Below are 63,525 nucleotides of genomic sequence, written 5' to 3' on the forward strand. Positions count from 1 at the left end.
AAAATTAAAATCAGAGAAGCTGTAAAAATACTTCTGGGCAGCCAGCACTTTGGGTAAGGGGCACTCAGCGCATGTCTGTGTAGACTTGCTGAGTGGACAGATGAATGGCGCTGTGATAACAGCTTCCACAAATCCCCCCAGAAAACAAAGACCAAGGATGTGGCTCTATTGCTAGCGTACTTCACTAGCGTGCACAGAGGCCTTGGTTCCACCTCTGGCACCACAGGCCCCTGTAATCCCAGCTCTTGTGCTGTGCCGGCAGGAGGATTAATTCAAGACCATCCTTGTTTGTGCTGCGTGAGACTCTGTCTTAAGATACCCACTTTACAGACTAACAAACGAGACGCAGAAGGTCACTAATTGCCCCAAATCCTACAGTCTTGCTTTATATTTCTGCATCTCACTGCAGAACAGATCCGGGGCTCTATGGGCCCAAAGTGCTCTGTGACTCAAGGGAAGGTAAACTGAGCTTGTCCAGGCGCTGACATCCTCAGACCCCCGCCCCAGGTACAGCTGACCTGTCCTCTGTCTCTTGCTGTGACCAAGGGGAGCAATGCTGGGATCCCCCAGAATCCCCCAGACCAGAGACCCAGATCCTTTCCCTTTTAGGGGAGGTGACCTCCGATTTCAGACACTTGAAAATAAAAGTCAAATTAAAAACAAAACCAACGTGTTCTACCTTAAAATACTGAGAGCCAGGGAAGCAATCGGCCTCAATGCTGCATTTTACTATGAGACAGAATTCAAATTGGGCTGGTTTGGGTTCTGCACACCTCCACACATTGTTTTGGGAATTAAGGGATCAGTTGTATTGGTAATTATGGTTTAGCATTCAATTACCCCCCCAACCCCAGTTGAAAACCGTTAAATTATCTGTGACAGGGCTTAAATTTAGCCCAGTCTCATGTCCTATGAAGACTTCACGAGTCAATACAAGCCATCCGGAAACCACAAGGTCCCTGTGCCAGCTGGTAATGACCGGTTGGGTTGAGGTTTTTTATCTGGAACAGTGGGACAAGGGACAAGCTGACCCACAGGGCATTCGTGGGGGGGGGGGCATTGACCTACAGCGCACAGTTCCTAGAGCCTGCCTGGCCTGACTAGTCCTCAACCCAGGTCTCAGCGGGCATCCAAAAAAATGCCAAGACTCCAGCTGATGGGTGACAACTGACCTGGAGCCTCAAGAAGGAAGCAGCCCTGGGGTCATGAGTAACACACGAGGCTCGAGGACACTGCCATTGAACACGTCTGTGCCTGAGTCCCTGCTTCGCACTTAATGAGTGAACTAGGAAAGACAACAATGTTAATTAGTTAATGAATTAGCTAATTAATTAATTAAATCCATCCATATGTCTGTCTGTCAAGGCTGGAGACGAACCCAGGACCTCGAGAACGATAGGCAGACATTCTAGCATCAATCCACATCCCCAGCCCTCCTTTTCCTTTCTGTTTTGAGACAGGGTCTCACTGAACTGCCGAGCGAGACTGTACTTGTCATCCCCCTTCCTCAGGATCCCCTGGCCCTGGGATTATAAGCTTGCAACACCAGACCTGGTTCTCTTCATTTCTTTCAGCCTCTGTCCCTCTCCTCATCTGTTAGACAGTGACAATACATGTCTCATGTGTGTGCTATTTGCCGTGAAGACAACAGAATAAGAACAGTGATGACAGATGTCTGTGGTACCCACGGAGCGCGTCAATCACGGGCATTCATTCGAATGGCATCAGGCAGAGTTCTGCATGGAGAGAGTGGTGGAAGGGCAGCATGGGTCCCCACTCTTCAACTGAAGAGAAGTTGCTTGTGCTAGGAAGGGACCAGTCTTGTTAGCACCCACAGGCCTGGGTGTACTCTGCTCATCCTGGTCTCCAGGAACCCACAGAACAAACACGTTCCCAAGGATATTCCCAGCCTGGAGTCCCTGGCCTTAGGACCTGCTGTCGTCACAGGCCTGCCTTGGAACTTCCATGAAACAGAAAGAGGAAAATTTCCTGTTCTTCAAGATGATGCAGGGGTTGAAGGTGTAGATCAGTTGGCAGGGTTTACTCACTATGTCTGAAGCTCTGGGCTTGATCCCAGCATAAGGGTGGTGATGCACCTGTAATCCCAGCATGTGGAGGACAGGTAGGAAGGCCGGGGATTCAAGGTCATCCTTACCTACATAAATAATTTGGGACTATCCTGGGCTACATGAGACCTCTCGATAAATAAATAAAATATAAAGTCAACGAATGCCAAGATGTCAGGGCTCCAGGGGATGCATACGGGAAGCTTTATCCCAAGTTCGTGGTCTTTATTACCCTGCATCTAGACCAGGAGACTAAGGGTCAGCGCTGGCAAGTACTTTCTGAAATCCACACAGCCGTTGAGCGCCAGAGCTGAGATTGAAGTCCGTATGTCCTTCTGTCTCAGCCTCGGGTTTTCTAGGGTAGCGCCAAGCACCAGCATCTAGGGGTTGCAGGCTCCCAGCTCCAGTGATCAGCAGACAATGCCGGGAGTACGTCCTTCTGGTCTAACTGTTCAGACTCATGAGGTAGGAGCAGGGTCTTGTGACCCTGAAGAATTCAGAAGTCGTCACGTGCTCTGAGGTTGGGGATTGGTTTCTGCTTCTGCAGTTTCTCAGCTATAGTCACGGCCCCTCCCCCACTCTGCAGCATTCCACATTCTCTGAAGCCGGATTCAAATTCCACTTTATCTAAGAAGCCTTCCTGAGCGCCCCACCAACCCTCCATCCCTACCCCCTAATGTCAGGGGTCAGGCTTCTCCTTCCTGTGAGTCACAGTTCCTGCTGTCCTGACCCTCGCTGTACTCTGCTTTCATGACTACCATCAGGGCACAGTGCTGGTGCAGGGGGCAATCACCCGGTGTGTGTTAAATGAATCAAAACCACTTTTCCCCACTCCACGCCCCAAGATGACTCTTAACGTCCCCTCAGTCCCCTTGGGTTAGTCTCCCTATGGGGGATGAGACCTCTGGACACCAAGGCTGTCATAGCTAGGCTCTGTCCTGTGAGTGAAGGGGGCAGAGAGTGGAGAAAGAAGCCTGCATGAAGTGCTGTTCAAGGGGGCGACAAAGGCCAGGAGAGGAGCAGGGGGTGCCTCCTTCTCTGGTTCAGAGTCCTGAATCTAACTTAGTAGCTGTGTGGTGTTAGGCAAGTTACTTAACTCTGATCCTCAATTTGCAAATTCACCAAATGGAGTTTGAAATGGGGCCTGACAGCATACACCTGCAATCCTAGCACTCAGGAGGTAGAGACAGGAGGAGAAGTTCAATCCCTCACCCTGTGTGTGTGTGCGCGTGTGTGTCATGTGTGTGTGTGCACGTGTGCGTGCATGTGTGTGTGTGGGGGGGTGTAGAGTGATGGCCATATATGTAGATTATTGGGGGATTGGGTGAATAGAAAAGGCCAGACACAGTCTCAGCCTTTATTAAGTTTAGGAGACACTTTAACTGCTTGTGATGGTTTGAATAGGCTCACGAGTTTGAATGCTTGGCCCATAGGGAGTAGCACTATCACGAGAGATGTGACCTTGTTGGTGTAGGGGTGGTCTTGTTGGAGGAGGTGTGTCACTGTGGGGGCAAGCTTTGAGGTCTCATATGCTCAAGCTATACCCAGTGTGGTAGACAGTTCACTTCCTGTTGCCTGGGGATCAAGATGTAGAACTCTCAGCTCCTTCTCTAGCACCATCTCTGCCTGCATGCCACCATGCCCCACCATGATGATAATGGACTAATCCTCTGAAACTGTAAGCCACCACAATTAAATGTTTTCCTTTATAAGAGTTGCTGTGGTCATGATGTCTCTTCACAGCAATAGAAAGCCTAACTAAGACACTGCCTTTGTTGTATTCAATGCTCCACATCACTGGCACAGACTGCAAGAGCCTCTTCCAGCCTACTTTTGCACTCTGTGTCCCAGCCATGCCAAACAGCCATGACGGCCTGCCTGCCTTACTCTGATTTCCATTGCTGTCACAGAATACATGGCACTGGCTGTACCAGCCATCTACGTCTTGCTGTGATAAAACACCATGACCAAGGCATCCTATAGAAGAGTCACTGAATGTTGTGGTTCATGTCCTTTATCCCAGTACTCCAAAGGCAGAGGAAAATGGATCTCTGAGTTTGAGGCCTGGTCTACAAAGCTAGTTCCAGGACAGTGAGGGCTATGCAGAAAAACCCTGTCTCAAAACAATACAAAACAAAACAAAAACAGAAGAAGGGAGGAGGGAGAGGAGAAAGAGGAAAAGAAGGAGGAGGAGGAAAGGGAGGAAGGAAGGGAGGGATGGAGGAAGAAAAAAAGAATGGGAAAAAAGAAAGGAAGAAGAAAAAAGAAAGAAAAGAAGAAGAGAAAGAAAAAGAAGAATCTGTGTTACCTTTGGACAAGAGCCCATTATGGTGGGAGACATACCACAGGCGGGCATGGTGGACAGAACAGGAAACTGAGCGCTCACAGCCTCCATGGCAGTCATGAAACAGAGAGGGCTAACTAAAGTAGGGCAAGGCGATGTATTTTCCAAGCCTGTCCCAGTGACGCACTTTGTCCAGCAAAGTCACATTTCCTAAGGCCCCCAAACAGCACTACCAACTGGGGACTAAGTGTTCAAAGCCTGATCTTAAGGGGGGCCATTTCTCATTCAAACCAGTTTATTGAGTTGGTTTATTTGTGTTTAGATCAGGTCTGGTGTATCCCAGACTGGCCTTGAACTGGAGCTTACCATGTAGTCCAGGTGACTTAAAACTTCTGCCCCTATCGAGTGCTAGAATGATGGGCATGGACCACCAGACCTGATTAAGGAAGAGGTTGTTTTGGCTCATGGTTCTGGAGGGCCAAGAGCTCATCAGAAAAGAAGGGAAACAGCAAACTGTCCTTGAGATAACTGAGCCACTCTCAGGGGAGTTCCATGAGCGCCTTCATGAGCGCATGACCACTTACAGGGTTACAGATAAGAGCCACCATGTTGGGTTTCCAGTGGGTGCTGGAGATTAGAACTTGGGTCTCCCTGCTCATGGCAGGTACTTTACCCCCACTGGCCCTTCTTTCCAGCCCCCGAATCCTTGTGCTTTAAGTAAGTTTACAATTTTGTGTGGAGTGGCATTCATAGCTCCATGGTCATCAGGCTGTAAGTTGGACAAGCCCAATCATTGTGAAGTTTACCAGCCCCTGGAGAACGGGGCCAACACAAGGCTTGAGCTAACAAGGCTGGGGTGAAGGGAGGAACCCAGTTCCTATCAGGTAGGACTGGTGAGAAGGCACATGGGCTAATGCAGGAACGATTTAATCCGAGAGCCAGCAGCTGGGGTCAGCACACATGAGGAACTGTATTAAAGGATCGCAGCATCAGGAAGGTTGAGAACCGCTGTTTGGATGGCATAACTATTCTTGGTCATCACTTGACTACATCTGGAATTAACAAAAACCCAAGAGGCTGGGTACACCTATGTAGGATTTTTTTTTCTTGATCGAATCATTTGAGGTGGGAAGATCTACCCTAGATCAGGATCTTCTGAAGTGGGAAGATCCACCTTTAATTTGGGCCACACCTTCTGATGGCAGCCTACATGAAGGACACAGAAGAAGGAAGCTTCTGCTCTTTGCCTGCTTACTCTGGCTCTTGGTGGTGGAAGTCCATTCCTTCACTGGCATTGGAGCCTGCTTTGGGATTCCAGTATAACTGAAGACCGGCTGAGACATTCAGCCTCATGGACTAACAATATTAGATTCTTGGGCTTTCCATTGGGAGGCAACCATTGTTGAAATAGTCGGACTACAGCCTGTAAGTCATCCTAATAAATCAGACATGCACATGCGCGCACACACTATATTCTATCAATTATGATTCTCTAGAGCACCCTAACTAATACAGATGAAGTGATTGTGAGTGTCATATCCTCCAATAACATGGGGTGGTCCCCGCAAAGTGCCAGAAAGTAGGCTGCTCTGCCGGAGATAGGAGCCCCAAGGTGCAGTTTATCCCAGCTGTCTTCGCACCCTGATCCCGTCTTGTCTTCTGCTGTTGGATGCGCAGATCTCTCCCCACAAGCCCTGGCTTCCCTATCCACCGCTCGGAGCCCCTCTGCAAAGGCCACCTCTGTCCTACACCTCTGTCCTGCTTCTCCATAGTGCAGCCACGATGGGAGGACGTGGAAATATGAACGACATTCTATCAAGGGCTTTTGGGGCCCTCAGGATGATGAAGATGAAGTTAGTAAAGTTGGAATCCATGCCCTTAAGTGGCTCATCAGTACAGATTAATACAGAGGAGAAAGTAAATCTGCCTTCCCTTCAACTGCCCCTAAAAGGGTTCTTTTATTTTCACAGTGCTGACAGGAACATTAAAAAAAGAAAAAAAAAAAAAAAGAAAAGAAAAAGTCCCACAGTGTCACTTGAGTGATACAGAAACAACCCTCAACCCTGGAGAAGGACAGCAGCGAACTGGGTGATGGCTGGGGTATGGCGAGCAGGTAGTCATCTTCGGCTCCATCTGCAGAAAGCACAGGAGGTTTTCTGGGTGTGGGGGCTCATACTTTTAATCATAGCACTCAGGAGGCAGAAGCAGGCAGATCTCTGAGTGCGAGGCCAACCTGGTTTACAGAGTGAGTTCCAGGACAGCCGGGGCTACACAGTGAGACCGTGCCTCAAAAAAAAAAAAAAAAAAAAAAAAAACCCACAAACAACAACAACGACAAAACTCAAACGAACAAAATTAAGATGGTCCCACCAGAACCCAGAACTGTCCCTCAGGGATGGGCTTACATCATGGAAAACACAAAGATGGCAAGAAACACAGGTGCAAACTCCTCCCTTTACCCTAACACTGACTTAGCAAGCACTGAGATCTCAAAGCCTAGAGGGACCAGTTCCCAGGCAGCCCAGGATTCTGAGGGGTAGGCAGGAAGATGGGGGGTGGGAACTGATGAATCAAAACAACTGATGGGAGCAAAAGAGACGCTAGGAGAGCGAGTCCAAAACTCCTAGCAGCCGGTGCTTCTAGAAAGTTCCCATGTTTCCCCAGTGCTCCCACCTTCCAGTCCATCTTCAGCTAGGCCTCTACTGTGCAGCCACTTGAAGCTTTGGGAGGCACCTGATCTCCTTGTCCCCAAGGCCGCCATGCTCTGTGTGTGTGTGTGTGTGTGTGTGTAAACACTGTGTACACACTTGGTCTCTTCCTTCTTTAGAAACAGTAAATCATCAGACACAAACCCTTTGGAAAGCAATTTGGTCACAATACCAAGTGTCATAAAAATGTTTCCAACCTTTGGCCTCATCATCTTCCTCCTGGGAATTAATCCTCAGGAAATAATTCACCAGGAAGGCAGAACAATTTTGGTATCTACAGAGACATTTATTGGGGTGTTATTTATGATGGGGAAAACCAGAGATGCCGTCCCCCAGCCAACAAAAGGGGGTTGGGCCTATAAATTATGATACATTCATCTAATGAAACACTAACCAAAGGTAGATTGAAAATTGTGTAGCAATGACAAAGAGAGTTCAGAGGCTTAGGGAATGTAGCTGGGTGGGTAAAGGGCTCACCTAGCATGCACAAGGTCTGAGTTCAAGTCCCAGCACCACATAATCTGTGGGTGGCACCTTATACTTCTCCAGCATCCGGGTTGTGGGGGGCAGGGAGGAAGAGCGGACAGACCATCAAGGTCTTGCTTGACTCTACAGAGTCTGAGGTCAGCCTAGGCTACAGCCTAGGAGACTGTCTCAAAAGAAAAAGAAAAAAGGAAGAACGATTAGGGGAAAAAAAATTCAGATTCAGTCCCAAAGAAGAAGGGCAGAAAAGTTGCAAGAGCCAGGGGAATGTCTTCTGGACACACAGGACACTGCATGCATGACCTCATCGTGGCACCTGCCTGCTCGAGATGGTCACAAGATCAACCATCATTATGGAATGGAGTGGAAAGGGGTTCAAGAGTCCTCACCCCTCCCTGAGGCACTATGGGCAGTCTCATTGGGTCCTCACCCTTACCTAAGGTTCTATGGGAAGCTGCATTGGGTCCTCACCCCTACCTGAGGCACATGGGCAGTCACAGTGAGACCTCACCCCTACCTTAGGCGCTATGGGCAGCGATTGGCCTCTGGAGGAAGTCATTCAAGATAGGTTGACCAATGCTTCAGTGAATGGCCCCACACCCAGAAATACCTGGATGATACAAGTCGGGATGGATTGGCTATTAAATTTTTTTTTTAAAGGACCTGAATCTGCAGGGTTAAGGAGATGGGAATGAATCTGGGAAGCACTGAGCAGGAGGAGTCGAAGCGAATGTGGTCAAAATACACTGTATCAAAGTCTCAAATAACTAATAAAAATACTCACTTATTTACTTAAACTTTCGGGTTCAGAATTCTGTATGCCCTGTGATAGCGGCAATACTGACAAATGTACCCACGCATGCTTGGTGTGTGTGTGTGTGTGTGTGTGTGTGTGTGTGTGTGTAACCAATAGCTTGTGTGGGAGGGATGCCAAGATGGATACACTGTCCTTCGAATGTTCTAAGGTCCTAACAGTGAGACTCCACTTTGCAAAGCTGTCAGCTGTCCGCACAGGATGATGACTTTCTTTGTTGCCTCCTGAAACCATGGCCTGCCAGACCCCGCCTGGCTTCGTCCCCACCCCGACCCCAGAGGAGCCTCTTGGGGACCCGTGCCAGCGACTCCCACTCTCTCCGAGCCTTCGGTGGCAGACAGAGCCCAGGGCACGTTTTCATGCTCATAATTCAAATTGCCTGTTGAAGTCGGTCAAATGAAAAAATAGCCGCGCCGGGCGGTCGCGGCCGGGCGCCGGGAAGGGGAGGCCGGAGCCCAGCGCTGGCCGCGGCCGGAGCTCATTTCCTGGGCCGCGCGCCGGGCTATTTCAGCCTGGCGCTGTGCAAACGCGACAATTGACTGCGGCCCACAGGGGCCCAAATTACAATCGGATCCCACACAAATAGCCTCCAGGCCTGTCCTGCGGGGGCCCGGGAGGGGCTGGATGGGACGTAGGGTGGCGGTGGGGATCGTGGGGAGTGGCGGGGAGGACGCGGGGTCGCGCGGGTCCGCGGGGCTTGGTAGGGACCCAGGCTCGGTCCAGTGCTCTGCAGCGTGACTCTCCAGACACCACATGGGGACTGCGCGGATCTCTGGTGCAATGCAGGAAACCTCACCTGTGGATTCTCCCTGATTAACCCCCGGGGCCGTGACTTTCTTTGCATTTTGGAAGAAACAGCCCTCCCTCCTGTCTCTCCTTCTCTAGGGCTGAAAGTCATGTCTGGTTATTCTGAAATGTCCCCTTTCTCCCTTGGAGAGTTGTTAAAGTCCTTAGCTTGGTGGGCAAAGCCAGCGGCAGGGGCGGGGCGTGGGGGGAGCAACTTGATTCGCCCCTTACCCAGCATATCCTGCCTTTCCACTGCTTCACCCCTGCCTTCTCGGGATATCCTTTCTTTTCTCCTCCTAGTGAACTCTTCCTTCTTTTGCAACTCCCTGGAGCCAACAAACACAAGAGGTGTGAACTTGACTTCAGTTCTTGGGCCTCTGAACCCTGGACTCACTCAACAGTGCAGCATAAACCAGCCCATCCTGACTTTCCCAGCCCCCGCCTCTCTCCCCAGGCACTGTCTCCCCAAACCCAAGAATGTGTCTTGGTAGCTGAAGAGTATTCTATTAATTGGGCAAGTTTATTGAACCCTCACTGTGCCCCAGACCCTGTGCTGGGCCTTGACAAACGCCGTCTATTTCATCTGGTACTGGTGGGTGTGTGGGCGCTACCTTCCTACGGAGTTCACAGAGTTCGAGAAGGGGGTTTGCAGGATCTTAGTTGCGAGAATGGAACCGGTTCCCACCAATGCGGCTCAACGGCCTCCCCAACAACCATGGGCATGGCATCGGAGAGAGACAGAGAGGCCTGGCATGGGGCTGCCAGGCACAGCACGGGCTGGTCCATGGGATTGATAGGCAGGACTTTAACTTGTCCATGTACCTTGCTCAGAGCAAGCTTGCCTGGCCTCTCGGCACCTACCCTCCCCTCCTGTTTCACAAATGACAAATGACAAGCAGTGGACATTTATTAATTAAACTGCCCACAGAGCCAGTGGTAAAACCAGAGGCCACATGCAGCGGAGGCTTTCAAAGCCTTCCAATGTTCGTGCCTGGGGCCCAGCCCAGAGAGCCACCAGGGCAGCCTGGGCCCAGCACAAGGGCCTTCCCAGGACCTGTCCGTTCTGTATTCTGATGAATGAAAATCACATCCACAGCCGCGAGGAATTAAACTCCCTGCATTTCTTTTGAAAAAAAAAAAAAATGTTCCTCTTGAGACCTTCCCATAATCTGCAGAATCTGCTGGAATGGAGGGAGGGATTTTGAAGTTGGCCTTGACTGGGGATTGATTTGAGGGGGAGGAGGGGTGGGTGGGTAGGAAGTGCCTTGCAATTATATTTATCACGGGACCTCTCTGTTTGAAACAGGGACACCTGTTTCCTCAGGGCTGATGGGAGCAGAGACAAAAACAGATCTTCAAGGTCCATTTGTTATGTTCATGTTGCCTGTTCATTCATGGATATCACTGCCTAAAATAGCCCGGCACACATTGGGTGTTCAGTGCACACAGTAGGCAGGTGTTCTATACACAGTGTTGGCGTTTGATACACACAGTATGTGTTATACACATAGGCGTTCTGTATACAGCATAGGTGTTCAATACACATAATTACTTAATACACACAGATAGTAAGGAGTCAATAAATACTACTAATCAGAGATGCACTAGCTGACTTTTTGGGTTGTTTTTTATCTATTTGCTTGCTTTTTAAAGGCAAGGTCTTACTGGTCTTACAAGCCCAGGCTGACCTTGAGCTCAACACAATCCTCCTGCCTCCATCTCCAAACTGCTGTAATCATGGGTGTGTATGTTGTCACACTTGGCCAGTCGGTTCCTAAGAAAAGCAGTCACCAACCTGCAGTTCATTCTCTCTCTCGTGTAGCCCAGGCTGGCCTCAAACTCACTGGGTAGCCAAGGATGGCTTTGAACTTTCTTGCCTCCTGCCCTTGCCTCCTAAGTGCTGGGATAATAAGCATGTACCACCAGATCAGGTTTATGCCGTGCTGGGGATTGAACTCAGGGCCTCATAAATGCTAGACAGGCACCCAATCAGCTCAGCCATGCTCCCTGCTCCACACAGGTGAAATTCCTAAGTCCAAGGGGCCATAGTTTCTAACTGCTGTTGCCACAGGACTGAAAAGTGGTTGCTGATTAGGTCAGGATCTACTCCACTGAAGATCCCTGGACAATCTGTTGGGCCCCTGGGCTATATGGAGATGACTTATTTATTTATTTATTTATTTTCTTTTTTTTTTTTTTTAACCAGTTGTCTTCTGAAGGACTTAAGGCAAACAACATTCTGAGCCATGCCCCACTGGGGTATGTCCTGCACGTACTCTGGCTACACCTTGAACTTCAGCAGTGGTGGCTACAGTGAGGCCAAAAGTCAAGGGATCACAGCCAGGAAGGCTGCATGTCTAAGTCAGCCAGTGGTTGAACGAAAAAGAAGAAACAAATGATCTGCTATGGGGCAGGGAGTGTCTAGGAAACAAACTCTCTTCCTGGTGTCTCGTTGAGACTGCCGAGACCCCATTTCGCCCAGCTGCAGCTAACTGAAGTTGATCGACTGCAGCTGGGCTCGGTAATTGCAAATGTGAATTTGAGTTTTTCTCATCTTCCTTTCCAGAGCGACTCTGTAGTGCCAGGGCCTCGTGGGCGTAGGGGAAACAGCAGAGAGATGAGGCGAGGCCACAGTCGTGGTTGTCTTCCTTAGCCTCTTGGGAGAAGTCCCTGCTCAGCTGCCAATCCACCCACATCTTGTTCACGTCGGACGAGCCTGTCACTTTTCCAGCCAGTCCTTCTCCCTCCGCACACAATGCCCCCTCAGCCTCCGGGTCTCACCTGGCAACTCCCATTGGGAGCATTGGGAAGTCAGCTGACTTCTCATTGACCCCTTATCACTTCAGGTTCCTGGTGGATTCTTTGACCTTGGATGTCAGGATGGAGCAGGGCTACTGTCCCTTAGGGTTCTAGGTAGATTACAGAGCGTGTCTAGTTGGGAGGCTGCTGGTGTTGCCCCTCCGACTTTAGTCTCACCGTGAGCTATGGACGCAAATGCATGAGTGAGCATGGTGGCACACACCTATCATCCTAGAACGTGGGAGGCTAAGGCAGGAGGATCACTTTGAGTTCTGTATAGCTGACTTTGTCTGAACCAAAGCAAAGCAAAGCAAAACAACAAAACAAAAAAGAATAGAGTGTAATGGTTCTTGCCTATAGTATCACCGCTCAGAAAATCAAGTCAAGAGGATCATAAATTCAAGGACAGCCTGGCCTAAATAGTAAGAGCCTTTCTCAAAATAAATAAATAAATAAATAAATAAATAAATAAATAAATAAATAAATAAATAAACAAGGTTGGACAGTGGTGGCACATGTATTTAATCCCAGCATCTGGGAGGCAGAGGCAGGAGTTTGAGGAGTTTGAGGCCGTCCTGGTCTACAGAGCGAGTTCCAGGAAAGCCAGGGCTGTTACACAGAAAAACCCTGTCTCAAAAAACAAAAACAGGGGCTGGAGAGATGGCTCAGCGGTTAAGAGCATTGCCTGCTCTTCCAAAGGTCCTGAGTTCAATTCCCAGCAACCACATGGTGGCTCACAACCATCTGTAAAGAGGTCTGGTGCCCTCTTCTGGCCTTCAGGCATACATGGAGGCAGAATATTGTATACATAATAAATAAATAAATATTTAAAAAAAAAAACAAAAACAAACACACACAACGAACCGAACAGTCACATCCATAAAGGAAAATATAGACTTACTTAAGAGTCTATTTTATTTTACTGTTTTATTTTATTTAGACAAGATCTCACGTAGCTCAGGCTAACCTTGAACTTGCTATATTGCCAAGGATGACCTTAAACTCCTGGTCTCTCTGCCTCAAGTTCCCAAAAGGGACTACAGGGGTATGCTACCAAGTCTGACTCCTTATCTAAGTCTTTTTATTTTTAAGTTCCTAGAATACATAAATTCCCTATTTTTGATCCCTTGCACCATCAAAGAAAACTTTAAAAACAGGGGCTGGGAAGATAGTCCAATAGGCAAAATGTTTGCCACACAATCATGAGGTCCTGAGTCCTCCCCGTTGCCTATATAAAGAGCTCAGTGTGGTGGCGCATAGGTTTAATCACAGCTCGGGGAGTTGGTAGGGGAGGCGAGTCCCTGGGGCTGCTGTCCAGCTAGTCTTTCCTAACCTAAAATGGCCCAGGTTCCAAGAAAGATCCTGTCTCAAAACCAAGATGGACTGCCCTGAGGAAGGACATCTGAGGTAGAGATCTAGCTTACACACACACACACACACACACCTCCTCACACATACACACACGCACATACCCCCTCCACACACCTCAACAAACACATATATAAAAAATAAAATAATTACGATATAATTAGGGGAAAGGAAGATGTTAAATGAAGTAATTAGACAAACAATCTATCAGACGAGTTGGCTTCAGGTTGAGAGTTCTGCTTCTCCGTGGTGCTGGACGCATGGCCTCTCCATCCCAAACATCCATCCCCATCTGGAAGCTCTCTTGGGGTGCTGTGGTGTGGAAGTTGGGCAAGCATGTGAGCTGTGGCCAGGTGGGTGGTAACCACTCAGCCTGCCTTACGTTCCCTTCCTGAGTCTGCGGACCACACCAAGGCCTTTCTGCCCTTGCTGTTGCCTGTGAGGATCTTGTGGGTCCCGGAAGAGATTTCTCCCTGGAAATGTGTGTGCTCCAAATTGAGGGCTGACTGGATGCTTCCTGGTGTAAACTATATGTCGACTCTAACTTTAGCCCAGGGGAGCATTCTTACTCATCTCATGAAAGCTATAATAGAGGAAGGGATACCTCACCTCGTCCATTCCGATTCCTAAATACACAATTTACAATTTCCTGGGATATTATTTAGGTTTATTTTCGTGACGGAATCTCGCCATGCCCATTGAGCGCTTATTTAAGTTCTGGGTGGCCACTGGAAAAGCCTGGAATGCCTCGAAGGGAAGGAAGGAAGCAACATCTTCCCATTCATTAGACAGAAGCCTGAGGTTGTGCAGGTCCCGGGATACCCACTGTGAGTCCCCATGCTGGGGACCTGGCTCACACAGAAGGGCTTTTCACAGCCCACAGCTCTGCAGGTGGCCTTCTTCTGGCCGGATGGCTCACGCTGCAGCCAAGAGAAAACCCTGTTGTCTGTGGTCTGGCTGGGGCTCCAGTGTCATCTCTTCCTCTTGATGGCATTTCTCTGTTTTAGGAAAAGCCATTTGGACCCTACAGAGACCTGTTTTCAAAACCTTCTGTGTTTCCCAGCTGATTTCTTCCTGGCACCAGCATTTAGCATTCCTTATTATTTCCTTTTAATATTTTATATGCTTATTTACATTGTGTGTATGTGTGTGTGTGTGTGTGTGTGTGTGAGAGAGAGAGAGAGAGAGAGAGAGAGAGAGAGAGAGTTTTGCCTTCATGTATGCATGTGTATTTCATGTGTGCTTAGTAACCTCAGAGAACAGAAGAAGGCATCAACTCCCCTGGAACTGGAGTTACAGACAGTTGTGAACCACCATGTAGGTGCTGAGAATCAAACCTGGGTCCTCTGGAAGAGCAGTCAGTGCTATTAACCTCTGAGCCAACTCTCCACTCCCAGATGAATGTGATTAAATTCAATGAGGTTAAGAGAGGGAGGGGACAGGAAGCAACTGTATGATCTAGAGATAACTAGACCGCCAAAACATGTTGGTATATCCCGTGTCCAAAGGGACACAGCCTGGGAGCTTGTTAGAAATGCAAGGTCAGGCAGGAAGCATCCAGAGGCAGAGGACATGCTTAGCATGCTCCAAGACTCTCACTCAATACCTGGCACAGTAAAAGAGGAGAAGGGATTGGAGGGAAGGGAGTGGAGGGGAAAGAGAGGGGATGAGTTCTACATTAGACGTTCCGAGAACTCCATCCGGAATATGTCAGATACTGTGGGTTCTATTTCTTCTTTTCCTTTCCATGGTGCAGATGATTCGAGGGTGTAGAGATCAGATCAGGCTGGCCTCTAACTCACTATTACGTAGCCAAGGATGATCTTGACCTCCCCATCCTCCTGCCTCTACTTCCCTACAGCTGGGATTATAGGCACACGTCACCCTGCTCTGTTCATTGATTATTTTCTTATTTTATATCATTCACATGTTATCAATTCATTGTCTCTCAATGTGTTCCAGTAAAACTCTGTATTGATGATAGATGATAGATTATCTTTAGCCCAAGAACATTATACCCATCACTGGATTTTCTTAATTTTTTTACGTTAAAATACATTGTGATGGGTCTCATACATAAGGTGTATAATTCAGTGGCTTTAGTGTCTTCACAGGTGTGATGATTTGAATGAGAGTGGCCCCTATAGGCTCATATGTTTGACTCTTTGGTTCCCAGTTGGTGGAACTGTTTAGAAAGGGTTAGGAGGTGTGACCTTGCTGGAGTGGTATTTTTTTTAATGGTATATCATCTGACTGGAATTCTAAGTTTGGATTCTTTACTATCAACACGACTGCTAACATCCACCCCTAAAAGTCATTGTCATGCTTCAGTCTTCAAAGCAACAGGCAGAGGGCCAGCCTTGGGGAACGGCCATACTTTGCTAGGCAGCACTAATGCCTAGCAACCCCTGAAGTTTAAAGGCAGCTGGGCTAGAGCTATACAATTGCTTTTGCCCACAGCCCAGATTTTCTGTTCCTTGTAACTCTGATATGGTCCCTGGCTATGGTTCTGGCCCCACCCATCTCATATCCCCAGGAAGCTGAATGTGGAGGCTGTTGTCAGTGACAGAGAGGGGTTCTGTTTGAGCCTTTGACAAAGGGACACAAGTGAATTCCTACTTCGAGGCTCACACCCCACGCTGGGTCTTGTGGCTCAGCAATCTCTACTGATGACCCTTAAATCCCTCGCAAACGTATGTGGAGTGGGCCCCAGGGGTTAAAGAGCTGTGTGCTCTCTCTCACTGCTGGGTGGAAGCACTGGTCTCCCGCAGCCTGATTGCCTGGGAGAGCGCCCATCGTCCCACTACCATACATTAACACATACTAATGCCTTCCGGAGAGTGTGGTCCCCTCCCGGCCTGTTCGTGCTGTGGGATTGTAAAGTACTGCCTATCTTCTAGAAAGCAATCAAGCAGTCTAGCAGGAGCCACAGATACAGTTCCCTTCTGGGAGAATAAATAATCCTAAGTGCAGAGACATGTATGTGAGACCTGCATGGCTGCATCCTACCCATCAGGGTCCCCAGACGGACGCTCACTCAGGCGGACCCAGCAAGAACCACTTCCTCTCACTGGGATGCAGATGATATCATTCTCCTATTGGTCCACAGCATACATCAACCTGTTCCCTCGATCTCTTTCTTCTTCTTTGTCTGACTTTCATATCTTAGAAACTCAGGAGTCAGCAAATCTGAGTCAACAACAGACACATAGCCTGTGTCCTTCTAGGTGGAGGACATTTGAGACAATCAACTGTGTTTCCGGGTGAATTCTCATTGGATTTCTCCGGTGACTTTTGGGATGAAACTATTTCACCAGGGATGAACATAGAGGGGAAGGGCTGGGGATACAGCTCAGTTGGGAGAGTGTTACCTAGCACACATGCAGCGTGCATGTCTGATCTCCAGCCCTGCATTAGCAGGACATGATGGCACACACCTGCGGTCCCAGTATGGGAAGTGGAAGGAGGAGGTTTACAAGTTCAAGGTTATCCTTGGCTACATAGTAAGTTCAAAATAACCTTGGTTAGAGACCCTGTTCCAAGAAAAAATCTAAAGAAAGGAGCTGCCAACAAAAGAATTCCATTATATTTACAGTGGTGAAAATATCAGAAGCCACAAGATGTTCCAAACACCCTTTGAGATCAGTCATGGGGGCTCCCTGGGTAAAATCTGGCTGGGGATGGGTCTTCAGGTAGCAGGGCCAATCAGCTCTGGGATGGGTGTGCACTCCACCTAAGGCCAAGGACCCTTCTAATGACTCTTGCTGCACCTGAGTGAGCATCCATCTGGAGACCCTGATGGGTAGGATGCAGCCATGCAGGTCTGATATACATGTCTCTGCACTTAGTTATTTATTCTCGCAGAAGGGAAATAGATCTGTGGCTCCTGATAGACTGTTTGATTGCTTTCTAGAAGACAGGCAGCACTTTATAATCCCACAGCATGAGCAGTCCAAAGATGAATGATTTTGTTTTTAATTATGGGATGGGCAGTTATATGCACATCATTATCAGCACCCTCAGAAGCCAGAGGCGTTGGATCCCCTGGAGCTGCAGTTTCAGGCAATTGTGAGCTGCTCAACATGGATGTTGGAGACTGAACTCAGATACTCTGCAAAATAAATAAATAAAATAAACCCAGAAAACAAAACAAAAACAAACAAACAAAAAACAAGCCAGCATGCTGTCTTTACTGCTATGCTAGCTCTCCAGCCCCCTTTTTTATTTTTTTGTTGTGTGTGGAGGTAGGGCTGATCTACTATCTCAGGTCTAATTTCCATGGGTTTTAAATTTAGATTTTTTTTTTGCCACTTTTTTCAGTATAATTGCATACTTACTGCCCCAAATCAACCCTTAACAATGACAAGAGAACACATGTCCTTTAGCCTTGATCATGTCTTCTGCTTCTGAATAGCTGCCACTCATGAGGCCTTTGTGACTTAGGAAATTTCATAAGAATGTCAGACTGAGATGACCTGGACAGGCATGGCAGAGTGGGGGAGAGGGGACAGGGAGAGACCAACCAGTCCTGGAGATGAAGAATATCATGATATCATGTGACTGCTCAATCCGTAAAACAGCAAGGCCACCCAAAGCTGGTGGCTACCAAGATGGCTGATACAGACTGGGAGGGACAGAGTTAGGTTTTAAGCTTAAAGCTCTGTGCTTCAGAGATTATAAAACAAAAACGCCTGTAACTTGTGAGCCCCACTTGCCCTAGGGCAGATGACTTCTTGGAATGCTGGGGGCTGCTGTTCATGGATGATAACAAGCCACACGGTTCACGTCTGCAAACAAGGTTGGTTGCTCCAACAGCACAGAATTTGCGTGATCACATGTAGGCAGAATGTACACAGGCAGGAAGTACGTCAGGACGCATGCTTGCCCCCATTGGACAAAGGCAAGAAGTAAGTCAGGACGCATGCTTGTCCCCATTGGACAAAGGCAGAAAGTACGGAGCCTTGTGGGGTCTGCCGTTATTAGCACTGGACTAACATAATTTGTAATCATTCTCTGGGAACCCCAGGTATGGACCTGGTCAGTGTCCATTGTCCCGGCCAGTATTTAATAAAGCTTGCTTCGGATTTGGCTCAGAAATCGTGGTGGTGATCTTATCCTCACCCAGCGGGATGAACAAGACCGCCACCAACAGGGCTGCCAAGGACCACCCTTGACCGTGCTGGCGTTCCCATGCCACTGGCCTGCAGAATTGGCTGTGCTCATCCTCTACCTGATATCAAGACTTTTTTTTTTTTTTTAAATGTAAGGGCAGAAAAGGAGAATAAGACTTACTCCCGAAAATTCCCGGCCCTTTCTGCAATTCTTCACCTTCTCCTGCCACTTTAACTCAGGAATAACCCTTCCTTTTGTGAAGGCTCACCCATAACGCAAGCTAGCTGAAGTTCTGGGGGTGTCCCCTCTCGGGCATGCACCTCCGTTTTCACTTTCTTTCTTCCTTTTTTTTTGGTTTGGTTTTGGCTTTTGGAGACAGTTTCCCTGTGTAGCCCTGGCTGTCCTGGAACTCACTGTGTAGACCAGGCTGGCCTCAAACTCACAGAGATCCACCTACCTCTGTCTCCCAAGTGCTGGGACTGAAGGTGTGCGCGCCACCACCTCCCGGCACCATTTTCACCCCCTGATGAAATCTCTCCCTTGCCTTCCGGATCCCTTACTTTGTTCCCACTTTCAGTCTTTTCTTTGATGGAGCCAAGAACCTGGGAAAAACTAGGTGACAGTCTCAATACGATGGGACAGGGAGATGAGTGCCACAAGGAATCAAAAAGTTAAAAAAAAATAATAAAAAATGAATTAGGGTTACAAAGATGGTGCAGCGTAAAAAAATGGTTGTGTCACTCTGTGGATATATGGAACAGATGTGTACACACGCACGCACGCACGCCTGCCCTCACCAAACAAGACTGGTAAGAATTATACCTAAATGGAAGTAGTACTTGTTCTGTGGGTGGGTTCGCTGCTCTGTTTTTAAATAAAACAACAGCACTAACTATTACCAAGCACAGGCTGCTGGGGTGCTGGCCAACACAGGCATAATCCTTGTTACTACAATAGTTCCCGCTCAGAAGATAACTGAGCATCTCACCCACCAGCCTCCTACCCTGGACAAAAGCCCGGGACCTTCCACATTCTCACCTGAGGGCCCAGAAGAGCTGATTTGGCCCGCAGGCTCGTCTCCCTCTTTTGGGGTGCAGAGTCACATTGCTTGAGCTGGTCGCAGGCAGCGACTAGGGGCAGATGTGGAAGCTGGCAAGGCTCAGCGCTGGGGGAGCAGGGTGATGTGGCTCGTCTCAGTTCCAGTTCATCAACCATCACTGAAGAGCAGACCTGAGGCTGCCTGTCCCCACCCCCACAAACCCTCACCTTCCTAGACAACAGTGCCCTATTGTGCTTCCTGTTACAACTCCTTGGGTGCCCACATGGATGCCCCAGCTACACCCACACTGTAAGCCCCTCCGTGAATCTGAGCCCACCTTCCTCCACCTCCTGTACCGCCTCGGGGCTTCTAGCACTCCCTAAGAAACAAGATGCTTTTCTTGGGCCCTCTCTGGCTGCTTCAGTCCAAACCCTTGGAAGAAATCCATGCCCTAATTCCATCCTTGTGCCATACTTCAGCCTGGGTCCGCTCTTTTACCTTTTAAGGACTGTGGGAACCTTTAAATTCCATCATCTGTACTTTGGAGTCTCCAACAAAAACAGAATACCACTTATAGGGATGTATAGAATCAACTATTTTGACAGTAACTATTGCCAATATGGGGTAAAAGTTGGTCGTCTCTCTGTCTCAGTGAGCCAGAGTTTTCCTTTTGCACAAGTAGTTTTCCTTTTACAAGAATTAGACAAACTTTGTAAAACATAAAACTCACACCACCACCACCCAGGTCCTCCCCAGGCGGGGCTGACTGATGGGGTGGGCTGCCTCAGAACCCAGCTGGTGTTCTCCGCTCCAGAGCTGCCAGTCGGAATCCTGGGAGGGAAGGCCTGGGAATGTGAATTCTTCCTAGCCCCCGCAGACTCTGCGGTACCCCAAACTGCTAATTTCACGCCTTCCTAGTATCCCTTGTCCAAGACATTAGAGGCCAGGGTAAGGGAGAACTGGTGGACTCAGGAGGGAAACCGCAGAGAAAGAAGTAGGTTTCCGAGAGACTGGTACAGAATCCAGACACAGGACCAGCAGTGGTCGGTGGGCTGGACATGTGCAGGACCGAGTTGCACAGAATCCAGACACAGGACCAGTGGGGGTTGGTGGGCTGCATGTGTGCACGGCCGAGTTACACAGGACCAGTGGTGGTCGGTGGGCTGGATGTGTGCAGGGCTGAGTTGCACAGAATCCAGACACAGGACCAGTGGGGGTCGGTGGGCTGGACATGTGCAGAGCCGGGTTGCACAGCCCAGACACAGGACCAGTGGGGGTCGGTGGGATGGACGTGTGCAGGACCGGGTTGTACAGAATCCAGACACAGGACCAGTGGAGGCCAGTGGGCTGCACGTGTGCAGGGCCGGGTTGCACAGAGGAGCCATGGAGAACTCAAGATTCTGGCCAGAGCTCCAAAGAAGTTGGAAGTACTCAACTGGACAGATGAGCAGAAGGAGGGGTGGATGGGTGGATAAACTTGTCCCGTGGTGTCTTCGTAGTGTGTGCCTTTATCTCCCTAGATAGCAAGAAAGGGCTGGCGAAGACTGTAGAGGGACTGTCCGAACGGTGGAGCTTCAGTGAAAAGCCTTCCATGGGAAGGATGCACAAAGCATGAAGGGGGTGGGGTAGAGCTGGGGTGGGGTGGGGAGCATCAAGGACACCAAGGATAGGGTGGGTGAATGTATTCATTTATTCTTTGGTGTGTATTTGGTGGAGGCTGTGCCAGTGTGTGTGCATGCTTGCCTGTGTGTGGATGCATGCATCTGGCATGTGCATGTGTGTGTTCACATGTCTGGAGGCCAGAGGTCAACCCCTCAGGAGCCAGCATCTTGTTTCTTTTCTCTCTCTTTCTCTTTTTTTTTGGGGGGGGGCAGGGTTTCTCTGTAGCTTTGGAGCCTATCCTGGAACTCACTTGGTAGACCAGCTGGCCTCAGACTCACAGACTCGCCTGTCTTTGCTTCCTGAGTGCCGGGATTGAAGGCATGTGCCACCCCACCCCCACACTACCTGGGCTCAACTATCTTGTTTCTTGAGACAGGGTCTCTTAGTGGGACCTTGGGCTTCCTGATTAGTCTGGGCTGTCTGGCCAGGAGCGCCAGGATCCTCTGGTCCCTGCCTCGCTGGTGCTGGAATTACATCCAGCTTTTACATGCGTACTGGGAATGGAACTCAGATTCTCACGCTCTTTCGGCTGGCCTCTTACCAACTGAGCCATCTCTCTACACTCTGTGAGCTCATATTTAAATGACACCTTGGTGGTTGTGGTAACCATGGCAGCAGAGTGTCCGATCACCCACCTGCCAAGACTATGGCGCTGCTTTCTAGGAACTAAAAGGGCAGGGTAGATGAGGGTGGGAGCCACGTGGGTGACGACTGAAGGCCACAGACAGTGGACGGAAGAGGTGGAAGCTAACTGGACCGGAAGTGAGAGCTTTTCATGACGGCAAGACTAAAGCCTCCCAAAGAGCTCTTGTTATCCCAGGTATGTAGTCACCCTGACACCATCAACAAAGACTGGCAGCCTCGTTCCTTCTCTGCATCTCCTTTCCAAGGAAAAGCATCCGGGCTGGCAGGGAATGGGTAGCCTAGATGATCACCCTTAGTTTAGTGCCTGCAAATTCTCCAGCCATATTCTTAGAAAAATGTTCAATTTTAGATTTCACTTGTCTTACTTAGCCAGATTGGCGGGGTGGGAGTGGATAAATCCCTATGAATACTGAACACAAGTGAATGAGGAGACTCATTATCTTAAATTGGGACTGGTTTCTAAGAAAAAGAAAGGGGAAAAAAGTCACCAGGCCAACAGTCTCCCCACCCCCAACCCATAGAGGGCAAGAACCACCTCCTCCAACCCCCCACCCCCATAAGTACTGGCTCCACTGGGCCCCTGCAAGAGGAAGGAAACAGACAGAGGAAAGAAAGTGAGAGATTAGAGAAGTTGACAGATGGAAATAGCCTTGCAGGAGCCATGCTGTCCCAGCCTCATTCCCCCGGGAGCCTTTTGTACCATGGAATCTAGTTGCCTGAATGAAAAATGATATCATTTATTTCTTTTGTCCAAGTTAGGCTGTTTTCTGCAGACACAGAAATAACCCAACACCGCAATACTCAACTGTTGACCAAGTGATAGAGTTATCTGTCATCTGGGCCCTTGATAATGTCCTGGGTAAACAACCCCAGGCTTGGTATGTCTGGGGCGGGGCCCTACCACCCTCCCACACCCACGATGATGTTGCAGAAGGGCTTGAATGAGAGAAACTCTCCTGAGAAGCTGGCCAGTGCCGCTAATCTGAAGAGGATGACTGCAGATCACGCCCACGCCAGTCACACGTGCAGACTGACTCTAGCCAAGCTCAGTACAGAAGTCCTGTGGCTACAAATGCGCAGAGATGGAGCTCCCACCAGAGTTCACCTCCATGTATGTGTGTGTGTGTGTGTGCGCGCGCGCATGCATGTGTGTGCACGGGTGTGTGTTCATGCATGTGTGCATGCATGTGTGAGTGTGTGCGTGCATGTGTGTGTGTGTGCCTGTGTGTGCGTGTTGGCCAGAAGTCAATATCAGATGTCTTCCTCAGTCACTCAATGCTTGTTTTTTGAGCAGAATTTCTTATGGAACCTGGAGTTCACTGACTCCAGGGATCCACCTGTCTCCACCCCTGACCCCTAGCACTAGAGTTACGGATCTGTTTCACCATGCCTTGTTCTTACATAGGTTCTGGCAACCTAAACTCTAGGTTGAGAGTTGATCTTTTAAATAATAGGAAGCCATGGTGGACTTTGAACAGGGAAGGAAGATTTTTGTATTAGAGTTGTCTTGGTCTATTTTCTGTTGTTATAATAAAATACCCGAGGCTAGTTAATTTAGAAAGAAGTGTGGTTTTGCTCACAGCTCTGGAAGTCTAAGAATATGGTGCTAGTATTTGTGTGGTATCTGCTGAGGGCCTTCATGCTGGGTTACCACGTGGTGAAGGTCATTACCTCACAAGCATGCCCGATAACAAAGCTGCTTTCTCAATAACCCATTAATCCATTCATGAAGACTCTGTTCCCAGGATACAATTGTCTCTTAAAAGTCCCAACTTTCCAGATGTCACGATGGAGATTGGATCTCAGTGTAAGTTCTAGCAGGGACCTCAAAACCATAGAAAACATTCCTGGGGTCCTGAAGAAACCCTACCTTATATAATAAAATAAAGTAAAAATGTAACAAAAACTATCTGTTTATTGGGGGAGGTGCTCACATGCCACAAAGCAAGCGTGGAAGTCAGAGGACAACTTGTGGCAATCTCTCCTCTCTCTACACCCTGTGGGGGCCAGGATCAAACGCTTGGTGGCGACTGTCTTCACCCACTGAGCCATCTCACTAGCTCACCACCTTCCATTCTAATCAGGAGACAAATGCGGATATCTTTCTTACAGATTGTGCTGGTGAGAGCATCAGAGAGAATCAAGGTATCCGCTAGTGGGAAATGGATGAATGGATAGTGGTCTCTGTATGAAGTGGAGCACTGCCCAGCAGTTTTAAATGGCCCAACACAAGGCCTAAGAGCGTGTTGGATCCCCTGGAAGCAGAGCTACAGTTGCAAGCTCTCACTTGGGTGCAAAGCGAAGCAAGGTCCACTGCAAGGGCAGCAAGGACTCTAAACCACGGAGCCGTCTCTCCAGCCAGTTGTTTCATTTTGTTTTAATGTAACATTTTTTACTCATTCTTTGATTATTTCGTACAAGTATATGATATATTTTGATCATACTCCCCTCCCCCCATTCCCCTCCTCTAGAGAAAAACAGTGCAGGTAGAAAAGGAGGCTATGGGGTGACTCCATCAGCCCCTGTACCTCCTCCTGGCTCATCTAGATGCAGGAGGGCCATGACACAGGGATTACAGGTATGCACCACCATACCAGGCTCTAGATGCCTTCTGAAACCACAGCTGTCCTTCTGGCCACTGAACCCATCTTCTTTCTTTCCTTTATTCTTTAATTAATTAATTATTTATTTATTTTATTTTTTGAGGGAGGGCTTCCCTATATAGTCCTTGGTATCCCGAAACTCTCTGTGTAGATCAGGGAGACTTTGAACCCACAGATATCCACCTGTCTGCCACCTGAGTGCCACCACACCCAGCTTGTATCTATTTTTATAAACAGTTGGAGCCACAGAGGGAAAGAATGGCCAACATGGCGCGCTTGCCCTGTGGAGCTTTGCTTCCATCCCAGCCTAGAGTTCGGAGCCATGTGGCTGAGGGAAACAGAAGGCTGTCCTGCAGCCACAGGTGACTTTCTGAAGAGATGGCACCCGAGAAGGAATTCAGGGGAAAGCATGTTCCCATGGCAATAGTCTGCCGGATGCTAACAGACTTAAAGAAGCCAGACAAAAGATTTAAGAAAAATGTGTAGCAGTCTAACCAAGGGTGTTCTCTTTATACCTCTCTGGGGTCATTTGGTCTTCAGCTTATAGGGCAAAGGAACATGTAACAACAGAGTCTCTCTCTCTCTCACACACACACACACAAAAATACACACACATATACACACACATACACACACACACACATACACCTCTGATTACTGTATCGGCTTTCATATTTTTTGGGGGGTGGGGTTATGTAGGAGCATTGGTATGGATATGTGGGTATGGACACCCAAAGAAATCCATGGTGTTTTTTCTCCAGACTGGACATGCCTTTGGTGCTTGTCATTCCCAGGTCCCCTTGGCACATGCACCCCAGGCCCACCTGTGGCTCATTCCATGTACATTCAGGCCTTGCATCCAACTTCCTCAGGGAGGCCTCAGCCTTGGCCTCTTCCAGGACTATCTGCTCACCAGCTAATTTTATTTTTCTCTATAGAACTGTTCGTTTCCAGACATTATGCAATGTATGTGTTATCCATCGGGGTGAGTGTGTTTTCCATTGACAATAACACAAGGCAGACAGTCTGTGTTTTAACAATAGCGACAAAGTTTTTTCGTCTCTGAGTTCTGGAGGTGCAAAGTGGCAAGGGAGCTGGTGGCGGCCTTCGTGCTAGCAGCTGCCCAAGGAGCAGATCACATGACACGAGGCAGTAAAAGTGTATGTGTCTCAGCCAGACCCTCTCTCACCTCACGTAGCCGTCAGGATTCAGTCATGGAGCTGTACGAAAGACCATCTCTGATCCCAGCCCCTCCCCAAAAGGCCCTGCTCTAAATGCTACTGCTGGATGACGTGTTCATCTTCTCAGTACTTCACAGTGAGAATCCAGTCTCACGCCTGAACCCTTCGAGGCTGTGGAGGGTACTATTTCTTGTTGACTTGACACAGTTTAGAATCACCTGGGGAGGGAGTCTCCATGGCAGATTATTTAGATCAGGTTGGTTTGTGAGCATGTCTGTGGGAGAATGCCTTGGATACAAAGACTCAACCTAGAAGCGGATAGTACCTACCAATCCCGTGGGTTGGGTCCTGGACGGAATAAAAGAGAAAGTAAACTAAATATAAGGCATGCATCTGTTCTCTCTCTGTTCCTGACTGGGGATGTAACCAGCTACTTTGAGTTCTTGTTGCCTTTACAACCCTACAGTGATGAACTCTAAGCTAGATCTGTAATCCTTATACATTCTCTCTCTCTCAAAGTAGCTTTGCCTGGGTGCTTTATCACGGCAGCTGGACAAACCTAGGACAAGAGGCATCCAGACCGTACCCAACCCATGCCCTGCTCATCTCCCCTAGCCAGCACTGGGAGTCGCCTGAGGTGCCTTGATCAACAGAGTCTTGGCATTGGTGATGTCTGGCATGCAGCTGGCACTCCGTGGTTGCAGAACACAAATGTTTCCGTCCTTTGGTCTCTGCCTGGCTCTACCCTTTCTCTGACTCCTCCCCTGAACTTTCTCTCTCACCTTTGTCTCCCATCTGTAGGAGAGACCGGTCCTACAGCTTCCTTAGCTTCCTCAGGCAGCAGAGGTTCAGGGTCCTATACCTTCCTTCTTTTCAAGGCATCTATTGCTAAATTAAAAACAAAGCAAGAACTCTTCTGATGTCCATGAAAACATCCCAAGACCTGAGAGACCTCATTTGCCCTCAGATAGGAAAACCCGGGTGCATTCCAAGAATGGAGTAGGCCCCAGCGCTATCATCATCAGTGATCAGGAGACATGATCAGAGCATGTCAGCTAATGTCAGGGAACCTGTGGGAGAGGGCTTGCGTGGCTTCCAGTCCAGTTTTCAGTGTCTGCAGCTCTGAGCCGGGTGCTCACACAGGTGGGGTTCGTGGGCTCTGTCTCCCCTGCAACCAACTTCTACCTGCTTCAAGGAAAGCAGGGAACTTGGGGCTCCTGTGGTTCCTTTGAGTTTCTGTGGCCTTGACTTCTCTGTGAGGAGGCATGCTTTGTTCTTAGGATGTAAGCAGAGCCTCTTGGGGTAAGAAATGAGTGGTGTGTGTGAGCAGTGGGGGCTCCTTCTGTCCGTCTGTCCCTCTTTCTGTTTGACTCTCAGACTATTAATACAAGCCACGTGTCTGGCTGCACCCCAAGCACACGTGTTCCCCTCCCAGCTCAGCCCGTTGTTTGCTCTTTCTGATCGGCGCCAGCCTCATAGACCCCATGGAGGTAGAATATAGCTTTCTATAAATAAACCCTAACCTGACCTACAATTTAGTCCTTGGGTTTTTTTTTTTTTTTTCTTCTCTTCGTGGTAATGGGATCATAGCCCAAGATGGTCTCTCCTACATCTCCCAGTCCCAGAAAGCAAGCCCTAGGTGTGTTCATGTTTGGGCATCACTTGATCTCTCTGGTCTCCCACATCCCTGGCATGTGGTGGCAATACAAGGGCATACTGAAGGATGGGGGATGAGCTCCCCTGCAGCCACAGGAGGCTGGGCACAGCCCACATCGCTCAGTGACTTTGTGTGAGTGGCATCTTTGCTCAGAGGATCTACGACCCCCCTTCTCCTTCAGACAAACCTCCAGCAGCTCTCTTCTGGGTCCCTTCCGTAACTACTGTCCCCTGGGGTCACCAGAAAGCCAATTGTTCCTGCCTGGCTCTGAACCACAGTAGTCTAGGCTGATTCTTCACCATGTGTCCATTTGGCCCTGAGTAACTGAGTGGGTGCCAGCACCAGGGACTGAGCTCAGGTTCGTTGTGGGGAAAACATTCTAATCCTGGATACCCCAGTCTGCTCGGATTCAAGCACAAACCTGCTTCTGGAGTCCCTGTCCTCTCCCTCTGTACCACACCACCTTGTGGGGCTGGGCAAGCTCTCCATTGCCTCCTTGCTCTGGAATGTTCTTCAGGATGTAGTCTCTGAAGGGTCCTCCGGGGGATCTGGAACCACAGGGAGTCTGGCGACATTCAGTGATATCTGTCAAAGACTTGATGGTGATAATTTACTTAGGGGGATTTATTGGGGATTAAAACAAAAAGCTAGGAGGGGCCGAAGATAGAGCTCAGTGGTAGAGAGTTTGCCTGGCATGTACAAAGTCCCAGGTTCAATTCCCAGCATGCACACACACACACATCAAGGACGGAAGCTTTACTTTAGGGACAGTGTTCCCCTCACACAAAGATGCATTTGACTTGATTAAAGTGTTGCAGTCTCAAATCCTTTTTTTTTTTTTTTTTAAATCAGGTTGGGGGTAGGAGGGGAGATTGAGACAGGGCCTCATTGAGCCCTGGTTAGCCTTGAACTCCCAATTCTCTTGTTTTCACCCCTCTCTTATCCCTCAGGTGTAAGCTTATTTTATGTACTGTTCCATCAGCCCCGTTTCTTCTTATTGCAGCCAAAAACTAGTTCCTGAGTCCCAGCATGCAACACTCTCAAGCATCTTCAGGAGACCTGATGTTGAGAGGAGAGCCAGGCATCGCCTCTGCCTTTGAAAATCTTTCACTTTTACTGGGGAGATGTAAAATTCACATTGGGAAAAAACTTGACCCAATTCCCCATGTGCTGGTCCTCAGTTGTGCTTGGCTTTGTGTCTATTCCAGTACCAAGCAGGACTTGGCCAAACTAGAAAACATCCCATGAAATGAATGCACAAGGGAGAACCTAAAATTAGGACCCAAATAACGGCTTGGGGTGTCACAAAAGAGAGAAAACACATCAGAGTCTGGAACATTTCTGGAAGGCTCAGAGAGCAGGTGAAAAGTTCCAAGTATCCTAAAGAAAGGGGAGGAACTCGGGTGGTGGTAACCAGTGGAGTCAGCAAACTAAAGAGGCAGGGACATCTGGAGTCAGCGGGAGGACTCGGGAGAGCTGGAGATGAGGATTGAGATGAAGAAAGCCTTGGTGGAACAATGGTCTGGGGCAAGCGGACTCAGTGAAGCCAGCAGTCCAGACAGTATGGAAGGCAGTCTGCTAAGAGGAGGCTGGGCTGAGGGCGTCACAATGGCCGAGCAGGGCGATGAGGGCTAAGTTTGGAAAGGAAGGCATGAACAGGACTGTTTCCAAAGCCAGCTCATAATTGCCACAAGGGCTACCAGAGAGTCTTCAAAGGTGTCTTCAAGGCATGAGTCCTGTGACCAAGGGAAGGGTGTGAGATGACAGACGACATTGTGTGTGGTTGATAGAAAAACAAGACCACATCCTCTTGGTCATGATTCATTGTCTTTATTAACAATGCCTCTGGTCGCCAAAAGAACACACTTGTGCTCCACAAAGCGGTATTAACACTGTCATCCTCTACAAGAAAAATGTTGGCATAAATAACTTAAATGAGAAAATAAATATGTCGCTGAACTCTTCAGAAACCACGGCTTCCCTTCTTGTGGATGAGAACCACACGGAAAGTTTGCCAAACCCACCAGGCTAGCCCCAGGGGCCTCCCTGCTCTGTATGCTCTTCCCTTACAAACAATCTTCCCCCCTCCCCTTTTAACAGTTAAAATCTACACACAGAAAGTAAGAGGTGTCTGGAAATGATTTACAAAAGGATTTGTGGGTGGCGGCTGTGGCACCTCCCAGCTTCTCTGCATATGTACAGCACTGGTCCCTCCCCCCCGTTATTATTCTGTTTAATACACCATCGCTAAAGAGAGCATAAGGCGTTGTTTTTCTAGACAGAAATGTGTCCGTGGGTGGCAGGCAGGAGGAGGTGTCCTGGAAGGAGACATCTTTTGTTGGAAGTGGCTGGCAAGCCCAGTTTCCCCCAATGACCTTAAACTGTGGTGTAGAAAATCCGTTTAAAACATGGCAAGGCAGTGGGAGAGGGTAGGGAACCGATCTTCGGGGTGCAGGGGTGCGATTTCTGTCCCTTCTACCATCTCTAGAACCCTGTTCTTCTCTACCTCAGCTGAAGGCAAATTTGAGATGAAGGAATAGGGGTAGCCAAACATCTGGGAGGCCAGGTTGGGAATTAACAGCCTCTTCCAGGAGGCTGCCAACCAGAGGTCTCTTTCCCCCCTCTTTCTCCCTCATTCCCTCTCTGTCCCTTCCACTTGCCCATATGGGGGTACCCCAATCCTTGGAATCTCAGAAGAGTCCTTGGAGGGTCTAATCTCCACCCTGATCCATATTTTACAAAGGAGGCAACTGAGGTACCTAAAGAGAACCACGTAGCCCAACCTCACACTCAGTGGCCAAGCCAGGTCAGAAACCCTTTCTAGTCCCGTGTTCTTGCACACACGGGCTTTACAGCGGAGTGAGGGTGAGTGATCTTTCCGCAGCCAGTCCCAGGTGCTTTCACACTCCGCTCCCTTTACGGTGAAAATGCTACCTTGTCCTGTAGGGGACCGGCGAGGGTAGAAAACCCCCCAGGCCCCCCCGGGGGGAGGGGCAGACTGGGCAGAGTGACTCAGTGTCAATGACTCAGCTCCCTCTCTTGACCTGCGGGAACCCCCTCAGCGGGCAGGAGGGCGAGGGGACTCTACGGGTTGGGGGACTCCGCAGGGCCTGGAAGGTTTAACGCCCCTAGCCTGGGTTGCAGGCTTTTACAATAAAAAAAAAACAAAAAACGAGTCGGATAGCGCCGGGGCTGCGTGGGCTCGGGAGCGCTCTAGTAGGCGTTCTCCAGCTCCGCCTGGTTGGCTTTGGCGCCCCGGGAGCGGGGCCGTGGCTTGCGACCCTTCTGCGGCCGCGCGGTCTCCGGCCCGAAGTCCTTGAGCTCCGACTGGTTGTGGAAGCGGGTGAGGCGCTTGCACTTGCAGGAGGCCACCAGGCGCACCTTGCGCGCGCGCGGCGCCGCGCTACCGGGACACAGCATCTGCACCCGCTGCGCGCGGTAGCGGTCCGGGATGCAGCGGAAGTCGGGTCCGTTTGGACGCCACCACTTCACGCGGCCGATGGCGTTGGGCAGCAGGCGCGCGGGGCCACATTGGCCTGAGCACACCAGCTCGGTGACCGGCTTGGCGCTGCGACACGGCCCGTCGGTCACGAAGCGGGTGTAGTGTAGTTCGCGGCAACTGTATTCGGACGCGTCTGCGGAGAGAGGGGAGCGTGAGGGCGGCAGCCTAGCCCAGGCTGGGCTGTTCGCGTCAATCACTCCTCCTTGCTTTTTTCCAAATCTGCCCCTCTCCGTGGGCGCTTTCCCACCAATGCACGGATAGTAGAAAAGAAGCATCAAGTACTTTTGGAGCTTGCTGGGGAAGATCCCTCCCTGGCTGCTCTCTGTCCTTGGAACCCAGTGATCAAACACCAGCGCTCTGTCATTTACTTTCTGTGTGATTTGTGGACAAGTAACTTAACGTCCCTCGTCCCCACATCTGTAAAACAGGTTGCCCCAGGATCCAATGACCTCAACCACTACATGCGCATAATACCGGGCACTGTGTGGCAGAGTCAGAAGGGGCAGTTTGTTCCTGTTTGGGGACTGGGTCTTAAGGAGCCCTGGCTGGCCTCAAACGGGCTGTGTAATTGAGGATGATCTTGAATTTTTGAGCTCCCGTTTCCACTTTTCCGGTGGCGTATACAGATGTGGGTCACTCACTCGGTCCGGCTAAGGGCTAAGGAGGTACTAAGGATCCAGCCCAGGGCTTCATGCATACTAACCAAGCACACTTCTAATTTAACTCCTTATCCCCAGCCCTTCCTAGAAGCCACTAGCCACACCTGGCTGGCTCCGTCCCTTCTAAAACTCCTTTACGGGCCACTGGGGCAGGGGCGGGGTCCGGGAGATGGAGAAAGGAGTGGAGGTTAATTGAAGGTAGTAAATCACGACAGCTGCTGTGGAGGAGCAAGTAGAAAGGCAGGTGGTGGGGATGGGAATTCATTAGACTTGAAAGCCACCAAAGGCAGCGTTTCTAACCCCCTCATTATCACAGGTCCAGGCTGAGAAAAGAACTTGCCCCAAAGGCAGGGCTGGGTTGCTTGACGCCCCTGCCTAGGACGCCAGCACTTTCTGGCTCCCACAAGGGCGAAAGTGATTTGTTAGAGGATTCCAGGTTGGGGATGGGTGGGGATTGAGGGCACGTCGCTCTTTGCTAGCTACTTCCTTAGCAGAGGGCGGCAGAGTTCTGACCCCCAACCCTACAGTTCCTGACACCAGGCTATCTTGTTCTGTGTGCTTTGAACCGGTAGCTCATGGTGATCCAAACCTGCTCTCCAATGAAGGAAGTTGGGTCTGGTGCCTGGCCTCATCTCACACACACCCCCAGGCTATGTCTCCCACCATGGGCTTAGGTGGGTGGGAGTTTTTAAGCTAGCTAATTCATATGAGCCCTCCCCGCCCTGCGGTTTCACAAGGTAAGGGCAAATATGACACAAGAATTATTTTTTTTTTTTTAAAGTTCCAGGACCAAAACCAGAGAGGAGCAGAGGCCAGGATCAGCCTCCGCCCTAGAGAGAAGGCACAGCAAGGGAGGTGTGCGCCTTGCCATCCTCCTGTGGCTGGCTTTTTGGCTTCTGGGCTGATTTGACTTCCTCACCCCTGCAGAGGTGGGATGTGGAGGTGGTCTGTTTGCCCAGGGAAGGATAAATTTGGGGGCTTTCCAAGAATAGTTCCTTTAGGTCAGGCACTTCCTCTGCAAAATGTGACTGCAGGGCATGTTCCTTTGGGGTGGCCCTTTCCCCCACATCCCGTACTGGCTGGGAGACAGCAGAGGCAGAGTGTGGTGGCAGCTTGGGAAATGAACTTCTGCCCCGCTCAGATGGGGACCAGCAGGCAGCAAGGTCCTCACCCTGGAGGGTGTCCCTCCAGCTTCCACCTCATCCCAGTTGTTCCTGCCAGCTGCGTGCTCAATTCCCCCAGGCATTTCTCCATGCAGGACTGCCTTCACAGGCTCTGTCCCCGGGAATGAGGCAAAGCTGGGGCCAGGGTGCAAGCAGAGGGCAGCTTCTGCCCCTTGTGCCCGCCCATATGGGGGATGCTACACTCAACTGCCACTCATGGGCTAAAATCATACCTAAAACCCCGTTCTCTGATGCCATCCCACTGAGTCTAATGAGGGGAACTGAAGGGGTTCTTTCTGGCTCCAGGTTCCCACCCGAACCCAATCTCGGGTTGCACTGCAACTGGATCAAACCAGCTTCCAGTCTCAGCTCTTCTCACCCCTAGGTGACTTTACCTCAGAAGCCTCAGTTTTTCCACCTTCAAGCTAAGGCTTTACCTCTGGGGTGACCATGTGGGATACAGGACAACCACAGCATCCGGCATCCACCAGGTGCTACCAGCCTTACCTTGTCACCTCCCTGCTGGTCCAGCTAGTGCTGACCCCCATATCCTCATCCTTGAGGAGATTCTTTGAACCATCATACAAGCCCGTGCCCATGTTTATGCCAGTTTCAACAGATCTCAGTCTCCCTGCCCCACCTTGGACACTCAGCCAGCCCCCCAAAGCCTGTCCTCAGATATAACACTGTGCTAAGGCAAGCTGGTCTCTCCCCTGGTTTGTTAGAGACCCCCAAAGAGCAGATCCTAAAACTACCCCAGTTCCCTCCCAGGATCCCCTTGCTACCTTGTCTTCCTCATCCCATACCTTTGGTGTCATAGGGATGGTGGGGAGGTCTCCCTCCGTTCTCTGCCCGGTTCATGGTCTGGTTGTTCTCCAGCTCCTGGGGAGGCTCGGGGTAGTCTCTGAGGCCAGGGATGATTTCTGTGGCATCATTCTTGAAGGCCGGCCACCCCTGGCCCTCCACAGCACGGAAGGCAGCATGGACAAGCAGGCAAACAAGACAGAGGGCCAGCGAGAGCTGCATGGTGCCAGGTGGAGGGAGGGCACTCAGTGGCACAGGCTCCAGTCCTCAGCCTAGATACAGTCGCCTTTTAAAAGCCCCCTCTGCCTCGTGCCAGCCAATAAGGATGGGCTGGAACAGGGCTGGTCCCATGTTTCCTCACCCCCCTCCCCAGGGGGAAAGGGGTGTGCTCAGAGTGAGCCCTCCCTAAGACTTCTCGAGCTCAGCAAACTTCCAAATTGCTGCTGGCGCTCTCAGGTGACCCGAGGCAGGGACAGAGCCAGCGCTCCCAGAGCCTCCCACATTCAGACGGCTGTGGTTTTCAGATATCAAAATGAGCTTGGCTTTTTAATTGTCTGACTCCCTGGGCCCCTCAGGCATTCTCAAAACAAACTGTGGGCCAGCTTAACAAAGGAAACGTGGGGCTCTGAGTTCTACAGAAGGCAGGCAGAGTCCAGCTGACCAAATTCCTCTAGCCAAGTTCCTTTGTCCCCCCCCCCCCGCTAATGGTCTTAATTAAAGGTGTTTGATTGCACCCCACTCTCCACCCAGAAGCAAAGGTTGCCTTTTTCATTTGGGGGGATTCTGGGGAATCTAACCTAGGGTCTCTCATGCTTGCTGTGCTATGCACACCACAGGGATGCTTTAAAGGCAATCCCATTGGCCTCCATAGGGCTCAGCACTAACGATTCTGAGCAGAGAAGTCTCTGGACTTTCTCTTCAAAACCAGGGGAGAAGTAGAGAGTTCACAGCCACTGGCGAGGAGGTGGTATTCTGGGAACAGGTCACTATGGCTCTTGGAGATGGCGCACAATGAGGAAATATCTTCTGCCCTTGACCTGGGGTCCATTACAGAAGACTCTTAGCCAGGGAACTCAATGTTGCTTATAGGCTGGTGTGTCAGAAGCAGTTTCTTCCCGGGTCAGGCCTGGGGCAGGCAACACAGAATCCCATCTCTTGGCAAAAGCCAAGGCTAGTGTGTTTATTTGTGATATTCCCCCACCATTTCTCAGCTTATGATATTTTTCATGTATGCGTGCGTGTGATACATGTGTGCGAGTATACATGTATGAGCATGCAAAGACCAGAGGAGGTGTGTCCTCCTCTGTCTCTCTCTCCAAGTTATCTCCTGAGACAGGATCTCTTCCTGAGACATTTAGGTTAAGGCTGGCTAGCAGGCTAGTGAGCTCCCATGACCCACCTGCCTCTGCCCCGCCACCCCCACAGTCCTGGGGTTACAAGTACAGATGGCCAGGTTTCCACATGGGTGGCAGGGATTCGAACTCAGGTCTTCGTGCTTGAACACCATGCACTCTTACTCACCAAGGCATCTCTCCGGCCTCTCATTACGTTTTCATAGACAGCTCTGAGTCTCAGATGAAAAATCCAAGGGACACATATAACAGGTGGGTTTCAGAAAGTCACCTCAGGTCCATGTAGGCCACTGATTCTCAACCTTCCTAGTGCTATGGCCCTTTAATACAGTTCCTCATGTTGTGGTGACACCCCCCCCAGCCATAAAATTGTTTTCATTGCTACTTCATAACTGTAATTTTGCTACTGTTCTGGATCATAATGGAACTATCTGATATTTCCCATGGTCTTAGGGTTGATGACCTCTGTGAAAGGGTCATTCAACAACCCCCATGCGGTCACAACCCACAGGTTGAGAACCACTGGTCTAGGCACAAAGAAATCCAAAGGAGCTGCCGGCGCAGCCTGCAGTAGCAAAAGGGCCATGCCAGGGGAAGGACGGGTATGAGCAGGAAGATTCACACCTGAGGTGCAAAAAAACAGCCCGGCCCGGCGGAAGCCTGCACTGAGATAGATTGTCGGAGGATGGCCCAGCCCTGGAGGAAGGCTGGGAAGGCGGCTATGGTCCACCTTGCCTTGGTATGCTAACTGCAACGAATTCCCACCTGCACAGCTTCTGCAGGGCTCTGCCACCTGCCTCGACTTGTGAGTGGCCTGTCCATCTGTGGCCAAGCGCCTGTGTCCTCCTTTTCATCTTCCGTCAACCACACATCAATGTAGCTGCTTTGACAGGTTTACAAGGCAGACAGAAGGCCCCTCAGGAAGGGCCCTCTCTGATACCTGCTTCCTAAGTCAGTTTCCTTCGGGGCAGACAAAAACAGCTGTGGCCATTGTTGGGGGGTGATCTATCTCTCCCACCAGAGCTGTGGTGTTGTTAGAAGCTGCCCCCTCCTTTTGTCTGTGACCTCCAGTCCCCTTTCCCCTGCTCTGGAATGTGGACTGTTAACCCTGTCTGGGCCAGAGAGCCAGCCTGTTGTTCCAGACTGGGAGGGGGCAGTTCCTGGGCGGGCGTGTGTGTTTCTGTGAGCCTGCAGAATGGTTCTCACAGCACCACCTGCTGGTGGGAGATGACCATGGCCACCTTAATAGAGATGCAACCTGTGCTTGGAACACTTCCGCCACCTGCTGGACATAAAAGGAGAACCCAAGTGGCCAGAGTGACCAAGCTCGGGATTAAAGTGGTGTTAACAGGAGAAAGGGTGTATACAGAGACTCTGAGTTCCTTAATGGCCATTCCTCTGCCAACAGGTAGCCCTGCCATGCTCAGGAAGACTCTGGGAACCTGCTGTGGTGCCTGCCTTCTGTTTACTCATTTGAGGTTAAGTCAGTGATGAGTGTATTTACTCAACACACAAAAAAAGTTTATCAAGGTTAAGTAATAGCCTTGGAGTCAAACCTCAGGTCTCCACAGATCCCTGTCGACTGTAGTTAAGGGTCTTTCTTCTTCTTTTTGTTTGTTTTTCAAGACTGGGTTTCTCTGTGTAGCCCTGGATGTCTTGGATGTCGCTCTGTAGACCAGGCTGGCCTCAAACTCAGAGATCCTCCTGCCTCTGCCTCTGCCTCTGCCTCCGCAGTAATAGGATCAAAGGGTATTTCTGACCTCTTGTTCTCAGCAAGACTGCTGTAAACGTTCTTGTGTGCTGTCATGGGTTTGCTGTCTAGTCTGTTTGAGGTTTTGTTTGTTCGTTTGTTTGTTTTGTTTTTGAGATGGCCTTGCTGTATAACCCAGGCTACCTTCAAGTTCATGGTGCCGTTTCAGCTCTCCAAGGGCTGTAGGTAAAGGGGCGCACCGCCACACCTGGATAGTTTTTTAATTACTCTTGGGAATTTTAAGATCATTGTAGGTTGAACTAATTCTGAGAGATTTTATGTCTTCTCTACCGAGTTTCCCTCCATGGCAACAGCTCAACAAAGGTGTCAGTACAGCGTCACGACCAGAACACACAGCGCACGGGTCTTCCAGACTCCCTGATTTACCATTGCTCACTCACACGTGTACCCACTTGTGGCACACGCTCATGTATTAGCTTTTAAAACGAGTTTGGATTATTCTATGTATGCGTGATCTATCCGCATGTGTGCCTGCAGGCCAGAGGTGGGCATCAGATCTCATTACAGATGGTTGTGAGCCACCATGTGGTTGCTGAGAATTGAACTCAGGACCTTTGGTAGAGCAGACAGTGCTCTTAACCACTGAGCCAGTTCTCCAGCCCCTCCCTACCCATGTTCTTCCTTCTATGCAATTTTAACACAAGATTTGCCTATTCACCATCACAATTAAGATGAAGAACAGCTCTGTGGCCCCAAGGACCTGCCCTGATGTCCTTTATTATTTATTTATTTATTCACTTTTTGAAAGAGTGTCTCAGTACCATAGGCTAGCTGAGGCTAACCTTAATCTCCAGATCCACCTCCCAGGCGTTGAGGTTGCAGGTACATGCCACCTCAGCCAGCTCCGTCTCTTCCACAAAGATGTCCACTTGCCTCCTTCACCCTCCCCCTTCCAGATCCTACTCACGGCAAACACTGACCTAACCGCATTTCCCATCGTTTCTCAATTAAAAAATGCTACGCAGATGCAACCAATGCAGGGCGCTGCCTTTTTTCGCTCAACATAATTCCCTGGAGTTATCCCGCATATGGGTACAGTGACAGGCATGAATCTTTCATTCGTGTCCTACAGAGAATTTTCATTGCCCAAGTTCCCTGTGTTGCCCCTACTCATCCTTTCCTCCCAGCCCAACTCCTAGCACACACTGAGTTCTGTCTCTGTAGGTCTCATGGTCACCAGAACACCCTGAGCTGGACTCACACAGTATGCCAGCTTACCAGGTGGGTACCTCCAACGGCTAAATTGTAGGTGTTTAAAAAGTATTTTATTTTTAATTATTTGTACATCTGTTTGTGTGTATGTGTTCGGTGCCTGTGGAGGCCAGAGGTGCCAGATCTTCTGGACCTGTAAGTGGTTAGTGAGTCACCCAACATGGGTGCTGGGAACCAAACTCAGGTCCTATACAAGAGAAGTATGAACTCTTAACTGGAGCCATCTCTCCAAGTCCCCTAAGTGGTTATTTTTTAAATTTAGAAAAAGGCTGTACCAGTATGGTGGCATGTGTCTTAATCCTAGCACCTGGAGGCAGGGGACAGGGAATCCGGAGTTCAAGGCCAGCCTTGGCTACAGATGGAGTTTGAGGCCAGGTTGGGCTACCTCAAAAACAACAACAGCACACACCACAGAAGTCAGAAAAAAGCAAACATAAATAACCCAAACCTATAAAAGGAAACACACACAAAACAGACTGCTTTGTACGGTTAAGACATTTATTTTGGTTACAATTTTATAGAGTGTTAACACTGGTGATACAGTAGACATTAAACTTTCCCTTTTACCCCCATGGCAGGAATTGAACCCAGGGCTTTGCCTTCCACCATCCCCTTTCCCCTGAACCTTTTCTGTCTAGAAAATCACTCTTTTACGAGTTACCCTAACAGGGGGAGGAGGCAAGAGCCCCACAAGCTAAACATTCACCAACGGTCTCTGTACCCTGAGACTCCCTCTGTTTACGATCAGGATAGAATCCTGATCTGGGAAGACCATATGATGCCACTTTTAAGAAAAGGAAAATGTTCTGTGAGGAAAGCTCGTATCTTCATATTTAAGATCATTGCTTATTTTGATTAAAACATTGAGCATCTTAATACTTACTACAAGCATCTTCAGTGAGCTTGTGGCTGGAAAGGAACCAACCTTCTCTACAGCGCCGCCTGCTGGCCACACATTGTTACTCATGCTCATTTCCCCGAGGGTGTGTGCTATAGGCCACCTCTGGATTCTTAAAACAACCTCCCGCATTGGAGCCCCAGAGAGCTTTAGTGTGGGACAGAAGAGGTCCCTCATTTGGTAGGGGTTGGTCTGTGCCCTCGAGGTAACAGAAATAATAGGTGGGGGAAACAGCCTGCCTCTGGAAAGGCAGCCGGCATACTTGAAGATTGAGAAGGGAACCATTTTACATTTTAACTTTAACCTAGATTTTTATGAGTCAAAGAAAGTGATCAGGTATGGGGAAGAGGAAGGGGCATCCTGAATTCTTTATTCCAGGGATAGAACACCATCCAGGAACGGCCACCACTCACGGAAGTACAAATGGCAGCTCTTTGGCAATACACGGCAATTCTACCTGAAGTAGGAGTTAATCTTCTGAACGCGGGGTAAAGCCAGCCAAGAAACCCTGAATTTTCAGCAAATAACCCCAAAGGCAAGACGGGAATCTCCCAAAGGCCCCTTTTCTTTATTTTCCCACAAAATAACGCCTCCAGAAGGCGTTAGTGAGTAAACAGCCTTGGGTGTCCTGTGAGGTCATCACCCAGATGAGGCAGGAGGGGAGTCCAGCCTCTTCCAGGAGCAGAGTTCATCCTCACAGGTCTCCATGTGTCACCTGGACGAAGAGAAGCTCTGTCCTACCTGATAGGGAACTTTTTTTTTTTTCTTTCTCTGGGGATGGCTCAAAGAAGTGCGGGGCAGTTGGACATTGCTGGGAGCTGGTCTCATTAAAGCCAAGAACAGCCCAGCTTCCTTAGGCAGCAGTGAAACCGCTTCCACTCAGCTTTAAAGAGCTAGGCGCCCTTTAATAAACCTAATTTTTTTTTTAAAAAAATAGGATCTTGCTATTGTAGCCTGGAGTCTCAACGTGGAGACCATACTGGCCTTGAACTTGCAGTGATCCTCCTGCCTCTGACTCCCATGAACTGGGGCTGTAGACTCATGCTACCATGCCTTGCTATCGAGGGTAGTTTTTTGTTTGTTTCTTTTGTTTGTTTTCTCTCATAACAACACACGGATAAGTGCTGTCAACTTCACAGGATTATTATGAAATGCAAATCAGATCAAGCAAGAAAGCCACTTGGAAACTATGGAGGGTGGTACACAGTTCGGCTACTGCCATTTCATTCTGGAGAAAAGAGGACCCGTCCCATGTGTCCAGGGCTGCTGTGGTCACACAGGATAGGGGACAATGACCATCCAGGCTGCACAGCTCTGTCCCTGTGGTTGATGGGAGGGAGGCCCCAAGATGCACCTTCTTCTCCAGGCTCCTCAGCAGCTCTGAAAAAGGCATATCCCTGACCTTCCCTGTCAACGCTGCTGAGTTCTCAATTTAAAGCTGAATTAAAAACATTCAACAAAAGTTCCTGATATGTCTTTCCCTCCAAGTAAGATTTCTTTGCAAACTCCGGCAAGACATCCTACAGGCAGGCATAAAGGCTGCTGGGATCCGGGTGCCCCACAACAACAACGCTCTATATACACTGGGCACTCAGACAGCTCTAGGTATTCAGAAAAACAGGCTTTTATGAGATGCCCGTGTGCTAGGTGCTGAGGTGGTGGCTGAATGCCACCACTCTGCTGTGTGTGACCCTGGATACACACAGCATAACAAGAACATAGAACCCAAGAAGACTGCGCTCACTCTGGCAAGTGTGTACACACATGAGGTCTAGCACATTTCCAAACCAGCCCTGGAAAGAAGTCCTTTAAAGGGTCATTTCTTTGTTTGCTCGCTCACCAGTAAAGGACATCGAGGCTTGTTTGTGTCCAGAGGGCCACTCCATCAGAACTACCCATAAATGGGCAAGGGTGAGCACAGGGACCCTCCATTTCCCTTCTGTCCCCTCCCCACTTTACAACCATGCACACACCCACGAACACGAGCTGTAATTGGCCAACTTCCTCCTTCTATTCTTAGAATAGAAACCAGGATGAAAAGCAGTTAGTATGACAGCTTAGGCTCACCCACACTATAATTCAGGATAAAACCCTTGCAATTCTCCAAATGGTGGGGTTGTTTTCTTTTTTTTTTTTTTTTAATAAGCTGGGCCTCGACACTCTGCATTCTAAAGAAGAGAAATAGAACCCTGCCCGAGGAAAAGGGACAGTGCCATCCACAGAGAAGACACCAAAGCAGCAGATAAGGAACGGAAGATCCCCCAAAGAGGCACACTTTAAACATTCCGAAGAATTGGGAGAGCCCTCCAGGGAAACCGGATTTGCCTACCCAAGGGCCCCTGTAGAGTATCTTTAATTCTCAGGAGATAATTAAAACACAGCCTCTTTGTGGAAAGCCAGCCACTAGGAACCTACCACTACCCTGCTTCATCTTACGCCTCTGCCTAAGAGGATGTGTCGGGCTGTGAGGACCAGTGACAGACGTGGGGAGAGCAGAACCTGTGTTTGCATAGATCATTTCCAGGGTCACCATGCTAGACCACTCCGGGGAACCCAGGTGCGGGAGAGGGTCACGAGAAGTGCCTGTGAGTGGCTCAGGCCTTACATCCTCATAGGCCTCCTGCCCTGGGTCACTGAGATGTATCTACGCCACAGGCTTCCTCCCTGAGCCACCACCTCAGGGGAGGGACATAAACGGCAGGGAAGGACAGCCAAGGAGCAAGAACAGCCTCCTCAGCAAGCCCAGGGCCGCAATGGGACAGACAGATGGGAGCAGGGTACACTGTGTTTCCTAAGCATGGTTGTCAGGGTCTCCTAGTCAGACCTCCGCAGAAGGCGGCTGCGGGCACCCTAGAGTTTCACCTTGCCCTCCTTGGTTAGTCTGTCATTGAGCTGGCAGAGTTGGGCCAGGAAACCGTCATTGGGGCCAATCTCACGATTCTGCCTCACGACGCTCAGAGCAGACCTGACATCCATCTTCTGCCGCAACATGAGGTAGGCGATGACGAGTGTTGGGGAGCGGCTGTACCCCTCACGGCAGTGGACAAGCACCCGGCCTGCAAGAAACAGGAGAGATGTGACAACTGGGGAAGCCCAGACTCACTGTGACGCCGAAAGTCTTCCAGACAACAGTAGAGAGCATATCGCCACATCACTGTGTCTCACCCTGCATGGTTAAAATAGTAAGAATGAAAGGCCCAAGGTTGATCATGGACAGGCGTGAGGCAGCCAGGGCTCTTCTCTGTCACCAGGGGAGGCAGGCTCTGAAGAGCCCTCACCCCAACGCACACACCATGGAAAACTGGTAACATGTGCTCAAGGTGAACACCTGTGCTCCCTGCTGCCCGGCAGCACTTCAGGGTGTCTTCTATGTCTTAGGAGTCTACTCGTAGCGGACCCCAGGTGGAAATTCCCAAGACTATCAACAGTAGACTGGGTAAATAATAAGAGTCTTTTAAAAAAGAATTAATGACCTAGGTAGAGTCGGTAAGAGGGCTCAGTGAGTAGAGGGGCTTGATGTCAAGCTAATGACTTGAGTTCAAACCCTGGGATCCATATGGTAGAAAGAACTTTCTAGAAGTTGTTCTCTGACTTCCACACACATGGCCAGTACAGTCATCCCTTCACCTCCATATATGTGTGTGTGTGTGTGTGTGTGTGTATGTATGTATGTATACATAAACATATGTGATAGATAACAAAAAATTAAGGAACTAGCCAGATGTGGTGGTACCTCTCTGTAACCCCAACACTTCAAGAGGTTGAGGCAAGAGAGTCACTGGAAGTTCAAAGCCGGTTTAGGCTACAGAATGAGACCCTGGCTCAAAAAGAAAAAGAATGGGAGATGGCTCAGTAGGTAAAGGCATTTGCTGCCAAGCCTGGTGATCTAAGTTCAATCCCTGAGACACACATGACTGGGGAAAAGAAAGTGACCCTGGCACACTGAACTCTGATGTCTACCCATACACTGCGGCATGTGTGCACACACGCACATGCGTGCGCGCGCACACACACACACACACTCACTAAATAAATGTAAAAAAAAATAGAGTAATATGCAACTTACCAGAAAGAACATGTATGAAGCACAAAAATATGTAGTATGATTCCACAGAACTCCAAGGAGCCCAACTAACCCGCGCTCTTAGAAGCCCAAACAGCGGTGACCAGGGCATGGGTGGGCACTGAGATGGGAAGGGGCATGGAGTGGATTTTCTGCAGGGTTGCCTGTTTTGTTCCTTCATCTGGGGGTTGGTACATGGGTGTCTGTCATTGCTGAACTGCACACTTTGTGACACCAGACTTCTCTATAAAATTTTATTTTTCAGTCAAGAGCAAAACATGAAACTAGCTATGGTGTGACATGCCTGCAATCCTAGCCCTCAGGAGGAGGCTGAGGCAAGAGGATGGCAAGTCTGAGGCCAGCTCGGGTAATAGAGCATTACTCTGCTTTAGAACGAAGCAATGCACACAAGCAGATAAACAAGACATGCTACGTGTGTCCATACAACGTAACACTTGTCAAGAAAGTAAGAAGGGCACAGGGCAAAATGGCTCAGCAGTTAAAAGCACTTGTTCCAGATCCAAGTTTGGTTCCCAACACCCTTATTAGGCAGCTCATAGTCACTTCTAACTCCAGTTCCAAGGGAGTCCATGACTTCTTCTGGCTCCCATTGGTACCTGCGCACGTGGCAAATACACACATACAAATAAATACAGACTTTAAAAAAGAAGGCACTACAGGTGTACAGAATAGCATAGATGAAACTCAAACATTCAGAGAGAGACCAGACCGCAGAAGAGCGCACGCTGTGTGGCTCTGTTGACATAAAAGTCTGCGAAATGCACTGGTCTCCGGTGACAGAAAGCAGAACAAGAAGGGCTGGAGAATGGAAGGTGGAAGGACAGGAGACGCTCCCCAGGGACATGAAAAACGTGGGGGTGACGGACACATTCCCTGTCTCGGTGGTAGTGGCGGCTTTACAGCTTCGCTTACGGCAAAATTTTAATGACTGTCACATTAAACACGTGTGTACTCTTTCCGGAATGCCAACTCTATCTCTGCAAAGCACATTTTAAAAGAATGGATTTCAGGACTGGAGAGATGGCTCAGCAGTCACAGCACTTCCTGCTCCCGCACAGGTCCTGGGTGTGGTTCCCAGGAAACACATCGGTCAGCTGGCTCACAACCACCTCTAACTCCAGTTCCAGGGGATCAGATGCCCTCTCCTGACCTCTGAGAGCCCCCACACACGTGGTGCAGGTAAACTCATGCAGGCACACACAGACACAGAAAAATAAGCATTTTTTTTTTTAAAAAATAATGGATTTCCAGTACAAATACAAACAACACACACATCCCTCTGTGGCTCCCCCGATCTGTCCTCTCCTCTCCCCTGCATTTCACCTTGTCCTCAGCCTACAGCACACACCCTTTCCTGCCTGTGCCCTGAAGACCACAAGCCATTCCCATGGCCACACTCAAGTCTTCTGTTTCTGTCTCATTCCTTCATCACCAGCAAAATGTAAACTCAGAATTCCTCAGAGAACCAAAAGCAATGATGCGGAAAAAGGGAGGTAGGGAGATAGGGAGGGAGGGAAGAAGGGAGGGAAGGAGGGGTCAAAGTCCCATCACGTTTAAGGGAGCCTGCCCCCAGGAGGGGCAAAAGCCAGCTTCTCTCTTTAGTCACCGGTCCCCACAAAGTACTTAATTCACATCCTTACCATCTCTCGCTCCTGCCTCCCTTCCACCTCTCTTCCTACAAACGGAGCTCGCCCTCATCCCTCACCGTTCATTGCCAATCCACACTCCACCCGGAAGCTGGAAAATCTTCCAGAAACACCGTTCTGACCTATCGTCATTTGCAGGGTGGAATCGAGTTCCTGAAGTGTGGCTTATGAGGCCTACTGCTACCCCCACCCATGGGGGTGAGCTCCAAGATTGTCAGGGTACATAGCAAGACTCTGTCTCAAAAACAAAACAAAACAGAGACGGAGACAAAGCCTCAGACTAGTGCCTGGCACGCAAGAGCACTCAATAAACATCAGCAGTATTGGGAGTTCCCCAGGGGCCCCAGGCACCTGTCACTCTGCTAGCCACATACAGATCTGTTCTCCTGAAGGGTGCATTCTTCCAAAGCAAGGGTTGTGGGGCTAGGTTTTGGATGCTCTGCCATTCCCAGCATCCCCAGGCATCCTCTGTTGCTGAGTGAACGGCCACCACCTACACCTCCTCACCAGCTTTATTTTGAAGGAAACTGCAGACCTAGAATTAACAGCATCTCTTCTGCACCCATCATCCTTACCGCCAAATGCTCCTCTATTTCCCTAGCTCCTGCTATGTCAGGAGTCCCCCCACTTTCCTGGCTTTCTCTCCCCCCATTAATACCTAAAGTCCTCTGTGGCTTGTCCTGGTTCCACTTGACAGTGGGACCCTTTGCAGGGCAACCACTGCCTACTTCCTGCTGGGAGCATGCTCAGATATAACCAGGGCACAGAATCTACCATGTTCCATATTCCAGGCCCAGCCCACACACTACCACCTCCACACAGCCTCTTTGGATCCTCTCAGAAGCAAGTAACTGTTCCTTCTTCTACACAAACCCAGGCTCCTTCCCCACACCCTGGCACACATGCCTGCGTGTCTGTGCTTCTTCACGCTTCCCTGTGAGCTCTAGTGTGCACACTGCTCTATGTGTGTGATATGCCTGAGTGTGTATGCCTGTTCGCATATGTGTGAGTGTGTATATGTGTTCAAGTGTACGTATGTGTGTGCAGGTGGAGGCTCAAGGCTGGCATTGTGTGTCTTCTTCAGCGATTTATTCTCTCTCTTATAAATTGAGTCAGGATCTCTCACAGAGCCCAGAGCTTCGTGCTTTGCTAGTCTGGCTAACCAGTGTGCTCTGAGGATCTGCCTCCTGAGTGCTGAGATTTTGAACAGTCAACCACACCACCCAGACTTAATGTGTGTTCTGGAAATCCAAACGCTGGTCTTCATGGTTGGGCACCAAGTGTTTTTCCTGCTGAAATACCTTCCCAGCCTCAAACTCCTGGCTTTCTCAGCAATGGATTCCTGTTCCTCAGAGTCCTGCAATGGTTGGAGGTTAATATCCATTCCATTTTAGTAGTCTATCTACAAGGCTCCAAAGCCCATGTTCTGCTTGGTCAGAAGTTACCTACAGGGAATGCAGACCATACCCATTGTTACATCGAGTGCTGGAGCCAGACCAGGGACACACCGGTCCCCTGGTTTCACCCACCAGCCTGGGATGGCTTCATAAAAGAGAGGATGCCCAGTGGTAAGGTATGGGGTAGCGTTTGCCAGAGGATGGGAAGAAATAGGCAGAAAAATTTCAGGCCTAAGATTCAGTCTGCTTATACGAAAGCAAGAGGTCAGAACAAGTTAGTGGACGTTCCCTGTTGTCTAGAAAGAGAAATAAAGGCAGAATGTTCCAGAGTCCCCTGAATGTATGCCTAACTGCTGCCATGTGAGAATGGCAATGACCACTCCCCTAACTGACCAGGCCACGTTCTCCATCTATCCAGAGTGAGGAGCGTAGAACAGCTGGGGTTGGTGTGACAGGGACCATCAGGGACCATAAGGCCCTGGCCTTAACGTCCGAAGTTTTCCCAGTCAACAGAACTTCTGCAAGTCCGGAATATGAACTGAACATCCAGTGGGCAGGGAGCTCTCTTTGAGAATCACTTGGACAGGAAAGCTGCTGGACCAGGAAGCATCTATGTCACACGAATATGTCCAATCACATCTGTAGTGGGTCACCTCTTCCCTACAGATGAGGGAGACGTGATGGGAAGAACCCAGAGAGCTTGTCTGCTCTGCTGACCTCTGCCCTGTGTCCTCTTAGGACTTCTCATCATTCCGATGTCTTGTCTGATCACCAGGCATCCCCTCCTTCAGCCCTGCTTTCTGTCTGCAGCTGCAGAGACCAAGTGACAGGAAGCCTTAACCTGGGATCTCCAGGCTGTGGCCCTCCACCCATCATGGCCACGCATTCCTCTGGTAAGGCAGCCACTCATGAGTGTCTAGTCACTAAAAGGGTAGGGAAGCCCCACTGGAATTCTGGGGAATAGTCCGCTAATCTTAAAAGGAAAGACACAGGCTGGGGATACAGCCTAGTCTTTGTGCTGTTCAAACCAGAATGCCTAAGCTCAGATCCCTAAGCACCCACATAAAAGCCCGGCACAGCACCATGTAGTCCCAGGCTTAGGGAAGTAAAGAAAAGCGCATCCCTGGAGCTCTCTGGCCAGCAGCCTAGATAAATCAGTGAGCTTCAGGATCAGGGAGAGAACCTGTCTCTAAGGTGGAAAACTGATTGAAGAAGTGTTCAGCATCAACCTCTGGCTTCCACCTGCAAACATGTGCCCATGTACACACACAGAAACACACACACGCACAAACACATGCACACACACATGCGTGCACATGTATACACATGCATGCACCCATATGCATGCACATACACATGCACATGTATACACATAGACATACACATGCACAAACACATACACACCATACACACATGTGCACACATGTATACACATGCATGCACACATACGCACACACATGCACACACACGAAGACATACACATGTGCAAGCACTTGTATACACATGCACATGCGTGCACCCATGCACATGCATGCACACACACATGCACATACATAAATGGGCACACTAAACTAAAAGGAAAGAGGCACTGAAGCCTCATTGCTGCACTGTGTATGTCTGGAATATTATCCTTTGTCTACAGAATACATAAACTCTATGCAATGGTCCCTATAAACTCACACATGGAACATGTAAATCCCTAGTTGGTGGCACTATTTTGGAACGTTTTTGGAAACTGTCTCAAGTTGGGACTCCTAGGAGGAAGCAGATCTCCGAGGGCTTGCGTGTGAAGGGTACAGCTGACCTTCAACCGCTTTCCCACTCTGCCTCTGCCTGTGTCCTGTCTGCCGTGAGGTAAAGGGCCTCCTCTCTCACACACTTCCACTGTCCTGACATTTTGTCCATGCACATAGGGCCGGCTCCTCACAGACCGAAATCCCCTGACAGCATAGAGCTGCTCTCTCTGTTATTCTGGTCATGGTCATATAAGTGTAATATAAGCTGCGGTGGCCGGATCTGTTGAGCTACCGAATCGACCAGCCCCATGGTTCGACTTTCCATGCTGGACATTAGTAAGCCCTTGTCATTATCACAGGTGTTTGCATCTGGGGTAAGGGTTAGGTGGTCAGAAACCACCCTCTGCCCAAATCAAACTAAAGGCAGGACCCGCGCACTGCCACTGTGTGTAAGAGTTGATCTGCTTGTGTCAAGAGGGGCCACCAGAGCTGCCAGGCAAAGAGAGCCTTAAAGTCATCACCACAGGGGGGCAGGAAACGACAGACTGGCCAAAGGGAGACCTGCTGAGGTCCGCTCTCTAGGCCAGCCCATGTCAAAGCCACCTCCCATGGGTCCTGGCTGTAGGTCCCTTACCATTCTTGTAAGCCAAGGCCTGGTCGATGAAGTCTGCAGCCCTTTCAAAGTAGGCGCTGAGGTTGAACTCCTGCGTATCATTGGCCTTGATGCCCAAGTAGGTGATGCCGGAATCACTGTAAAAGTTGGCATTGGTGTTGACGTGCATGAAGGACCTGCCCTCGGCGGCATTCAGGACGTGCGTGATGCCCAATTTTTGCAGCTGGGAGATGTCCTGAGCTACAGACCTGGATGGGAGGCAGTGGCAGAAAATGAAGAGGCAGCCCCGCAGGAAGAAGATGAAGAAGAACCTGAGCCTTTAGGCAAAGCAAGAGACGGTCCTCGCTGTCCCCCGTGGCTCCTCCTGCCCCATCTCATGTCCTCTCCCGTCACCCCAGCCATATCCAGTTACCAGCAGCTTCCCCAAATAGAATTGTGGTTCTGTGCCACGCTGTTTCCTCCGCTACCTCCATGTAGGCATCACTTCTGTGGGATGTCCCCAGCTCCTTCCAGTGTGCGCCATCACAGTTCCTATGCTGTGATGGTGGCACAGAGAAGCTATCGAGTCAGGCACGGTAGCACATGCCTGTGATCCTGTACTCAGGAGACCGTGGGGACGGATCATGAGATTGATGCCAGCCCAGGTTCAAACAACAAAACAAAAGAAATATAGACTCTGGAGTCAGAGTGCCTGGGTCTACCTCCAGCCCTGTTATTTACCAGACAGGCAACCTTAAGCAAGCCACTTAACCTTTCTGTGCCTCGGTTTTCCTTTCTGCAAAATGGGGCTAATGGTGCCAACTTGGGGTAGCCCTGGGTGTTAAAGGAGGCTGTTCTGTTGACAGAGCTTGACTCTGGGAGAGGGGGTTATATCCCATGGCAGGGTCATGCTTATCTGTTCAGAGCTTCTGTCTGTGAGTTCCTTGAGTGGTCTGTCCCCTCCGTACCTGCTACAGTGCCTGATGCATGGCACTGAATAAATGTTTGGTGACTGAATGAAGAATGAAACTGGCACAGGTCAGGCACCCTGAAGGATCCATCCCGCCATATGCTCTTAGCAACATCTGGGGTTCCCTGGACCGTCTTAGCACTTAAAGGAGCAAGTACCCACCCACTTCCAGGATGGGCGTTAGAAGGTATCTTGACGTAATGGTCAACCAGGTCCTTCACTTCCTCTCACAATGTCCTACTTTAAACAGGAACTTACACTTTTACAAAGCAATGTCTCCCGCAGGCTCCTGTCTGCCTGTTATGGCAGCCGGAAAGAGAGGACAGCACTGTTCCCAGTGAATGGAGCTAAAACTCTGCAGGACAGGACCGATGGATGCTCACATGGGCTGCTGAGTCAGAGCTGAGAGGCAAGCCTTCTCCAGACATCCAGCCAGGCTCTGCCTCCTACCTCCCTCTGCCCCTCACACCACCACCACCTATAAAGCCGAGATAGGAAATGCAGCTAAACACTGACTCCCTCGCTGCCCTGACAGGCTCTGGCTGAAGCTCTTTGATCCAGGAGCTGGGGGGGGGGGGATCACGGAGAAGAGAGGAGGAAGCCCAATGCAGGGCTCTAGGAACTCAGTTGATCCTCACAGCTGAGCACGGGCACCCCCCAACATCAAGGTCATATTTGCATAGAGGGCAAAGAATGTGTGTTCCACGGCAGCCACCACGTCTGCCGCTACGACTACTGCCGGCCTAGAGAAGTCACTACAGACAATTGCAACAAAGTGTCCCCCAGGAAGCAGGCTCCTGAGACTGTCAAGACCCCTGGCAACTTGGGTAGCTGGGGTAGGGAGGGGTAGGAGGGGCTCCCTAGGACTTTGCAGTGACTGAGCCTCAAGACTGACCCTGGGAGTCTGTTTGGCCGCTGCACCTCAGAACACTGAGCAAGACTGCACAGCTATGCTATCGATAAACTATCACCACCATTTACTAGTGAATGACCATCACGTGGTGTGTAACACACAGTAGGTGTACCATAAGTAAATGAGTGATACAAAGCATGCAACCTGTCCCCAAGAGTCTGGGACCTGCCATGTGAACCCCCTCTGGTTCCACTGTAGGTTAACCAGCAGGTCCTAGGTTCAGGACAAGAAACACACACGGAAGACACTGAAAAGTCCTCCCCACCCTTCAACCGCCTCTGGCCATCCCTCCTACTGTGTGAAAATGAGAGGAAAGCTTGCTTAGCAATTTTGAAGGGCAGTCCTTGAAATGGACCCATAGCGCTTCTTTGATAAACGGGCCTTCACGCGTGAAAATTCAGTGTGGGCCTTCCCCCAACATGGGTTACGCCAGCCTTTCTTTCGGTGTTAACAATGATTCTCTCCCACTGCTGAGAAATCCTCACTCATAACAGCATGACTAAAATATAAAATTTTTTAAAGGACGCATAAGAGATCAATAATATACACACGTCCTGGCGGTACGATTAGAAGGAATTTTCAGATGGCTCAGGTCTTCTATGGAGTTTAACATATCCCATCTAAGTCAAACCCTATCTGGAGAACCCAGAAAAGTCGTGGCTCAGCTACTTCCTCTTTTAGGGTATTTTGATTTCCTGACGCGGACAGGAAAAGCTCCACACCCGGATTGTAACGTCATCCCGTTGCCATGGCAACGAAGGCAGACATTCCACGGTGACCTCACTGCAGAACTAGGCAGCTGTCACATGACGCGCGGCCAAGAGACAGCCCTGCCACCTGTTAAGAGAACGTGGTAGCCTCGACCCCGCCTAAGCCAAAGCCAGGGCGGGCGGTGGCCGAGGGCAGGGCCCGGGCACATTCGGGTCTCAGGGCATGCGGGGTCCAGCTCCTCGGCTTCACGCACGGGGAGTGGGTGTCTGCTCCAGCCCGGTTCCCAGCCTTCGCTCTAGCTCGCAGGTCGGCGACCGCGCCCAGGCTTCCCCCGCCCCCATCCACGCCCTTGGACCCCACTCCAGCCCCCGAGTGGGCGGGGCGCCCGGGGAGCGGCTGCATAGTCAGCCCTCCCGGAGACTCACGCGTTGCCCACGTAGACCCTCGGGATGACCTCGTTGCAGGGCTGGGTCGGGAGGCTGTAGCAGCCGCTGCCGTCTGAGAGCAGGTCGTTGAGATCTTGCACCGAGAGCTCGAACGAGCCGGACATGGCGGCGGCGGGGCCCTGCACGCCGGGGCAGGAGCGAGCCAGGGGGAGAAGCCGGGTCAGTGGGGCGGGGCTGCCTAATAAAACCGCCCCGTCCCGCCCCGGAGGCGGGCCCGCCGGGTGCAGGAAGCTGCGGGCGCCGTGCCGCGTGGTTCTGCGCTGCGCAGAGGACACGCGCGACCGACCCACGCGCCGTAGGACCCTGGAGCGTGTCCCTGACCGAGATGTCGTCACTCCCGTGTCGCCGGTCCTCTATCTCCCTGGCTAACGCAGGGGAGCGCAGGCCCTTCCCTTACTGAACCCGCCTCAGGGCGCCTGGGGTACACCTGGTGTAGCTCTTTCGGGATAACGGGGACCCCTGGGGTTTGCTGTGAACCCTTCTGGCTGCAGACCAGCATTGTTGGCATCCATTCCCTCACCTCAAACAGACTCGTGAGAACACATCTTCCCAACACACTCCTGCTGAACCCCGCCCACCCCCCTGATTCCTTACCCAAGGTCACAAGGAAGAGCCCAACGCTGGGGACACTTCTTCCGTGTTCGTTACAAAGCAGCATTGAGTTTTTAAAACTGGGGCTATAGGTCGCCAGGTTTGGCCTCTGACCCTGGAGGACTGCTTAATCTTTAGCTGGCTAGTAAAAGGGAGGGGGGAGGAGTGGGGGGTACAGCGTCACAATAATAGTTTGAGCTGCTATGATTTTAGAGAACCGAAGTCTTTAACTTTTTTAGAGTGTAAACACGATGCAAGTGGAAAATTCTCACACCTGACCTGTGACGGATGCCAGTCAAAACACAGGTGCACGAAAAATTACTGTACAAAATTATATTCAGGATAGGTTTATGTGTGAAACATTAATGAGTTTCCTGTTTAGACTTGGATTCATTCCCTAAATACCTCATTATATATATTAAAATAATATGAAATCCTAAATGCTTCTGTCCCGAGCACTGAAGTAAAGAATATGCAATACCTAACTTGTAAGGATTGCTGGAAAGATTCCAGAAGCATTCAAGGGGCCGAGGAGGTTCCTGGGCTGTTAAAAGGTACCGAGCACGCATAAAGCCCTACTTTAGTTCCCTGTATAAACAGACAAAGCGGGACCAGAACCGCTTAAAATCTCTGAATGTTGTGGGAGCTCACTGGGTCTGCGCCCTGAGCTAGTGCACCCTGTGCTGGTGTGGAGGTAAATCGTTCTCCACACCCTCCTTGACAGATCTTGCTGGAGCAGCTGCTAACTCACTGTGATCCACGTGGTGTCAGTAGCTGATCCTCTCTTGGGTTTCCACTGAGGGCAAAGGGCTCGGAAGCTTACTTCAAAGCGGTTCTCAGTTGCCATGGTAAACGGCAGAGTCCTTAACTCCAAAGCGGTAAATACAGTGTCTGGAATCCAGGAATCCACACTCTGAGTCCGACTCTGACACTTACTAAGGTTTTTCTTATGTTTTTTGTTGTCTTTTATTTCATACTTAAGTTTTTGAGACAGGGTCTCACATAGCCCAGGCTGGCTTTGAATTTTCTGTATAACCAAGGATAACTCTGAATTTGATCCTCCTACCCTCACTTCTCAGAGTGCTAGGATTACAAACATTTGCCACAGCACCCGTTACACGGACACAGATCGTAAATGTTTCATTCCCCAGGAAAGCTTATAGACTCACAGCTTCAGGGAAACATAGCTCAAAGGGCACCGATGAGGGCTGGAATTCCTGCCTTCCTGGGTGCCTGCCTGTGCTAGCCAGGGACCTCCACATCCACCAGAGGTTTTCTCCCCCTCTAGGCTTGAAACATCAACTTTCCAGGCAGGTGGGGAGCTACAAAGCCTGCTTTCCTTCATCTTGACATGGCCTGACTTAGCACAAAACCGAAAGCCCAGCACAGACCTGTAAATGCTTAGGGGAGAGAGAGGTGCTACTTACCCTAGTCCAGTCATAACACAGGGCATGTAAGTACCGGATCATTCCACACCCCATCAACATATAGAAATTTTATCTCAACTCAAAATTAAAAAAAAAAAAATTAGGTGCCCAGAGACAGCCAGGCATGTTCTTCTCCTATTCCTCCATTGAGACTTGTCCCTGATGTCATAACTGAGTAACTGTGACACCCTATCACAGGGACAGCTAAGTGCCTCACAGAGGAGTCAAGGTATCTCATTTCTAAAGTGAGACTAGGAAGAAAAGATGAACAATTCCCTGGATTACCTGGCCTACCCTGTTATCGTCTCTAATCACAGGCAAAGTACAACCTTCAGGAAGAAACTGGACTTTGGCCATTACGTATTGCACAAGAATAGAGTACAAATAGGTATGAGGGCAGTTGGGGCTGGGCACCGCTCTTGGAGATTCTAGAAGGACCCATCATAGAGGTAGTGACAGGAGACTTCACCAGCCCTGGCCTTATCTGCCTGAGTTTGGCCAAGAGGACATTGTAATCAGGGACAGACTTTATCTTCTACCTGAGCGTCCGTGTGCTGGAAAGAATCATTTTTTAAAGAATATTTATTTATTATGTAAACAATATTCTGTCTGTCTGTATGCCTGCAGTCCAAAAGAGGGCACCAGACCTCATTACAGATGGTTGTGAGCCACCGTGTGGTTGCTGGGAATTGAACTCAGGGCCTTTGGTAGAACAGGCAATGCTCTTAACCCCTGAGCCATCGCTCCAGCCCCGAAAGAATCTTTTTTTAAGTACTTTAGAGCCAAAGTTAGAGAACGTGAGTGCAGTGCCCAATAGACCATCTAGTAATGTTGGGAAGGTATGGAAAAGACGCCATCTCATTGGACTGAAAGGAATTTTATCTCGATGAATTTTTGAGGTAGATTCCTGTAGCCAAGGTTGGCCGGGAGCTCACTGGCTGAGAGTCAAGGATGACCTTGAGCTCCTGGTGGTCCTGCCCCCACCCCTGGAATGCTGAGGTTACACTACTTTGGTTTAGACAGGCGGGGTGTCAGCCCCAGGGTCCCTGGTGCACTGAGCCCCTGGCACTCTTACTGACTGAACGGCTTCCCCACCTGCTCTTTACGGATTTACTAGCCCTGACTGCTCAGCCATCTCAGTTCAAATTCTCCAGAGATGTCAGATGGGAAAATTAAGTCTCACTGAAGTTGCTGTCAGGATTCAAAAGCGGAATGTTCAGTCGTTGGGGTCGCGTGGCCTGGTGGTTTTCCAAAGCCACGCTCTAACGATGCTCTTTGTCCTCCAGTGAAGCCGACTGTTGATACCAGACCGCCAATGGCGCACACACATCACATTCTAAAACTGAGCAAACTCCAGGTATTTTACTGCATTTTTTTAAGTCTTTGTTCTAAAGAGACCCAATTCCCCAGTGCCTTCTAAACATCCACCAAACTAAAGTCATTAACATTCCTCCCCTGATATTCATGAGTAGTCTCCCTAAGCTCTGTCCTGGGCTCCACCAGGGCTCTCGGTGTGCCCCCTTTTTCTCAAAGTCCCAGAGGAAGGTGCTGCAAGCCACTGTGTGGAGGCAGCACAGTGGTGATGTCACCATGGTGGGGTTTCTTGCCAGGGTGAACAAAAGAGAATCGACAAAATTGAATATGAAAATAAACAACTATGCCAGAAAATTGCCAACGCCCATCGCGGCCCTGCCAAGGTGGACTGCTGGAATGAGTATCTTTCAAAAAGGTAGTGTTCTCTCTCTCTCTCTCTCTCTCTCTCTCTCTCTCTCTCTCTCTCTCTCTCTCTCTCTCTCCATTTCATTCTCAGGAAAGCCAACCTTCCCTTTGGGTTTGAGTGAGAGAGAATCACTCAAAGGACATTATGGAGAGAAGCAAGAGACAAAACTACCAAGATTGACAGCTTCCCAAGCAGGGTGTTAAATCCCACCTTTGCTGTCATTTAAGAGAGTTCCCCTAGCTCTCTTCAGAGCCTGTCCCAAGCACACACTTGCATACCTTTGCAGAATGCCCACGTGTCGTGGTGGTTCAGGTGCAAGGCAGTGAGCAACAATTTTTTTAATTGATATTTATTGAGCTCTACATTTTTCTCTGCTCACCTCCCTGCCTCTCCTCTCCCCCCTTCAACCCTCCCCCAAGGTCCCCATGCTCCTAATTTACTCAGGAGATCTTGTCTTTTCTACTTTCTACTCCCATGTAGATTAGATCTACGTAAGTCTCTCTTAGTGTCTGTATTGTTGTCTTGCCACACCAACTCCAGTGTCGTCTGTGTGACATGACATATGTCATTATGCTGGACGGGAGCTACGTGTCCTATGGGACTAGGCTTTTGGAGGTCAATGGCAGATGGCCCCGTATTAGCCACCGCTGAGGCATAGACGGGTTTCTCGAGTAGCTGGCTATATGGAATATGAGCTTTGCACAAATTCTTTCATAATAATGATAGTCTTTATATATACAAGACAAGGATCATTCTCTTCAAGAACAGCTCTGGGATAAGGAAGCACAGTATGGGAATGTATAAGACTACAGCAGAACCCTTGTCATACACGGGATGTATGATGAGCAAGGGAATAGATGAGTTAATGTTGATGGACAAAGACTGTTATATTATACTTTGAACTTTATGGATAGGCTTGCTAAATCCCAACCCCCATAGTGTTTGCTGCATAAGAAGGTACTAAAAAGTATAGTTCAACAGGTGCAGAGAACTGATTAGGTCTATTTGGTCACTAGATGAAATAAAGGGTTAGGAAGAGGAAGGGCCATGATAGCGATAATGAGACAGAAACTTTCTATTCATAAGATGAAACCACTTGCCTGAGGTTTACATCCCAAGGACAAGATTTCCTCTTCTAAGGATGCTTTATGTCTAACACCTGTTCCTGATAATATACTTTTCTTAAATATCGCTGATGTGACTAAAAGAAGCTCTCATACTGTGCCAGCCAATGACACATGACCTTCTGATTTGTTCTTTGAATACTATATAATGAAAACGTGAATTCAGTAAAATCGCAGCAGATTCCAACCGCTCTCTTGTGTGTTGTGTCTGTCTGTCATTCGCCGAACTTGTGCCTTCCTGTTACCAGGACCCTGTTTCTCCCACGGTCTGAGTGGCTGCCCTGAGCCGGTCCGTGGCATTGTCTAAGTTCTCTGGGATTGTGGTTTGTAGGCTGGCTTTCTTTGCTTTATGTTTAAAAACCACCTATGAGTGAGTACATGTGACAATTGTTTTTCTGTGTCTGGGTTACCTCACTCAAAACAATGTTTTCTAGCTCCATCCATTTTCCTGCAAAATTCAAGCTGTCATTTTTTTTCTGCTGTGTAGTACTCCATTGTGTAAATGTACCACATTTTCCTTATTCTTCGGTCGAGGGGCACTTAGGTTGTTTCCAGGTTCTGGCTATGACAAGCAAAGCTGCTATGAACATAGTTGAGCACATGTCCTTGTGGCACGATTGAGCATCCTTTGGATATATACCCAAAAGTGGTGTCACTGGGTCTTGAGGAAGGTTGTTTCCTAATTTTCTGAGAAATTGCCACACTGACATCCAAAGGGGTTGTACAAGCTTGCATTCCCACCAGCAATGCAGAAGTGTTCCCTTTCCCCCAAAAACCTCTGCAGCATAAGTTATCATCAGTGTTTTTGAACTTGGCCATTCTTACAGGTGTAAGATGGAATCTCAGAGCTGTTTTGATATGCATTTCTCTGATGATTAAGGATGCTGAACATTTTCTTAAGTGTCTTTCAGTCATTTTAGATTTCTCTGTTGAGAGTTCTCTGTTTAGGTCTGTACTCCATTTTTTATTAGATTATATGTTCTTTTGGTGTCCAATTTCTTGAGTTCTTTGTATATTTTGGAGATCCAGACCTCCGTCTGATGTAGGGTTAGTGAAGATCTTTTCCCATTCTGTAGGCTGTCAATTTGTTGACTGTGTCCTTTGCTTTACAGAAGCTTTTCAGTTTTAGGAGGTCCCATTTATTAATTGTTTCTCTGTGTCTATGCTGCTGGGGTTATATTTAGGAAGTGGTCTCCTGTGCCAATGCATTCAAGTGTACTTCCCACTTTCTCTTATACAAGGTTCAGTGTGACTGACTTTATGTTGAGGTCTTTGATCCATTTGTACTTGAGTTTTGTGCATGGTGATGGATATGGGTCTATTTTCATTCTTCTACATGTTGATTTCCAGTTATGCCAGCACCACTTGCTAAATACGTTTTCTTTTTTTTTTTTTTTTTTGACATTTTTTGCTTCCTTGTCAAAGATCAGGTATTGGAAGGTGTGTGGATTGATATCCGGATCTTCTATTTGGTTCCATTGGTCCTCCTGTCTGTTCATATGCCAATACAAGGCTGTTTTCAGTACTGTAGCTCGGTAGTAGAGTTTGAAGTCAGGGATTGTGATGCCTCCAGAAGTTCTTTTATTGTACAGGATTGTTTTGGCTATCCTGGGTTTTTTGCTTTCCCATATGAAGTTGAGTACCATTCTTTTGAGGTCTTTGAAGAATTTTGCTGGGATTTTGATGGGCATTGCATTGAAGAGCAACCGTTTCTTTATTAGTTCTGGAGGCTGGGGAATCCAGATGTACAGGGAGGCACCAGTGGATTCTGGGTTGGCCTTGGTGTGGGGGCTGCTTGCGTTCCGCAAAGACAGCCATCTTCACATTGGACCCTCATGGCAGAGGGACAGGAGTTCTCTCCCCCAACTTCCTTTATGAGGGAGCTAATCCCATCCCCAAAACCTCACCTCTTAATATCACCTTGAGAGTTAGTGGTCAGGCATATGGGTTTGGCAGATCCACAAACATTCAGATTTAGCATCATAACTCAGACAATGCTATGACCCTCCAGCAATCAGTTCCACGAAAACCCTTGACTGAGTACTACATGCTAGGTGTCTCCGACCATAGACAAAATGAGGAACATTATTTCCCAACCCCAAACACTTGGAATCTAAGATGTAACATTTGTAAAAACCCATACTAAAGCAGCATGAGAAGGACAAGGGACGTGCACACCAGGGAATAGTCGCATATATGTGTAGAGGGGGGAGGGAGGAAGGGAGAATTCCTGTGTCTACCCAGAGATCGCAAACAAAGCTGAAAGTCAAGGAAAGGAAGATGAACCAAACCTTGACTCCAGGCACGTATGCCTTATCCACAGGACGCCTTCCTTGCTTATACAAACCACGTTTCTAATCCTGGTTTCACATTATAACCCTTGGGAGATGTTTACAGCATCCTGAGGTCATGAGCATTTTGCCAGAAACAGACGAATACATGTGTGTCTTTCCACACGTCCAGATTTGGTAAATAATGACAAATTCACAAGTCCTGAGCTATTGTTGCCACGTTGTTTTTGAATCACAGGGGTTCTTTACTCCTATCTTAATTACTATATTAGCTCTTGATAGATTACACATTACATGCCCATATAGTAAATGTTTCTTTACACATGTATATGATGAGTAGGATACATAATGATGACCAAAACTTAAAGTCATTCACATAGTTTAAAGAGGCCCGAGAGGCCAAAGCTGGGAAATGGATAAGGACTCTGTCTCTGCATTGATGACATAACCCAGGCGGAGGTCTTGGAGAGGCTGTTGGGGCTGTGGGCAGAAGAATCGGGTAGCAGGGTCAGGTTGAGCGGTAGAGTTGAGTCCAGCTTCTGAGGCAAAAGTGTCAGACCCGACCTGGGTGAACAAATGGGTGAACAGGAAAAAGAGACGGCAGTTCAAGTATCGGCAGAGGGAACTGAGCTTTTCTGAAGCCCCTAGGATAGTCAGTTCACAACTGGTCCCTTGACCCACATATCGGTTCAGATGACAGGTGACTGGGACCATCAGCTGCCGACTTCTTTCTGGGGTCCGAGTGAGAGAGCTACACCCTTTCCTCAGACTGACTCTTGAGCCCTGGGTTTCTCTTAAGATTTTAATGCCCCCATGCGCTCCTACAATTCCAGTTCACTCTATAAATGGATGGGATGGGAGCCTCTCTACCCCAGAATAAGTAGATAAGTAGTGACATGTGGGTGCCACTGGGCAGATGGCGCTACTCAAATGTCGTCCCAGGTGCAGCCTCCCTTTCTAGCCTCAAAATAGCATCAAAAGCTGCCAGGGAAGTGAACTCTCTCAGGGCAAGGCCCACGGTGAAAACAAGTGTCTTAGGCAACAGGGAGTCACTGAGAGTTGGAGCGTAGTCTAGCGCGGCACTGAGACCTGAGCTCTATCCCGCGTCAACATTATCTCCCTGCAGGCAGTGGGGCTGAGGCTCCTGACAGACACCTGCAAATGCTTCATGTATTTTCCAGAGCGCACTGTCCCAGACTTGAGAAATGCTTTCTTCTTCACCCACCCTGGTTTTGTGTTTTCCAGCTTAAACAGAGAAGCAAGGAACCGAGAGCTAGTGAGAATCACCATGGAAAACCAGGGCATCCTAAAGAGGCTGGGTGACCGCAAACCCCACTATGACCGCAGGGCATCGGAGGTGGACTGGCAGGCACGTGGCCACTCTTGTCATAGTTCCGGGTGTACCTGAAGTGCTCAAGCGTAGAGACTAACCACTAAGCAACTCGGTCATGTGAAAGACATCAGTCACTCAAAGGAAAACCCACATGGCAAGCATAGCTTACAAACTGGGGAATGACCAAAGGCACCTTGGCGATAAAGTTACTGAGTCAATTTCAGAAAATACCGGGCAGTGCCCCCACCCCAAATTCATACGAAAGGCTGAATGTATAAATATGGAAGAGGGCAATGTGATCCTATATGTGATCAATCGGCCCCATTTAGAAATGCTTCTTCAAAGGTAAAATGGGGAGACTTGGTCCAGAGGCTGAGGCGGGGGATGACTCAGTTGAGAACAAGCAGCCTGGACTACTTAGTATTGAGACCTTGCCTCAACAAGTGAGCAATGAAGTAAAGCTCAGGGGAGCCATGGGCAGTGTTTTTAAAAACCTCTTCTCCCTACCTTTTCTAAGCCACTCTTAGGATTTAGAATTTCAACTCTCACACCTGCGTGCCCACGTTGACAAGCCTTTCTGATTTTTTTTCCTTTCAAGAATTCAAGACGCTATATCAGAAATACAACAAGATATCTTCTCTCCCACGAAGAATAGGTATGTCATTTTTATAATAGCGCTTCACTACCGAAGTCCCGACAGCTCCATGAATGGCCGACGAGGGCTCAGCTCGGGAGGAGATGGAGAGCCGTTGAGGAGCTCAGAGCTCTGACTTTTCTGGGAACGGTGCTTTTGTATCACCAGCTTTAAGGCTTTATGGGAGTCTAAAGGGAGTGATCTGTGCCACTAAGACATTGCCAGGCAAGGGCAAGATGGCTCAGCAGGTAAAGGCGTGAGCCTGAAGGCCTGAGTGCTATCTCCAGAGCCCACGTAAAGGTGGAAGGCGAGAACCCTCTCCACAAATGCTGTCCAATGACCCCTGTATGTGTGCTGTGGCACATGAGCCCCACCCACGTGATGATAATTTTTAAAATGTTTTAAATTTTAAAAAATTAGCAAGAAACCTAGGCTTGAAAGCGAGGTCTAAGGTCCACGACTAGTAAAAGGCACTGCTATTTGAGCATCGTATTAGACACGGTTAGTAACGAGCTCTGGGCCTTCAAGGAAGGAAGAGACGTGGACACCTAGGTTCTCCAAAGAACAATGCCACAGTTGATATCCACCCCCCTTTCCTCCTCTGCCTCCTCCTTGTCTTATTCCTTCCCCCCACCCTTGCTCTGGACACAAGGTTACTCACGATGGGAAAGACACAGAGAAGACCCAGGATTTCTTGCCTGCTGAGAATCTCAAAACACTCCAGACTGACCGCATGCCCCATCTTACGATGTTCCAATAAAGCTTGGCACATAAAACAGGGCAGGCAAACGGAACATGATGAGCCTTTTATTCGTATTCTGCACACACACCTGTGTGTTCATGTGGGGATATTTGTGTGTGTGTGTGAGAGAGAGAGAGAGACAGACAGACAGACAGACAGACAGACAGACAGACAGACAGACCGGTGCATGGAGACCTAGTCTGACTGACGTTCGGTGTCTCCTTTGATCACTTGCTTTTGAGACAGCATTTCTCACTGACCCCAGAGCTCATTGATGGAGCTAGGAGATCAAGCCCCTGAGCTCCAGAGATCTGGCTGTCTCTGTGCCAACCCCACACTTGGCTTTATGTGGGTTCTGAAGACTCAAATGTGGGTCCTCAGCTTATGCTGTAAACACTTTATTAACTGAATCATCTCCTCAGGACCTAATTTGTACTTTTGTTTGTTTGTTTTTCAAGACAGGGTTTCTCTGTATCTTTGGAACCTGTCCTGGAACTCGCTCTGTAGACCAGACTGGCCTCAAACTCACAGAGATCCTCCTGCCTTTGCCTCCCGAATGCTGTGATTAAAGGTGTGCACCACCATCTGGCTCTCTCTACTTCTTAAATGATGTGTGTATTGAGGGCAGAGGACAATCTGTGTCAGAGCTCACTTCCCACCTTGTTTGAGACAGATCTCTTTATTGTTGGCTGTTGTGTGCACCAGACTAGCCTACCCCTGAGCCGCTGGAGATTCTCTCGTCTCTGCCTACCAGTGGGCTGGAATTACAGACACAGGCTACCATGCCAACTCTATTTGGGCTCTGGGAATTTGAACTCAGGTCTTCAAACCTGCATGGCAAGTGCGTTAACCACTGAACCATCTTCTCAGGCCCTCCTTCCTCCTTTTAAAATACAAGTGATTCCTGCAGAAGTATCCAGCACCACGTAAGATGGTGGTTACCTTTGTTTTGCCCAGCAGCGAGGGTAAAGAAACTGAAAAGGTGTGAGTCTGTTCTAGTTCCTTCTGTGTGGCTGGTTCATCTCTCTGGGAAGTCCCGCCCCTTCCCTGGTTCATTTCTTTGTCTAGAGCAGCCTTTGGGGCAGGTCTCCAGTTTGGTTTGCTTCTCCCAGAGCACTGTCAATCCCCCTCATTCCTAAATTAGTCTCTCGGAACGCAGGCTTCAAACACTAATAGTTCTTTGTCCTCAGATCGTGATGTGTTTGCCACCTCTTCACAGTGTAAAAATAGAACCTGAATTCCTTTCCTTCCTGGCTATTTTTACTGTTTTTAAGGTTGGTCTTCTTCCCCCTTAATCTTCAGTTTCTAGGAGATTAAGCAGGAAGTGTGCAAGCTTGTGTCTGTAATTCCAGTCCACTGGTAGGCAGAGATGAGAGAATGCCCAGCGGCTCAAGGGTAGGCTAGTCTGGTGACATTATTATACCTGTACTCCCTGTACTTGGGAGGCAGAGGCGGGAGGATCACGAATTCAAGGCCACTTTGGGTGAAGCCAGCCTACTGAGGTCTCAAAAAAGATCTGGAGAGCTGGCGCACTAGTTAAGAGCACTGACTGCTCCTCCAGAGACCCAGATTCGATTCCCAGCACCCACATGGTACACAGACATATGTGAAGGCAAAACACACGCACACCACCGCACACACTGGACACCTGATCTTGTGACTGGTGGCACAGGTGGTCCGTGTGACACTAGGTAAGTCTGTACACAGCTGAACTCCCCACATGCTGGAAAGCACTGGGGAGATACATAAATAGCAAAAGCACTATTGGCTGAGGCTAAGCACATCTGAGCGGTGACTGGCAGGGGTTATAACCTCAAATCTCTCTTTTGCAACCTCAAATCTCTCTTTTGCAAGGAACGGGCTGGGAGGCAGGGAAAACATCACTGGATCAAGAATACCATGCTCTGATGCTAAAAACCTTGTGGAAAGAGCCAAAGGCAGACGAGTTCTGTAATCGATAAGTGATGTCTGCCATGGGGGTGGGGGGGGCAGGTTGGGCAGTGGGAACACATACAGGATCTCTTTAACATCCTTACCTTGAGAAGTCCTCTAGAGCCCACATTCTTTGTAGCTGTAGACACAGACCAAGGACTGCACTGTGTTTAAAGGGCCCCAGGAATGAAACAGTGTTTCTCAGGAGGCACAGAACTGTACTGGCGTGCAAGTCAGGAGTGAGAAACTTTTGCCAACCTTTTTGCAGGGGTAGGGCGGGCTCAGAACACACATACTGCGGGTTGAACTGGACTTGGATTTGGGTTTACACACACTCCACCAATACATACTTGCAAACTGGTACATTTATTTTTTGTAACAACATTCTCTGCTTTGATAAATGGCAATAACACATCTTCCAGATGACACCTATCCCCAGGGTCCTATTCTCTCTGCTCCCACGATTCTCCTAGCAGACAAAGAGCTGTGAACATAACTTGTCCTGGGAGAAGGGAAGACACTTTAATTGCAAATAAATCAAGCCCATTTTCATACCTTACCTCATAATCCACACTGGGTTACTATCACCTCTCATCTGAGAATTAGCTCAAAATAAGGAGTAAGCAGAAAAAGATTCTTTAGTATACTAGACATGCATTTTTTTTTTC

The 63,525-nt window shown here is 49.3% G+C and overlaps 3 protein-coding genes across 3 annotated transcripts; 1 reads left to right on the plus strand and 2 right to left on the minus strand.

Annotated features, from left to right (window-relative positions):
• Positions 1-30,389: 30,389 nt before the first annotated feature.
• Positions 30,390-33,578, minus strand: Sost (sclerostin). Its single transcript, XM_057776604.1, has 2 exons — positions 33,338-33,578; positions 30,390-30,842 (listed from the first exon to the last, which is right to left on the minus strand). The coding sequence occupies exons 1-2, from the start codon at positions 33,555-33,557 to the stop codon at positions 30,421-30,423; spliced, it is 642 nt and encodes a 213-aa protein (XP_057632587.1). The 5' UTR covers positions 33,558-33,578; the 3' UTR covers positions 30,390-30,420.
• Positions 33,579-38,159: 4,581 nt separating this feature from the next.
• On the minus strand, positions 38,160-51,305 carry Dusp3 (dual specificity phosphatase 3). The gene is made up of 3 exons (XM_057775695.1): positions 51,043-51,305; positions 48,066-48,292; positions 38,160-41,624 (listed from the first exon to the last, which is right to left on the minus strand). Exons 1-3 carry the CDS (start codon positions 51,165-51,167, stop codon positions 41,419-41,421), a joined length of 558 nt encoding a protein of 185 aa, XP_057631678.1. The 5' UTR covers positions 51,168-51,305; the 3' UTR covers positions 38,160-41,418.
• A 2,040-nt stretch (positions 51,306-53,345) lies between these two features.
• On the plus strand, positions 53,346-60,204 carry Cfap97d1 (CFAP97 domain containing 1). The gene is made up of 5 exons (XM_057776748.1): positions 53,346-53,469; positions 54,368-54,438; positions 54,692-54,810; positions 59,462-59,585; positions 60,148-60,204. The coding sequence occupies exons 1-5, from the start codon at positions 53,346-53,348 to the stop codon at positions 60,202-60,204; spliced, it is 495 nt and encodes a 164-aa protein (XP_057632731.1).
• Positions 60,205-63,525: the final 3,321 nt, after the last annotated feature.

The sequence above is a fragment of the Chionomys nivalis genome, chromosome 7 (genome assembly GCF_950005125.1).
Source record: "Chionomys nivalis chromosome 7, mChiNiv1.1, whole genome shotgun sequence".
In the NCBI taxonomy this organism is placed as follows: Eukaryota; Metazoa; Chordata; class Mammalia; order Rodentia; family Cricetidae; genus Chionomys; species Chionomys nivalis.

Bases quoted from the DNA above. Each gene is read 5' to 3' on its own strand.
- Cfap97d1 (XM_057776748.1), top strand. From the start codon at position 53,346: ATGAACAATTCCCTGGATTACCTGGCCTACCCTGTTATCGTCTCTAAT. The intron at 53,470-54,367 runs GTATGAGGGCAG...TTTGTCCTCCAG, and splicing joins CAAGAATAGAGTACAAATAG to TGAAGCCGACTGTTGATACC. The intron at 59,586-60,147 runs GCACGTGGCCAC...TTTCCTTTCAAG, and splicing joins CATCGGAGGTGGACTGGCAG to AATTCAAGACGCTATATCAG.
- Dusp3 (XM_057775695.1), bottom strand. From the start codon at position 51,167: ATGTCCGGCTCGTTCGAGCTCTCGGTGCAAGATCTCAACGACCTGCTC. The intron at 48,293-51,042 runs GTGAGTCTCCGG...CCTCCCATCCAG, and splicing joins AGGGTCTACGTGGGCAACGC to GTCTGTAGCTCAGGACATCT. The intron at 41,625-48,065 runs GTAAGGGACCTA...TGTTTCTTGCAG, and splicing joins GGCCTTGGCTTACAAGAATG to GCCGGGTGCTTGTCCACTGC.
- Sost (XM_057776604.1), bottom strand. From the start codon at position 33,557: ATGCAGCTCTCGCTGGCCCTCTGTCTTGTTTGCCTGCTTGTCCATGCT. The intron at 30,843-33,337 runs GTATGGGATGAG...CTCTCTCCGCAG, and splicing joins CCATCCCTATGACACCAAAG to ACGCGTCCGAATACAGTTGC.